The following is a 72,089-nucleotide window of genomic DNA, read 5'->3' as shown; positions in this document are numbered from 1 at the left end:
AGAACTCTCTATTTTTAACTTTTACAACTTTAATTATAATATGCCTTGAGTTAATTTGTTTGGGATCTTCTGTGTTTCCAGGACCTGAAAATCTATTTCCTTCTTCAGGTTTAGAAAGTTTTCAGCCATAATTTCTTCAAAACCATTTTTGATTCCTTTTTGTCTCTTTGCCTTCTGGAACGTCTATTATGTGTATGTTGGCACAAATATATTATCCTATGGTTCTCGTATGTTACTTTCTAAAATTTGTTTTCTATCTGTTCTGATTGGATGATTTCCATTATCCTACCTTCCAGATTACGTATGCATTCTCTGTGTCATTTATTCAGTTTTTTATTGCTTCTGAAGTGTTTTTTTTTTTTTAATCTCAGACATTGAATTATCCTCTTTTGATTGGGTGGTCTTTATAGTTTCTAGTTCCTTATTAAAATGATGTACATTTACATTGACACTCTTTCTTAATTCAGTTAGCATTTTTATTACCAGCTTTTTGAAGTGAGTGTCTGGTAGACTAGTTATGTTCCATTATTTATTTTTTCAGGGTTTTTCTTTTGCTTTCAACTGGAAGTAGTTCCTCTGCCTTTCATTTCACTTCACTTTCTCTGTATCTATGAGTTTAGATGAAACCGTTATCTATTCTGGTGGAACTCCCTGTGTAGACTGCTTTGCTTCATGCCTTTGGAGGGAGGGCTGGATCTGGTGTGGATGCCAGCCCCGTCTTTCCTGCGGGTGTGCTGGCCACTGTCATCTTGTCTGGGTGTGTAGCTTGTGTTGGAGGAGCTAGAGCCCGTGCAGGGCGTGAGCCAGGACTTCCTGCCCCATCACTGTGGTCCCCCTGCCCGGGGTGGGGTCTACTCCCCAGTTGTTGGAGTGGAAGCCCTGAAGATTAGCTCAGGCAGGCTGAGCTCACTTTAAGTATCTGCCCTTTCTTCTTCCTGACCTGGAGACTTTTCCCCAAAGAAGTGAAGTACATAGGAAAGGGAGGCTTTTGCACTCACAGAGGTCCAAGATGTTGCCTGTTCAGGCTGAAAATCACATCCCTTCCCCTTCTGTGGGCGTTACAGATCTAGCGCAAAGTTGTGGTGTGGAGTGGGCAGGGCCAAGGCATGTCTCAGCTGGGACTGGGGTTGCAGTGTTTTGGTTGCAAGGAGTTTTTTGAGCACCTACATTGCTGCCAAAAGTTTGGGCTACATCTGTGGTGCTGCCTCTGTAAGTGTCGACCGTGGTCACTGCTGCCTCCCACGGATCACTGCCCAGGCCTGTTGGTCATCCATGTACGACCATATCATCCCTTTCTGGGACCGGGTTGCCCTACATCCTGTGCCATGGCATGGACTGAGTGGAGCTGGTATGTCTGCCCAGCTTGGCTTGGGGAGTAAGGCGAGGGGACAGCTGCTAGTGCAGAGCTCTCTCTGCCCTGCCTGCAGGCAAGTGAGCACCTGTGTACTCGTCACAAGTGGAGTCTAGGCTTCTTCGCATTTTCCATCTGTCCCAGCTTTCTCCCCAGCAGCCAAGGGGCCTTGTCTCCTCTACGTGGGGTCCCGGAATTGGGATGCCTAGTGTACAGTTTCCTGTACACAAATAATTTAAAAGCAGTTTGGGTTAAAATTTATAAAAAGCATTTATTCTATTGTGCCTTGGGTTCAAGTCCTAAGAACAGATGATAATTGTGTTTCATTATCCTTTATTAACATCAGTTATTTCTTCTTACCAGTTTAGTTGTGTGTGAGTACTACACAAAGTTAACAGGAGGATACACATAATCCAAACAGATGCCCCTGTGCTACCAAGTTCTTGTACTATTATTATTGAATATACTTATGTTAATAATGAGTTACTAAATTCCTACTGTTTTCCAGGGACATTATATCTAATTCTTATAACTGCAAGGTAGATATTATCAGTCATATTTATTTAGCTTTCAGGAAATTGAGGCTTAGAGAGCTTCAATGGCCCTAGCTCACATTCTAGTGAGAGATCAGAGTTTCCTGTTCTCATTTCTATATTTACCATAATTTAAACCAAAAATTGGGGCCCACAATGTGAGAACAGGATGTAATAATATTTGAAACTGGGTTTCAGTTTGATGAAATTTTCAACACCTTGAAAAGTCTGTGATAGGTGTCTGGAACATATGTGTCTATTTCCTTAGAATTGCAGAGCATATCTTTTTCAGAAATCATAACTAATGAACAGTACTTATTTTCTTTTCTTTGATATTTAGAGAAACAGAAGAACCACTGCTGCTGCTGCTAAGTCGCTTCAGTCGTGTCCAACTCTGTGCGACCCATAGACGGCAGCCCACCAGGCTCCCCATCCCTGGGATTCTCCAGGCAAGAACACTGGGGTGGGTTGCCATTTCCTTCTCCAATGCATGAAAGTGAAAAGTGAAAGTGAAGTCGCTCAGTCGTGTCCGACCCTCAGGGACCCCATGGACTGCAGCCCACCAGGCTCCTCCATCCATGGGATTTTCCAGGCAAGAGTACTGGAGTGGGGTGCCATTGCCTTCTCCAACAAGAACCACAGATGATTCCAAAGCATGTTGTTAACAACAGTTCCTTTACTGACTGTGGTATCTTCTCTGCTTATTTTTTCAGACAGTCTAAGAAGTCCTCTATTTATCTTTGATAGTAAATAACTAAGAGGAAAATGAGCTTATCTTCGTCAAGTGCTCAAGTGCTACTGAATTATTGAGGGGTGTCGTGGCTCTATATGTAGAGGACAGTTGTACTTATATAATTTGTACAGTTATAGTTACATATAGATATGTAATTATCTATCATAAACAACAAAAGCTATTTTCTGTGTAGGGAAACTTTTATCCTTAAATATAATATGAGCTTTGATGATATTGAATGCATTTCAAAAACTGTAACTGAAACTGCATAGTAAAGATGTGACTAAAGTTTCTGGTTTCTTTGTTGTTGTCCATTTTCATAAGACTTTTCCTAAACACCATCTGGGATCTTCCTAGGTGGCTCAGTGGTAGGAGGTGCAGATTTAATCCCTGGGTCGGGAAGAGCCCCTTGAGGAAGAAATGGCAATCCTCTTCAGTATCCTTGCCTGGAAAATTCCATGGACAGAGGAGCCTGGCGGGCTACAGTCCATGGGGTCCCAAAGAGTCAGATATGACTAAGGAGCTGAGCACACACACCCCGAAGCACCCCATGAACAGGGCTACCATCTATAACATCTTTGGAAGAATTTGCGGTTCACAGTTCTTAATTGAAAAGAGTGTTTACTCTAATTTATCTGTTCTTGGGCATTAAAAATGTTTAAAGCTTTATAATGTAAAGCTTATAATTTTAACCATTTATAAGTGGACAGTTGTGTGACATGGTGTGTTTTCACATTGTTGAGCAATCGTCACCTCATCCATCTCCTGAACATTTTTCTCTTCCCAGCTGAAACCCCATAACCATTAGCATTAACTTCCCACCCCCACACTCACTGCCTACCCTGGCAATCATCTGTCTACTTTGTGTCTCCATGAACTCGACTACTCTATGTAACTCATATAAGCAGAATCATGATATTTATCCTTTTGTGGCTGATTTACTTCACTTAGCATGGTGTCTTCATGCTCATCCATGTAGTAGCATGTGTCAGAATTTTCTTCCCTTTTAAGACTGAACAATATTTCATTGGTTATGTATACTGTGTTTTGTTTTATTCATTTACTTTGGACTCCTGTATTAATTCCACCTTTTGGCTATTGTGAATAATGCTGCTATTGATATGGGTGTACAAATATTAGCTTGGATATCTGCTTTTAATCCTTTTAATTTAACTTTAATAACCACAAGTGGAATTTCTGGATCACAAGGAAATTCCAGTTTTAATTTTTTGAGTACTCACCATACCATTTTCCACAGTAGTTACACCATTTTGCATTCCCACCAGTAATACACTAAGGTTTCAGTTTCTTTATATTTTTAACAACCCTTGTGACTTTGTTTTTTTTTTTTTTTAATAAAAATTGTGCTCATGAGTGTAAAAGGGTATTTTCTCTTGAAAGAGTACATACTGAAGATTAATAGAAACAAATGCCAACAAACCAACAATATCTAATACTCTTACAGATATTTGTTGTGAAGTCAGTTTGAAAATATGCCCTTAAGATAATGAAAATTAGAACAGCAGTATTTTAGAGTTCTTGTTAAGTAAAGAAAATGGGAAAAAAAAATAAGAAAAAGAATAAGAACGTGCACCATAAGCATCTCAAAGGGAAGAACGTGTATTAAACAGGAGTAATGTATCCAAGGAAGGGGTGGAAATGTGGAAAAAAGCAAGGACTAGAGAAGTAGGAAATTAGTAATTTCCTAAATAAAACACCAAACCTCATGTATCTGTTATAAATAATGAAAGCAAATTCCTTTTGAGTACATGGTTGTTGCTTCTTTAGTGAGTGCTTAAGAAGTTTAGAAAGCATATGTGAGACTTTAATAATGGTTTTTAGTTTTGTCTCTGTTCTTAAATTATGCCAAGAGAAGAAGAAGTTGGATTGTAATGATCTAGCCGTACTAGGGACATGCTAACTAAACAGAAGTGGGATCAGTTTTTCCAGTAACAGAATTCGACAGCTTTGTGTATGATTAATGATCAATTTTTAACTTTCAAGCAGTATAAGTGTCCTATGAATAGGTAATAATTTTAATAAAATTAAAAAATTTTTGCTTGAATCTGGACACACTATAAAGTGTACTGAATAACATGTGACCTGATTAAAAATGCCTACTCTTAAGCCAATTTTGGGTGTAAATTTAACTTTTAGAAGTTCAGAAATACAGTCTAATTCTACTTCTAGATGTTTATTAATTAGTAATCTTTACTGAGCATCTAGTGAGTTCTAGGCACTTTTCTAGGCACTGGGGATTTATATGTGAAAAAATTAGACTAAAATCTTTATTTTCATAGACCTTAGTTTTAGCAAAGGAGAGAGACTATAAATTGTAAATACAGCAAATAAATAATAATTTAGGTATTAGATGATGAATATTATAAGGTATTGTTGTTAGGGTATTAGATGTTAAGTGTTGTTCAAAAAAAGATGAGGCTAAAGAAAGGACAAAGGGTTGCAATTTCAAACGGAGTGATCACAGAAGGTTTTACTGGGATTTTTAAAAAAGCTTCAAGAAGGTAAGGGAAAAGAGCATTCCCCCACACCAAGGAAACAGCCAGTGCGAAGTCCCTAAGGCAGGAATGTGTCTGACATATTGATAAGCAACTGGAAGGCAAGTGTGACTGGAACAAAGAGCAGAGTGAGAAGGCAATGAGCAGAAAAAAATCAGAGTTGTCCCAAAATTTATGCACATCGATGTCTAGTAGTGTATACTATCGAATAAATTCAGTTCAGCTCAGTCTCTCAGTCGTATCAGACTCTCTGTGACCCCATGGACTGCAGCATACCAGGCCTCCCTGTCCATCACCAACTCCTGGAGTTTACTCAAACTCATGTCCACTGAGTTGGTGATGCCATCCAACCATCTCATCCTTTTCCTCCCACCTTCAATCTTTCCCAGCATCAGGGTCTTTTCAAATGAGTCAGTTCTTTGCATCAGGTGGCCAAGGTATTGGAGTTTCAGCTTCAGCATCAGTCCTTCCATTGAATATTTAGCACTGATTTCCTTTAGGATGGACTGGTTGGATCTCCTTGCAGTCCAAGGGACTCTCAAGAGTCTTCTCCAACACCACAGTTCAAAAGCATCAATTCTTCAGCGCTCAGCTTTCTTTATAATCCAACTCTCACATCAATACGTGACTACAGCTCATGTTTAAAAAGAAAATTTAATGACTTGATACAATGCTCACAACTTAATGGTAACTAAAATATATGCTATAAAATGTAATAAACTTAAGAACAAATGCTTGTTTTTACAAGTCATTGAATTTGATTTGGTTTGTTATGCATCATTACTGCAGCAATAACTGATATGTGGACAACGTGCCTGTCTTGGTCAGCATTGAAAAACTCATTCAAAGCTGTGAAATAAACAGAAGATTGAAATGATAGAAAGTCAGAATTCTTGTGGATTTTTATACCAGTCCCAGGTTCTGAACTCTGACCTGTTTGTTCCCATATTACTCCATTGGAGAAACCGAATATTGATCTAATTCGTAAGTAAATTCTGGTAGTAAGAGTGGGATAGGTTAAGTTAGGATGAAGTTGTATAGAATCATTGCAGTTGCCGAGAGCAACCTGGGTACCAACGCTCTTAGCACAGCAGTTCAGTACTTACTTTAATCCACCACAGGGATTATTCCTGAGATCAGTTCCCTGTTAACCTTCTGCATGCAAATCTGCATTTCAAGTCTATTTCCCAGGAAACTGACTTAAAGGCAGTGAACAATATTTGTAGTTTTACCTTATGTATGTAAAAAATGATGACTAGATTTATGTTTTCTATGCATGTGTGCACATTTGTAGGTGCTTAGAAAATGTCTGAAATGATGTAATAAGTTGTGGATAAAGAAGACATGACGGAGATACATATATATATATATACACACACACATATGCATGCAATGGAATACTACTCAGCCATAAAAAACAGTGAAATATTGCCATTTGCAACAACATGGACGGACCTAGACGTTACTATACTAAGTGAAGCAAGTCAGGCAGAAAAAGACAATTATTATTTGATATCACTTATCTGTGCAGCCCAAAAAATAGTAGAAATCAACTTATTTCCAAAACAGAAACAGACTCACCGACTTAGGAAATAAACTTATGGTTCCCAAAGGGGAAAGAGGAAGGGCAGGGATAAATTAAGAGTATGGGATCAAAAGATACACACCACTATGTATAAAATAGATAAACAATAAAGATTTGCTGCATGGCACAGGGAGCATTATTCAATACCTTGTAGTAACCTATCATGGAAAAAAATCTGAAGCTGTATACCTGAAACTAACACAATAGTGCAAATCAACTATTTAGTTAAATGTTTTTTAAAAAGGTGGTGCAATGGAAATGGAAGAGGGGACTGTCGATGACAGAATTTGCTTTTCACATCACATTTTTTGTTTGAAATATTCCAAGAGTTTGTAGTACTTTTTACAATATAGAATGTTTAAAATTATTTTTAAAAGATAAATACAGTAAAAAAAAAAAAAAAAACCCAAAACACCAAAACCTCCTGCAGGCTCTATTAGGTAGTGAGCTGAACCAAAAGATCTACAGACTATAACCAGCTAGTTTTGCCAGGAGCATGGTGTTTGTACAAAATCCTTTGCTATTGCAACAGTAAATATAGCTAAGTATGTAACACCTAAAGATATACAATCCACAGTGCAAGAAACAAATTTTCTCCTTCCCTTGTAATATTAATTTTATTTTAGTAGCAAAGGATCTATATAAAGAAGTTAAGTGAAGTGAAGTTACTCAGTCGTGTCCGACTCTTTGCCACCCCATGGGCTGTAGCCTACCAGGCTCCTCTGTCCATGGGATTTTCCAGGTAATAGTCCTGGAGTGGATTGCCATTTAAAGAAGTTCAGTTCAGTTCAGTTCAGTTCAGTCGCTCATTCATGTCTGACTCTTTGCGACCCCATGAATCGCAGCACGCCAGGCCTCCCTGTCCATCACCAACTCCTGGAGTTCACTTGGACTCATGTCCATTGAGTCGGTGATGCCATCCAGCCATCTTATCCTCTGTCATCCCCTTCTCCTCCTGCCCCCTATCCCTCCCAGCATCAGAGTCTTTTCCAATGAGTCAACTCTTCGCATGAGGTGGCCAAAGTACTGGAGTTTCAGCCTCAGCATCATTCCTTCCAAAGAAATCCCAGGGCTGATCTCCTTCAGAATGGACTGGTTGGATCTCCTTGCAGTCCAAGGGACTCTCAAGAGTCTTCTCCAACACCACACTTCAAAAGCATCAATTCTTCGGCGCTCAGCTTTCTTCACAGTCCAACTCTCACATCCATATGTGACCACTGGAAAAACCATAGCCTTGACTAGACGGATCTTTGTTAGCAAAGTAATATCTCTGCTTTTGAATATGCTATCTAGGTTGGTCATAACTTTCCTTCCAAGGAGTAAGCGTCTTTTAATTTCATGGCTGCAGTCACCATCTGCAGTGATTTGTTAAAAAAGTTTTTTAAAGAAGTTAAAAAATCATTGCCAGTCCCCTATTTAGAAATAACTTTACTCCAGATGCTTTTCTATACATATGCATAAATGGAAGCATAGGTATATAAATTGGTGAAAGTGATTTTTTAATGAGATCATATTCTAAATGAAAAATATTATATTTAAATTTATTCATGTTTAAGAGGAATAAGATTCCTCTCAATGGGCCATTATGTTCTGAAAGATTTATCTGAGCTTAAGAGAAAATAAAGTGCATTAAGAAGTTGGAGTCATACTTAAAAATTACTTATTTCCACTTTAAATGGTATTGATTAAAGTCTCTGCTGTGGGAAATGAGGGCATTACTAACAAAAGCAAACAGTGACTGAGTGATTACAAAGGGCCAAGCACTTCTCTAAATACTTTAAGTGCATTAAATCATAGAATGCTTACAACAGTCCCACAAGACAGAGGCATCATCCTTATTATTTTACATGAAAAAACTAAGGTAAAGAAAATGTCACGATCACCCAGGGCCACTAATTAAGAAATCAGTGAAGCTAGAATTCAAGCCCGGAGAAGGCAATGGCACCCCACTCCAGTACTCTTGCCTGGAAAACCCCATGGACGGAGGAGCCTGGTGGGCTGCAGTCCATGGGGTCGCTGAGGGTCGGACACGACTGAGCGACTTCACTTTCACTTTTCACTTTCATGCATCGGAGAAGGACATGGCAACCCACTCCAGTGTTCTTGCCTGGAGAATCCCAGGGGGAGCCTGGTGGGCTGCCGTCTATGGGCTGCACGGACACGACTGAAGCGACTTGGCAGCAGCAGCAGCAGAATTGAAGCCGGGGCCCGAAGCCTTGGCTTCCTGACTCCACTGCTCCGCTTTGGTGCCTGCACCCCTGTTGGTTAGCCGAATTCTTTTTTATTTTGTCAAACTGTATGTCACTTCTACTTTTCGTACGGTCCATTTGTTTTGTCTCATTGTGTTCTTCAGTTTAAGGTGAAATTGAATTTTTTTTCCTACCTCTTTTCATTTTTTTTTTTTTTCATTTTGCTTTACCAGGTTTATCGACATGCATCACTGTATAAGTTTCCAGTGTACAACCTGGTGTTATTTGATTTACACATGTTATGAAATCATTACCACAAGAGGGTTTGGTTAACATCTGTCATCTCATGCAGATACCATCAAAAGACAAAAATTTCTCCTTGTGATGGGAACTCTTGGGATCTATGCTCTTAACTTTTCTGTTTACATAGCAGTGTTAATATGTTATACATGTTAAAACTAGTACTTACTCACCTTAAAATTGGAAGTTTATACCTTTTGACCACCTTTCTCTAACTGCCCCTACCTCCAACCTCTGCCTCTGGCAACTACAAATCTGATCTCTTTTCCTATGGGCTTGGTGTTTTTTGTTTTTTTGTTTGTTGGTATTAGATTTTACCTGTAAGTGAGATTGTATAGTATTTATCTTTCTCTCTGACTTGGTTAGCATAGTGTCTTCAAGTTTCATCCATGTTATCACAAATGGTAGGCTTTCCTTGTTTTTTTTTTTTTTAAATGGCTGAACAATATTTCATTGTATATACACAGCTGACTCTTGAACAGCTTGGAGATAAGGGGTGCCGATCGCTTGGTGAAGCAAAAACAATCCATGTTAACTTTACAATTGGTCCTCCATATCCCTGGTTTTCCATCTGCAGATCCAACCACCTGTGAGTCGTGTAGTGGTGTAATATGTATTTACTGGAAAAAATCTACAGATAGATAGAAACATCCATAGATAAGCAGACCTTCATAGTTCAAACATGTGTTGTTCAAGGGTCAACTTTATACCACTGTGTTTTGAACACAATTCAGTTCAGTTCAGTTCAGTCGCTCAGTCGTGTCCGACTCTTTGCGACCCCATGAATCGCAGCACGCCAGGCCTCCCTGTCCATCACCAACTTCCGGAGTTCACTCAGACTCACATCCATCGAGTCAGTGATGCCATCCAGCCATCTCATCCTCTGTCGTCGCCTTCTCCTCCTGCCCCCAATCCCTCCCAGCATCAGAGTCTTTTCCAATGAGTCAACTCTTCGAATGAGGTGGCCAAAGGACTGGAGTTTCAGCTTTAGCATCATTCCTTCCAAAGAACACCCAGGGCTGATCTCCTTCAGAATGGACTGGTTGGATCTCCTTGCAGCCCAATGGACTCTCAGGATCTTCTCCAACACCGCAGTTCAGGCACTTATTTCACACTTACGTGACTTTCATTCCACCCCCAGTCCTTTTACTTGTATTTTCCGTTTCTGAGTTCAGTAATTTGGAATTTTGGGGGGTTTTTTGCTTTGCTTTCTTTTTCTCTTAATAAGAACCCATGAGTCCTATGTTCTTGCAGTTTCTTTGAAATAGATGGAAGGTCTGTTTGATTTTCTCACTTCTTGGATGAGTATTATTTCCTTGGGCCATATGAGTTTTTTTTTTTTTTCTCTTTTAGAGTTTTCTGGATGTGCCTCTTTGCTATGTTTTGTTTTGCATCATGCTGTGCCTCAATTCGGAGAAGGTGATGGCACCCCATTCCAGTACTCTTGCCTGGAAAATCCCGTGGACAGAGGACCCTGGTGGGCTGCAGTCCATGGGGTTGCTAGAGTCGGACACGACTGAGTGACTTGCCTTTCACTTTTCACTTTCATGCATTGGAGAAGGAAATGGAAATCCACTCCAGTGTTCTTGCCTGGAGAATCCCAGGGACAGGGAAGCCTGGTGGGCTGCCGTCTCTGGGGTCACACAGAGTCGGACACGACTGAAGGGACTTAGCAGCAGCAGCAGTGCCTCAATTCTTTCTCCTTTTCAGTGGAGTTTTTTCCTACCTGATGTCTGAAGATTTCTTCTTTTCCTAACTTTTCCTTTCCTGTCCTTCTCTTTCTCCTCTCTTTTTCTTCCTTATGTTTGTTTTCTTTATTTTTAAAGTATCATGATTTTACCAAGTTATGGCTTGATGAATGTTGATTATGTGTGTTCAGTCTGCTGGAATCATTATTTGAGGGTTATTAGTTGGCAGTAATTCTTTGGAGGCTTTTGTTCTTACATTTGTTTAGTTCTTTGGTTTCAGAATGCTTCTATTAAATTGTAGCCATCTGTGCTCCAATCTGAAATTGATCATTTCAGTAGGCAAACCTTTGCCATATTCTTATCTGGTGATTGATCTTATTGGTGATTTTCTCAAATTTTTCATCTATTTAATAATTCAACTTTCATCTCTGTCCATTATGTTTTAAATTCATTTATCTGTAATGATGTTCTTTTGCCCCTCAATTGGATTCTTATAATCTCTCATTTATTCTCCTGTTCTTTTCTTATCATCTTTTGTTTTTAACTTTTTAAAAACTTTTCCATTAACATAGTAGGTTGTCTACCCATTTATTTTTGCCCCACTCTTGGTTAGTGTAGTTCAGAATTTACCTTTGTTCTAATATATTTAATTATTGGTTTTCTTTACACCATGCCTGGAGGAGTTGACTTTCTTTTGTGTGAAACAATTTAGAGATGTTTTCGATAGCACAAACAATCATAGGAGAAAGGGATAATTCAGAAGAAATTATATCTAGTATTTGTAACAATACCTAGGCTTTGCTCTCGTATCTGAAGCTTTCTTAACATTGTGTACAGGGGTTATCTATGAGGGTTAAACTATCTGTTGTAACAAGTGATTCTCAAACCTTGGAGATTTAGCACAATAAAACCTTGTTTTAGTTCACTTATTTTAGTCTTTGTCCAATGAGATATTGTGGGGAAAGACCACTGTCATCTAGTCATTCAGGGGCTAAAAGCCTCCATCTTGTGAGGTTGTCATCTTCAACACGTGGCTCTCAGGGTCATCAATGGAAAGGAAAGAGAAAACAAATACTCTCACATGGGCCTGACAGTATCATTTTTAGCTTTTACCCTCATTTCATTGGCCAAAACTTAGTTTCATGGCCACACGTCATTGAAAAGTAGCTTGGAGATACAGAGAAAATGTGTGCTCAGCAGAAACATTAGAAGGATTTAATGAACACATAACAATGTTTCTGCTGCAGGTTCACACTCTGCTTTGGTGCTCAAAAAATAATTGTAAACAGTTAAGTACCATCAAGCCTCAGATAAGTTCTCCAATTCAGTGTGACTCACCGTGAATCAAAGTCAAGGCTAGTTTCTGCCATGGGATAGTTTTTCCCATCACTCATGTGTATGACAAAAATAAGATGACTCACTTAGTTTTTATTTTAAAGGCTAAGTATTGGAGTGTTAGAATTCTGAGGAATTTGTTTACTCGACAGTAGAGAGGGGTGAGGACATTCGATTTCCAGTGCTGCCGTGACATCCTTCCACTCCCGCTCTCGTAGATACGCCTCCCACCCTACAGGAGAGGCTCCTCCCCTGCCTAGTACCTCTTTCAGCTGGACCTGCCGTACTTAGTCCTTAAGCTACTGGGTTTTACCTCTGTGCTAGCCTGGAAATTATTCAAACAAGCGATCACGTCCTCCAGGGGTGATCCGCTTATTCCTGCAAAGCCTGACTCCCATGGTCTCTGTTGGTTCCCTCTGCTCTGGCGTGCATGGCTCTGCACGGCGGGCAGTGTCCTCTGACCCGAAGGTGTGAGTTCTGTGACTGATAACCTGCTGTCGTGCTCATCTGTCCAGTTTTGGGGGTCATGTGTTCAGATATCTAACTACTTAGGATGAAAAATCCCTCCTTCACCAACAAGGTGAATTAGAAGTGGTTCAGAACAGGGGGGTTTGGAGGCTTATCACACTGAATCATCCAATTTTGCTTCAGCATCTTGTGGATTTTTTCCCTCTTGTTTTTCCTTTTGTTAAGAAAACAATATTAGATGACAGCTATCTCACTGTTTGGTTTAGTGGTTTTTTGACTGGTTTGATTGGTTTTTGTTTCAATTTTTGTTTCCATTGTTTCAATTACTTAATGTGAATAGACAGTTTCAGAGTAGCTTTGTTTTGCTTCAGGTTCTTTATAGGCAAGGGTCTTGTAGAAAAGTGTAGAAGGGCAATGTACAGAAGTAAGAGTGTCCAGGAGCAGCCATCATTGATATCATTATTGGACATGAACAGTAAATCTGATATAACTGCTCTTAAGAGGAAAATCTAAGTGACTTTTGGTATACTGGCATTAGAAAGAGAACAAAAATAATTCATAAGCTTTTAAAAAGTGAACTCAGTGAAGCTATTAAATTGTTGAACCATGTGATGTCACTGTAATTTCATCATGCTGCAATTTCATCATTCTTATTATTTTATGAGTGGACAATATGTTGATGCCATCAAAGGCAAACTGGAGCTACTGAAGTCCTTAGAACACCTTACAGAGTGGATACACCCAGGGACACTCTGTATCCTAGGGCCTAACTCTGTTTCTGAAGAGCAGTTCTGTAGCTAGTCATGCATACAAACCGTTATTGGAACATTCAGAAACTATTTTTTTAGTCACTAAGTCATGTCCAACTCTTTTGTGACCCCATGGACTGTAGCCTACCAGGCTCCTCTGTCCATGGGATTTTCCAGGCAAGAAAACTGGAGTGGGTTGCCATTTCCTCCTGAGGATATTCCCAACCCAGGGATCAAACCCATGTCTCCTGCACTGGCAGGCAGGTTTTTTGCAGCTGAGCCACCAGGGAAGCCATTTATGAATTCACACTCTGCATTTCTTCTTAATCATATGACAAGTAGAAGAGACAACTTCTTAGTGGAGTTTTGAGAACTCCTAATCCAAAATGTCAATCCACCACCTTACAGTTTCCATCTGAACCTTCTGGTTTTGTTTGAGTTTCAAAAACTATTTGGTCTTCAAGGCCTCAAAAGATAAGGAAGATTTTGATAGAAAGAATGAGTAGGTGGCAACATTTTTATTATGAAAAAGTATATTCCATGGACAGAGGAGCCTGGCAGGCTACAGTCCACTGGATTCAGACACAACTGAATGACTGAGCATACCGTGGTCAAAAAGTTCTTGAGTTAAACCTGGAGAAGGTAGGCTAGCTGTGTGCTCAGTCACGCTCAGCTCTTTGCAACCCCACAGACTAAAGCCCCGTCAGGCTCCTCTGTCCATGAGAGATAATCTGTATATAATTATAGGCTTGTGTTAAGTATCTATCATAATAATGACAGCTAACATGTATGAAGCAATGATAAGAATTAGGTTTTTTGCCAAGAATATATATATATATATATATATATATATCTAATATAGCAGCAAAAAATGAGAAATCTTTATTGTTGATGTTTTGCAGGTAAAGAAACTAAGACCTAGAGAAGTGGAGTAGACAGACATCTAATGAGATTGAGGCTGAGGATCTAATCTCAGAATTTCTGATTCTGCTGTCCAAGCTCTTGACCAATGCACTGAGAGTATGTTGGAAGGCAGAAAAGAATATCTAGAATGAAGGCTACTTCAGTTACCTTCTTCAAAAGGTTTCTCTTAAATTCTAACTTAAATGCTAATTTATTTATCCAGAAATTATTTATTGGCCTCCAGCTGTGGTCTTAGGATTGTGCTAGATATTGTGAACATAAAAATCAATGATTGTTCCTGTCTTCCAGCAGTTCACAGCCCAATGAAAGAGTTAGAAAATAGACAGAGAACTGTGAGCAGAGCACGGTAAGGACCACATAGGGACAAGCAAAGGATGCTAGGCACCCCACAGCGAGCACTGGGAAAATTTTTATTACTGGCTGTGGACACTACACCATGATTTACCCTTCTTTAGAAGTTCTAGTTCAGTTCAGTTCAGTCACTCAGTCGTGTCCAACTCTTTGCAACCCTATGGACTGCAGCATGCCAGGCCTCCCTGTCCATCCCCAACTCCCAGAACTTACACAAACTCATGTCCATTGAGTTGGTGATAACATTCAACCATCTCATCCTCTGTCACCCCCTTCTCCTCCCACCTTCTATCTTTTCCAGCATCAGGGTCTTTTCTAATGAGTCAGCTCTTGGCATCAGGTGGCCAAAGTATTGGAGTTTCAGCTTCAGCTTCAGTCCTTCCGATGAATATTCAGGACTTATTTCCTTTAGGATGGACTGTTTGGATCTCCTTGCAGTCCAAGGGACTCTCCAGAGTCTTCTCCAACACCACAGTTCAAAAGCATCAATTCTAACCATCTTTCCCTGCTTTATTTTTCAACATAGCCATTTGACCTATTGACATTTTGTTTATCACTAATATGTACACTTTGTGATAACAGGCATATTATCTGATTTTTTTTTTCATCGCTAAAACCCATGTATCAAAAATAGTGTTTGACCCTTAATAATTGAAAAAATAAACGAATAAATAATGGCAACCAAGTACTGAGCACAGTGTCTGGCTCATAGTAAACATTCAGTAAGATGAGGTTTTATGATTGTGATTATACCCTGACATACATGTGCACCTTAAAAGTGGCAAAGGGTTAGCCTTGGGTGTGCGGGAGAATTGACTAACATTTGTCCGTGTGTCCTAGTTAGTTATCTTCTGCACACTCTTATTTCTCCATTAATCTCAGTGTTTGACTATCCTAAAAGGTGTTAGGCAAATGGCTTACCCTTCACACTAGTTTTTAAGAGAAAATCCTGAACGCATAATGACTCAATAGCAAAAAGGTGCATCCTTCATTATGTGGTTTGAGATTAGTGGCTGAAATATTAGCCCTAGCAGTGGAGGTATTTGGGGTGAGGGGAAGGAATAAAGCTCAGAAAAGGCTGAGGGAATTGTTGGTTAACACACCAGTTCTGGGCTTCCCTCGTGGCTCAGTTGGTAAAGAATCTTCCTGCAGTGTGGGAGACCTGGGTTTGATCCCTGGGTTGGGAAGATCCCCTGGAGGAGGGAAGGGCCACCCACTCCAGTGTTCTGGCCTGGAGAATTCCATGGACTGTAAAGTCCATGGGGTCGCAAAGAGTCAGACACGTGGGAGTGACTTTTGCTTCACTTCACTCCCCCCATTCCCTCCTGCCTCTTAAATCACACCAAATAACCTACTACCCTCTGATGGAAACACAGCTGGGTGATGTTTTGTGGATTTATAGTATGAACTTTTTCTAGTTTGGGATTTGTTTACTTGTGTTGCCCTAAAGAAAATCTCCATAGACCCATGCTGGCCAGGCAGCAAGGGATTGCAACCCTGACACATTCCTGGGGTATGATCACTAAGGCGTGCTCCTACCATTGAAGCAAAATCCTGACAATGACGCCCTCCGATATCATCTCCTTCCTTTCAGTTTTATTTTACACCTTCCAAGATAGTTCAACTTGCTTCATAGGTCCTTAACCTAGATTCTGTTTTATCATTAGAGAACTATGCAGATATCACTCTATCGGTTTTTCATGTTAAACTGTTCATCTATTTTAGTTCTGATCCCAATGATCACATCTCCATGTTATCTACCTATAATATTTTCTCTGTGGGATAGGTTTTATTTAATTTTAGTATTCTTTGTATTTCATTTTATTTTGATGAAGATCACGGATTTGTAGTTTTTATCAAAGGCTTTTTCACCTAATGCAGCTGACGAAGAGCTGCCTGAGCAGGAAGCTATGAGAAACAGCTTTGCGAGGATGCTTCGAATTCCAAATAAAAATTAAATGTCTGCTCAATCAAAAATAGTGAAAATACTATAACACATTTAATTCCGAAGTGAACTACTAGGGAAATGTGCCTAAATTCAAGCCTAGTCTGTTGTAGGCTCACGTTGTCTTATTCATACATAATGTGTATCTCTTTAAAATTAATCTGCATGATTGCTTCATTAAATAAAAGAGTTGCTTATATTCTTTTTCCCTGTACTTTCTCTATGGAATTTGTAAGTTATGCTCAATTAAAGGGAATAATTGGAAAAAATAAAAGATTCTTTTCAGTTTTCTCTGAGTATTTTCTCCGATGATAGTTTGAAGGTGTGAGTAATGCCATTTGCACAATCAACAGTTTCTTCCTAATGTTTTATTCCTGGGGGGATGGGGGAGACTGATATATTGGGATCATTATCTTTTTTTTCCTATGTGTATTCAAAAAAAGTCTCAAATGTCTTAGAGAATATTATTGTGTGCATATTCAATTCAAAATAAGATTCATATCAATTTTCTGCTCAAATACCATAGTTACATGGCAAAATTTGATTCTTGTGACATAAAGTTTGTTGCTGTTATTCTCATTTTTGCAGGTTCAGTCTTACAGCTTCAAATTCATATTATCAGCAGCTATTTAAATTACAAATGAGAATAATCATAGCACAGGATTATCATCTCTTTAATTCTAGATATCAAATTTCTGTTAATTGCTTTGGAAGCCACATCGACCAATAAGGTCAGTGAAACATTGCTTCATAAGTAGGACATGTTAATCTTTTACATGAAATTGCTAAGCCTCATTTTCTCTACCTGGCACTTGACGACAACTATCCTTAGATGAACCTGGGGAGGACACTAAAGGAGCATAGGTAAATGAAGTAGTAGGAAAATATTTTGATTATTATAAATATATATTTTTTTCTTTAATGCTCTGCAAATTTTTATAGCTATTTAGTAATTGAATGTTTATTTTCAATGATGTGCTGAGGTTGCTTTGTATTTGTCCGCAAGAGCTGACTGGGACATCTTCTCAACTCCAAATTTAGTGACATCAGGTTGTTGGCTTGAAATCAGCCATAAGTGAGAGTATTTATGGAGAAGGCAATGGCACCCCACTCCAGTACTCTTGCCTGGAGAACCCCATGGATGGAGGAGCCTGGTGGGCTGCAGTCTATGGGGTCACTGAGAGTCGGACACGACTGAGCGACTTCACTTTCACTTTTCACTTCCCTGCATTGGAGAAGGAAATGGCAACCCACTCCAGTGTCCTTGCCTGGAGAATCCCAGGGACGGCGGAGCCTGGTGGGCCTTTGTCTATGGGGTCACACAGAGTCAGACACGACTGAAGTAACTTAGCAGCAGCAGCAGCAGCAGTGAGTATTTATATGATGGGGAGTAGCAAATAAGACAAACCAGGGCCATTTTTTCAAAACCTGGAGAGCTTGATGTTAAATATTTACCGGCATTCCACTGCTAGTATTGTTAGAATTGTTAATTTCCTGCTGTTGATAATTGTACTAAACTATGTAAAAGATTATCTTTGTTTTTAGTAAACAAATCCTGAAATAGTTAAGGGCAAAGAGGTTTTATGTCTGCAACTTACTCAGGAAATTTATATGGTTATATACACATAATCTCCACACATAGAGAGATGAGAGAGAGAGAATGGTAAAGCAAATATGGTAAAATATTAACATTTGCAGAATTCGGATGATGGTTATAAGGAATTCTTTGTGTTATTTTTGTAACTTTTTTGTAAGTCTGAAATGATATAAAATAAAAAGCTAAAAGAAGTGTCCTTGAGGCTGAGATAAAGTGCTACAAGAAAAGGAGAATGCAAAAGAACAAGTGAATAGCAAGAGCACTTGCTTGAAAGGTTGTGCAAGGCAGTGGACACGAACATAGCCTGCAGTGTGGGGAAGGGCGTGGGTGGCAAGTGGGGGTCTGCAGGGTCAGGGTTGCCTTGGTTCAAAGGACAAAGATCAGCTCTGCTATTTCTTTTCTGTGGACTTGCCCACTAACCCTCTATGTGCTTGTTTCACCTGTAAAATGGGGTAATAATATCTATGAGAAGCAGTTGTTGCAGTGATTAAATGAGTTAATGCATGAAGCATCTCCGTTAGGGCCTGGCCCTTGGTAAGCAATTGCTATTGTTTTTGTAGTGGCTTTGCGTTTTTAAAACAGGGCATCAAAGCTTCCAAGACCAGGTGCTTAGGAGAGAAAAATGCTCAATAAATTTCAAAATCTTGATAAGTATCACGAACCAAAGCTGTAGGCTTAAAGAGTATGCCACAACATTATGGAGTCTGAGACTGTAGGATACATATACAAGAGCAGTTTTAAGTCACAGGGCAAGGGAATTAGAAAACAAGAACCAAAACGGAAGCTCAAAATCCAAAAATAAACCCCTGATATGAGAAAGATATATGGGGAGGATTTAGAAAGAAGAGTCAGAGAGCTCAGATACAATGTGGAGTTTTATTCCCTGCCTGCCCATTCTCCGCTTCCCTGGAGGAAATCTTTTTGAATGTCAGTGATGATGCTAATATTTATTGAACAATAACAATAGGCCAGAGTGTCCTAAGTGCTTGACCTGGGTTATCTTTTATAATTCTCCCTACACCTCACTTCCCTGGTGACTCAGACAGTAAAGAATCTGCCTGCAATGCAAGAGACCTGGGTTCGCTCCCTGGGTTGGGATGATCCCCTCGAGGAGGAAATGGTAACCCATTCCAGTACTTTTGCCTGGAGAATCCCCATGGACAGAGGAGCCTGGTGGGCCACGGTCCATGGAGTCGCAGAGTCACACACGACTGAGAGACTAAGCACGGCACGACACCTCACTGTAGGTGGCATTATTAGCTCTGTTTTATAATGAGGACTTGGATGCAGAAATATTAATATTAAGTAAATTTCCCAGGTCACACACTTAAAAAGTGTTGGAAGAGAATTAGAAGCCAGACAGTAAACTCCCGAGCCTGCACCGTCTCTGGTGAGTTTGGGGCTCAGAAAGAATGACTAGCGCCTTGTACCCCATGCAGAATTCTGGGAGAAGAGGAACCTGGCAGAAGATGCGTGTAGAGTCGGCCTCCAGGATGGCCTACCGTGACCTCCTCTTCCTGGTGTTGGCACTCTCGTGTAGAACTGCTCCGCCGTGTCACTGCGCCCAGTCGAATGGTATGCGATTCGCTAGGCTAGATCACGAAAGACAATGTGGCTTCTTTTTTGTTCTCTTTCTCAGATCATTGGCCTTGGGAAAAGCTAGCCGCCATGTCCTGGGGTGTCTTCAGAATCTCTCCCGAGACGCCCAGATGGTGAGGAACTGGGCCCTCAACAACATGAGTGACTTTGGAAGCACACCTCCTCCAGCCCCAGCTGAGCCTTCCGATGACTGCAGCCCTGCGGAACAAAGGTTTGTGCGCCCGATGCACAGTGGGGCCAGAAAAACTGAGACACTGGAGTCTGGACCAGGGAAAAGCTGATTGCAGCGCCAAGCAAGGAAAACAGGCGGCCTGTGCTCAAAACCCCTGAACTCCCTGATGGTTTGGGGGGAGAAGGTTTTATAGGCAAAATTTGGACTGAGAGTTGCAGGGTATGTGACTTTCTTCTGATTGGTTGATGGTGGGTGGATAGGGCTGTACTCCCGGCATCTTGGGCTCAGCCTGAAGTTGCCATCTTCTGTCTGGGGAGGGTCCTTCCTTCTGCCGAAGATACTGTTACGTAAATTCATTGAGGAGGAATCAGGATCCTGACCCAAGGCTAGTTGGGGTATAGTTGATTTACAATGCTGTGTTAATTTCAGCTGTGCAGCAGAGTGATTCAGTTATACATACATATACATTCTTTTTTTAAATATTCTTTTCCATTATGGTTTATCATAGGATATTGAATATAGTTTTCTGTGCTGTACAATAGGATCTTGTTTATCCAGTTTATATATGAAACCTTACTTTTAACCCCAACTTCCCACTGCATCCATCTCCTACCCCCATTCCCCTTGGCAACCACCAGTCTGTACCCTACATCCATGAATCTGTTTCTGTTTCATAGATAGGTTCATTTGTGTTGCATTTTAAATTTCACACATGAGTGATATCATATGGTATTTATCTTTATCTTTCTGACTTACTTCACTTAGTATGATAATCTCTAGGTTCATTCATGTTGCTTCAAATGACAACATCTCACTCTGTTTTATGGCTGAGTAGTATTCCACTGTATATATGTATCTCATCTTCTTTATCCATTCATCTGTCTATGGACATTTAGGTTGCTTCCATGTCCAAGGTTGCACTGTTATATCTTCACCTTATTTCTGGGTTCATTCCCTTCCATCCCTGATTAAAGACTGAATCTGCTCTTTGGAACTCAGGGAAGACCAAGGAGGTTGAAGTCTGTTTCTTACAAACAAGAAATGAAGGACACAGAAGGGATTTGTGCCTGGGAGACCCACAGGGTCCTGCTTGGTTTCAACATCTTGACTTCAGCTTCAGGAGAGACCCCAGGTAACAACCACCCACCACCCACAGGTTGCTCCTGAATTTCTGACCAACAGAAACTGAGATAATACATGTTTTTGGTTTTAAACCACTAAGTGTTGGGATAATATGTTATGCAGCAAAGGGTGACTGATACAGTCTAGCACCAAAAAAAAAAAAAAAAAAATGCTTTGAGAGAAACAGTGGTATAGCAGATTTGTGCAAAGAGAGCATGAGGTGATCTATCTTTCCCCCAACAAATATTTTTGGTTAAGAATTAAGATCTGAGAGGGGAGCCCAGGACTAGGGTGACAGAACCCTATGCTAGGGTCTGCAGGGTGGGCTGCCCACGTCAAGGCAACCAGACTCCAGGTTACGTCAGCTGAGGCCACACATGAGGCATGGTGGAGACAGAGACTGATGCCCAAGATCAAGTAGCTCAAGCTTCACTCAGCGCAGTCTTACCTGAGACTCGCCAGCACACCGCTCCACTCCCCAAGCCCAGGATGACTCTCTCAGGAACTTCCAGCATTTCAGGAACTTAACTGCTGGGGAAAGGGCATAAAGGTGACGAGAAAGATGGGACAGTCTTGAGAGGCTAAATTTTAAACTGAAGATGACTAAGTTTTACCTTGAATGAATTTTCTACCACAAATTAGCATTTGAGAATAAAATTAATTTCAACTACAGAGAAATAAGGTATTTATAGACTTTTGCACAGTCAATATTTGTTGTTACAAATCTCCACACCCACTGTTTCACGAATGGTAGGGATTCTTGATCCCAGAGCAAGATAGAAGAAATAGATCAGTAGTGTCACAGAAGGGCAGTGCGGATTTCCTTTGTTCAGACATGTAACTGCATTACTTTCGGTGATGAGTTCAGTTCAGTCGCTCAGTCATGTCTGACTCTTTGTGACCCCATGGACTGCAGCACGCCAGGCCTCCCTGTCCATCATCAACTCCCAGAGTTTGCTCAAACTCATGCCCATCGAGTTGGTGATGCCATCCAACCATCTCATCCTCTGTCGTCCCCTTCTCCTCCCGCCTTCAATCTTTCCCAGCATCAGAATCTTTTCCAATGAGTCAGCTCTTCTCATCAGGTGGCCAAAGTACTGGAGTTTCAGCTTCAGCATCAGTCCTTCCAATGAATATTCAGGACTGATTTCCTTTAGGATGGACTGGTTGGGTCTCCTTGCTTGGTGATGAGAAATAAGTCTTTATGGAGAATAAGCTCTCTTGCTGTGCACTACTGTTGGCTAATACTCCTGATATACTCACAATGTTCCAGGGAGTTGTTCTCACCATTTTACGAATATTAAACTTATTCTGTTCTCACAGAAAATCTATGGGGTGCTTATTAGTATCAGCCCCATTTGAAAAATGGGGAAACTAAGGTAAGGAAGCTTAGCAAACAACCGAAGGTCATACATGGCCAGTCTGGTTCTGGGGTGGATAATTTAATCAGTGTTCTCATGCTCGTCAGAACGCACCTTATACTCCAAACACTTTATTTCTGGTTTTGTTGTTGTTTATCACTAAGTTCGGTCCAACTCTTTGCTATCCCAAGGACTGTAGCCCACCAGCCTCCTCAGTCCATGGGATTTCCCAGGCATGAAAACTGGAGTGGATGATCATTTCCTTCTCCAGGGGAACTTCCTGACCCAGGGATCGAACCTGCATCTGCTCCATTGGCAGGGGGGTTCTTTACCACTGAGCCACCTGAGAGGCCCTAATTTCTAGTACATCAGGTTTATCCTAAGAGCTGTAACTAAGTTGGAAAAGTGTATGATTTAGATCCAAATTTACTGTGGAATTTCCTGACGATACTAGACAAAGAGTTTATTGGCTGATTTCTAAAATGGGGCTAATTGTAGTCATCTGCATGCACAGGTGTTTATGGAGATTATTCCGCTAGTATTTAGATTTCACTTTGAAGTGAATAACTTTAGGTGTCCTGGCTATGGGGTGGAGAGCTCTATGAATCTTTAAGGACTGGCTTGTAAACATGTAATCAGAGGATCTGGTGTTGCCTGAGAATCCAGAGCAGGTTTTAAATAGCTCACAGAGCACTAGGCTGGTCTTTCCAAGTCCAAGTTATCAAAAATAGTTTCCCAGTTTGTGCGTGTGACCTTTCCTGGCTGCAGACACTGAGCCATAAAGGCTATTTTGCCTTTGCCTGTCACCAGAAGCAAAAGCAAACTGCTGACTTTTTCAAATATGAATGACAGAGATCTAAATAATCTCAAATGTGGTGCTAGCACACAGCCCTGCGAGGCCCTTGGGTTTCCCTGAGTTCAGTGGAACTACTCTTTCCGTCGGATTCCTCCAAGATAGGGAATGGGCCTCAGTGGCCACGTCCTGACTTCATCAGCACATTCAACCAGAAACAAGACAGCCACAGACGCCCAAGGATCCTTCTATAGACAACTGGAGAATTTCTGATGTTGTCGATTAACTTGTTTCACTTGACTTATCTAAAATTTACTTGTCTAATACAGTCTGGTGGCTTTGCTCACTTCATTAGACCTGGAAGATAGGTTCCATCCAACATTTACAAATTCATTTTATGAACTCTTCATTTGAGAACTGTTCTAACACTCTAGTACTCTTGCCTGGAAAACCCCATGGATGGAGGAGCCTGGAAGGCTGCAGTCCTTGGGGTCGCTGAGGGTTGGACATGACTGAGCAACTTCACTTTCACTTTTCACTTTCATGCATTGGAGAAGGAAATGGCAACCCACTCCAGTGTTCTTGCCTGGAGAATCCCAGGGACAGCGGAGCCTGGTGGGCTGCCGTCTATGGGGTTGCACAGAGTCAGACACAACTGAAATGACTTAGCAGCAGCAGCAGCAGCTAACACCTATATGTGAAGTTAGCAGGGAATAAGAAAAATGATTGCTATGCTGAGATATTTTCTAGATGGTAGTCATATGGAACTATTGTGAAACATGAAAAATTAAAAAAAAAATCCTAGAAGATAAACATTTAAAGTACTCGATGAGTGGAATTTTGGCATTATTATACATTTTTTAAAAATCTGCTACTTTGGTCCAGAAAAAGATAGAAGTTTCAGTGTTCTTTTCTGTAAAGAGACTTCTAAAGTGCCATCAGGTAGAACTTATATTCTCGTGAAATACTAGGTCATAATCTTTTAATATTGTTTTTTAAAAATTTACTTTTGTTGAAGTATAGTTGATTTACAAGGTTGTGTTAGTTTTAGGGGTACAGCAGAGTGATTGGGATATTTTTCCCATATAGGTTGGTACAAAATATTGAGTATAATTCTTTGTGTTATACAGTGAGTCACTGCCATTTATTTTACATGTAGTAATATGTATATGTTACTTTTTAATATGCTCCTTCCAGTTTTCCAATGAATATTTATTATTAAGCAAGCCACGATTCAGGATCCCGGGGTGGGATCACCATGTACCCAGGTGCCCCTTTGCTGCCCTGGGAGAAGGATGGGGGGCAGAGGAGGGACTGGAGCCACTGTGGGTCTTCCCAGGACGGGGCGTCTTGGGCTGAGAGTCAAGCTGTGGGGCCGGAGGGCTCGCACACACAGAGCCCTTCTCGCCCTGTGGTGGCACTCCCACCAGCTGTCACTGCCTTCTGACAGTAATGCAGGTCCAGGGAACTCTGTTCACAGTTCCAGGTCTGCTTCTTGCTGGGTAAGGTGCCATCAAAGCGTCAGTCTGGTAGTTCTTGATTTGGGTCTTGCCATCTTTAGCAATAGTGCTGACTCCCAGAGACACCCCCGAAGCAGCGGGAAGCTGTGTCTGACACTGTGGTTAATCACCTAAGGGCTGGACTCTGCTTGTGGTTCCGTGGTTGAGAGTTTGCCTGCCGATCCAGGAGACATGAGTTCAATTGCCTCATCTGGGAAGATTCCACATGTGATGGGGCAGCTGAGCCCATGTGCTGCAGCTGCTGGAGCCCACCTGCCCTGGAGCCTGTGCTCCACAAGGAACCGCACCCCCCCACCGCCATGAGAGGCTCATGTATCGCAAGCGGACAGTAGCCCCCTGCTCTCTGCAACTAGAGAATGCCCGTGCACAGCAAAGAAGACCACAAATAAAATAAAAAATTTTAAAAAGGACTGGGTTTAATTTTCTGGGTGAGTTAGTTGAGATTTAACACTGTTTACTTTTATGCTTCATGATTATAAGTCAATATTTATTCAGAGAATGGAATAAATAGCATTTTATTTTCCTTATTTATAAAATGAATAGATATTTCTTGAAATGTGCATTCTCTTTTTAATGTGGGCAACTCACTAGGCCTGCTGTGTTTTTTCACATTCAGGTGCTTTTATTTTTTGTTTAAATCTGCTTATTTTTAATTAGAGGATAATTGCTTTAGAATATTGTGTTGGTTTCTGCAATATATCAACATGCATCAGTTTTAGGTATACATTAGGCTTGCTGTTGTTTTTTTTTTAATTGACTGATTCTTGAATCATGCAAGAAAAAAATTTTAACTACACTTTCAGGGCACTCATCATGTACTTTAATAAACTTCTGCTGTCAAAACTTTCCCTGTACCTGAATACTGCTTACCATGGGTCCATTTCAGGTTTATGGAACACTTGCATTTTACAACCACCACTGCTTCTGCCTCTGTTTTTCAGTTTTCATTTCTTAACTGAGGAATCATACTGGTCTACCTCATCTTTCTGATCAGGTCTTAAGAGAGCACCAGGTCTTAAGAGAGTACCACAAGCCCTGAACCTTGAGTGTGCTGCGTGCCTTTGGGCCAGCTGCCTTCCCCAGCAGACACAGATGCTGGGGCAAAGCGAGTTCTCACAGAAAGAGGTATGCAACATGGGGCAATACTGGCATTTTTGGGTATAATGCAAAGTAGGAAACTAAAGATTAATCTAGTTGCTAGACTATTCCGTTCTTTTGAAATAAATTCCTTGTAACTTATTATGGAGCACTTGAACTTGATTTCATAATCAGGATCTTAGTTCAAAGAAATAAAAACAGCTTTTGCAAACAACTGCTGTCACTGTTGGCTGGCTGATCCAGCGGCTCTTCCTGCCCCTTGAACTGGAGAATTTCCCTGAATTTTCTGGATTTTCTGGTAAAAGAAACTTGTGAGGCAGCATTGCGAGTTTGTCTTCCTCTTGCCTTGGTTGCTGGTGCTAAGCGTGAGTTCTAGCAGCCATCTATCTAGTAACTATTAGTGGGTAAGTCACTGGACCAATTTCTACCTCAGCCTTCCTCTGAGGCAAGTAAAAAAGATGACTATATTTTTAAAAGCTACTTCAATTTCCTGTAACTTATTTGCATGCAGTCCTAACTGATACAATAAAATATGGTTACACCAAAGAGGGTCAGGCCAAAACTTAGAGGACTGATGACGATACTGAAGTCAAACTGGACACTGTCCTATTTTTTTCAATACAATGAAAGATTTCAAGACCAATTTCAAAATTACAAAGTGCATTTACTATTTTGGCATTTCTCCTTTACATTTATCATTTTCTCTTCATAAGTCTAATTGTGAGTACCACCTCACATGAACTGAGCAAATTATATTGTCTTGTAAACAGTGGTTTTTATATATTGGCCATTCCTCTCAAAGCATTATCATAAATCAATATAAGCACTTTTACTTTGGAAGAACTCCTGAGATTTGAATATACAATGTAATTAATAGCAGAGAATAAATTAGATCTCTCTTCTTTCTCTTTTCTTTCCTTCCTTCTCTCTTTGTTTCCAATTATTTCCTTCCTCTCACAATGTTTTTTTCTCTATTTAATCTTCTTTCTTTCCTTAAAAAAAACCTTTCCTACATTTCTCATAAAGAATACAAACATTTTCGGGAATTTCCTGGTAGTCTTTGTTGTTGTTGGTGTTGTTCTGTCAACTGTGTTTGACTTTTTGTGACCCCATGGCCTGCACCATGCTAGGCTTCCCTGTCCCTCACTGTCTCCTGGAGTTTGCTCAAACTCATGTCCATTGAATCAGTGATGCAATCCAACCATCTCACCCTCTGTCACCCCCTTCTCCTCCTGCCCTCTATCTTTCCCAACATCAGGATCTTTTCCAATGAGTTGGCTCTTCACATCAGGTGGCCAGAGTATTGGAGTTTCAGCTTCAACATCAGTCTTTCCAATGAATATTCAGGATTGATTTCCTTTTGCATTGAATGGTTTGATCTCCTTGCAGTCCAAGAGACTAAGAGTCCTCTTCAGCACCACAGTTTGAATGCATCAGTTCTTTGGCACTCAGCCTTCTTTATGGTCCAGCACTCACATCGTAGATGACTACTGGAAAAACCATAGCTTTGACTATACAGACCTTTGTCAGCAAAGCGAAGTCTTTGCTTTTTAATATGCTGTCTAGGTTTGTCATAGCTTTTCTTCCAAGGAGTAAGCGTCTTTTAATTGCATGGCTACAGTCACCATCTGCAGTGATTTTGGAGCCCAAGAAAAGAAAGTCTGTCACTGTTTCCATTGTTTCCCCATCTATTTGCCATAAAGTGATGGGCCCGGATGTCATGATCTTTGTTTTTTGAATGTTGAGTTTTAAGACAGCCTTTCACTCTCCTCTTTCACCTTCACTGAGAATCTGCCTGCCAAAGCAGGGGACACAGTTTCCATCCCTGGTCCAAGAAAATCCCACATGCCACAGAGCAGCTAAGTTCCATGCTACAACTGCTGAGCCTGCGCTCTAGAGCTGGAGAGTTGCAATTACTGAGCCCATGTGCTGCAAATACTGAAGCCCGGGCACCTAGAGCCTGTGCTCCATAAGAAAAGCCCCTACAATGAGAAGACTGTCCTGGGCAATGAAGAGTTGCCCCTGTTCACCACAACTAGAGAATGCCTGCGTGTGGCAACGAAGACCCAGCACGGCTAAAAACAAGTAAAAATAAATCTAAAAAAAAAAAAGAATATAGACATTTTTCTAAGTATTTATGTACCTTTGTGGTAGACATTTTGTCCTTATGCATTTTGTGGGGAATTTGCCTGCATGTTAACATGTTATACAACATAATCAGCAACGGAAAAGTTTTTGAGATTTTCAGTTTCAAATAATTTCCCTCCATTTTTTTTTCTATAAAAATACAATCCTTGTTTGAAGTACATGCCGTTTTGTCACAGTTGGAGACTTATGATCCAAGCCAAAATGATCAAATGATTTTTGATCATTTTGAAATATGAGATCACAAATCCATAATCATATTTGATTATTTACCAATATTTTTCTACTCACATGTATAAAAACACTGTGTGTTTTAATATTATACCAACTTGCAAAATATAGCTCAGTCAGTGTCTAAGATAGGATTAAATAATATAATTTGGTATGTTGTAAGTCAAATCCCTTATGATTATACAGTGGAAGTGAGAAATAGATTTAAGGGCCTAGATCTGATAGACAGAGTGCCTGATGAACTATGGATGGAGGTTCGTGACATTGTACGGGAGACAGGAATCAAGACCATCCCTATGGAAAAGAAATGCAAAAAAGCAAAATGGCTGTCTGGGGAGGTCTTACAAATAGCTGTGAAAAGAAGAGAAGCAAAAAGCAAAGGAGAAAAGGAAAGATATAAACATCTGAATGCAGAGTTCCAAAGAATAGCAAGGAGAGATAAGAAAGCCTTCCTCAGCGATCAATGCAAAGAAATAGAGGAAAACGACAGAATGGGAAAGACTAGGGATCTCTTCAAGAAAATTAGAGATACCAAGGGAACATTTCATGCAAAGATGGTCTTGATAAAGGACAGAAATGGTATGGACCTAACAGAAGCAGAAGATATTAAGAAGAGGTGGCAAGAATACACAGAAGAACTGTACAAAAAAGATCTTCATCGGGAGTTGGTGATGGACTGGGAGGCCTGGTGTGCTGCGATTCATGGGGTCGCAAAGAGTCGGAAAAGACTGAGCAACTGAACCCAACTGAAGTGTTTTAAACTGAACAGGATAAAAATTAAAAACAGCCTAATGTTGAGTAAGACATACGGAAAGTAAGCTTAAGCCATCTCCTTAGACAAGAAGGGCCACTTAGCTTACAAACGAGAGAAACAAAACAGAACATCTTTTCCAGTTTTTACCAAATTCAAGAAAGGTAAAATAATGTATTGAAACACGATTTCTCTGTCCATATGAGTCTGAAAAAAATCTGAACAGACAGTAATTTAACCAGAATCCAAAGTTCAGGGGCAAGACTGCTGAAAGCTCTCTCAGTTGAAAAATCACTGTTTGTAGAAGTAAACCTTTGTTCCTGGTCTGTAAATTATTAAAACAAGTAAATAATGAGTTCCCAGGCCTCCTCGTTAGGCCTCCTTGCAAGCACTGACGCGCTCCCTGGCAGCTCACCCTTGCCACGGCTGCAGCCCTCGGCGTGTGCGGAGGCCGAGCCGGTCCCAGGGCTGCGCGCGCATCCTCGCGCCAACTGTGGGTCAGCCTTTCCTGCCGCCTCCTCTAGAAGTTCAAATCTGGGGAGCTCAGTGGAGGGTAGGTTCTTGCTCTAGAAGCTTTTCTAATGCCGTTTCCTTTCTCTTCTGTATAATTCACTTTGATTTTTGCCTCAAAGTTCTTATTTTGCCCAAGGCAGAAAACTTAGTCATGTCTAAGTTAAGAATAAATTCTGTTGTTTTCAGTCCTTAAGTTTTGAAGCTTGATTACATTCACCGTGTTGCCCCCTGTTCCATCTTTTCCTTTCTCCTGGGTTGAAATTTTAAATTTTAAGCCCCTTTTAAACTTTTAGGGGCTTATGCAACTGCCACCGTGGGTTATGCGGGAGGGGCCTGACCTCATGCGGGTCTTGATTTATTAAGTCCTGCACTGGGTCCTTGCCTTCCACGTAATTTATACTATTAGACTCTCGGCAACGGGGAAGTATGATGCTTTCTCAAATGGCAACCTGGACAGAATGTGGCCGTATCTTGGCATCTACTCTGCTTCATCACACTGGTGGTCCCTGACCCCACTCTAGCCCTTCTGTTTGGAGGATGGCCCCAAAGGACCTGGTGGTTGTGTCTCTGTTTGTCCCAGTTGTGGGACCATCCGTAAAGGGGAAACACGCTTTCTCCCAGTTACTGTTCATGCCACAAATGGGGCCCAAAGGACCCCGCAGACCCCTTCTGCACTCCACAGGCGTCTCTGGTGGATGTGTGTGTCTCTTGCTCCCCTAGTATGTCACACTGACATCCCCACTTTCTCTCAGAGTCGGTGTTGAGACACTCAGTTTTCAATCAGGGGAGGAACCATACTTGGCACATGCAGTTCTGGTGTCTGTAAATGCAGTTCAATTCGGACACTACATACCTGGAAATAGAATCAAATTTCAAGGTAAAGATTCAGTCCCAGGAGACTGCTCTCCATTTCAGACGCCAGTTGCTAACCCAGGTTTTACCTGTATTTTTGACTAACTGGCTGCAAACAAGAGGTTTATACAACCCTGTCCTTTCTTGTTGTTCGGTTGCTCAGCTGTGTCCAACTTTTTGCAACCCCATGAATAGCAGCATGCCAGGCTTCCCTGTCCTTCAGTGTCTCCTGCAGTTTGCTCCAATTCATGTCCACAGCCCTCTCTTTGGGTTCGGTTAATTTGCTAGACAGCTCACAGAACTCAGGAAAATTCATTTACTCACGAGGTGACCAGTTTATTACATATGAGTCAGCAACCTGGTTAAGAGACACATAGGTGGGGTACCAAACAAAGAGCTTGAGACACAGACGTATGTGGAAGCATTCTGGCTTCTTCACGTGGAAGCTCTCTTTTTCAACATGCCTGAACTACCTTACCCTGTAACTGATAACATCAGAGGGTTCTTATTTGTCCACATCTTGCTACCACTTGCTAATGTCGGTCTGATTTATTAGAGCCATTCTCGTGGGTGTGAAATGACATTTCATTGTGATTTAAATTTGCATTTCCTTAATGGACAATGTTGAACTGTGATGTTGGAGAAGACTCTTGAGAGTCCCTTGGACTGCAAGGAAATCCAACCAGTCCATCCTAAAGGAATATTCATTGGAAGGACTGAATATTCATTGGAAGAACTGATGCTGAAGCTGAAGCTCCAAAAATTTGGCCACCTGATGCAGGGAGCCGACTCATTGGAAAAGACCCTGATGCTGGGAAAGATTGAAGGCGGGTGGAGAAGGGGATGACAGAGAATGAGATGGTTGAGTCGCATCACTGATTCAATGGATATAAGTTTGAATAAATTCCAGGGGATGGTGAAGGACAGGGAAGCCTCAAGTGCTGCAGTCCATGGAGTCGCAAAGACTGAGTGACTGAACACAGCAACAATGGATGATATTTTTGAGCATCTTTCCGTGTAACATTTTACATCAGCCATTCATGCATCTTCTTTCATAAATGTATGTTAACGTGTTTAAACATTTTTGATGGCTCCTCTTATTGAGTTGTCAGCATTCTTCATGGGTTCTGGGTATAAGTCCTTTATTGGGCATGTGTTTTGAAAATGTTTGCTTCTTGTCTTTTGCTTACCTTTTCATTTTCTTAATTGTGACTTTTGAAGTCCAAAAGTTTTAAATTTTGATGAGGTTCAATTTAACAATTTTTTTAATTTTATGGATTATGCTTTTGGTCTTTCCCTAATACAAGGTCTTGAGCTTTTCTTTTACATATTCTTCTAAAAGTTTTATTGTTTTAACTCCTACATTCAAGTATATAATCCCTTTTGAGTTAATTTTGTGTATGTTCTAAGACAAAGGCCAAAATTGATCTTTTTTGTATGTGCATCTAATGGATCTAATCCCAGTTCCATTTGTTGAACAGATTACCCTTTCCTCCCAATGAATTGCTTTGGAATTTTGTAAAACAAATCAGTTGGCTGAAATATAAGGCTTTATTTCTGGGCTCTCAATTCTGTTTCATTAATCTACATACAGTTGACCTTACACAACTCAGAGATTAGGGGCACTGGCTCTTCTCACATTTAAAAATCCACATAAATTTAGTCTGCCCTCCATAGCTGAGGTTTCACATAACTGCGTCTGTGGATTCAACCAACTGCAGATCATGTAGTGCTGTATTATAGTACTTACTGTTTAAAAAAATCTGCCTACATGTGGACCCTCACAGTTCAAATCTGTGTTGTTCAAGGGTCAATTATATTTGCATGTCTATATGCCAATACCAGGCTTCTCTATTGGCTCAGATGGTAAAGAATCTGCCCACAACACAGGAGACTCTGGTTCAAGCCCTAGATTGGGAAGATCCCCTGCAGAAGAGAATGGCAACCCACGCCAGTATTCTTGCCTGGAGAATCCCATGGACAGAGGAGCCTGGCAGGCTACAGTCCATGGAGTCACAGAGTCAGACACGACTGAGACTAACACACACACACATATGCCATTACTAGGTTGTCTGATTGTTTTAGCTTTTACAGTTAGTTTTGAAATTAGAAAATAAGAGTTCTTTAACTTTTTGTCCTTTTCAAAATTATTTTGGCTGTTAGGTGTTTTGTATTTTCATATAAATTTTAGAATTTGTCAGTTTCTGTAAGAAGTTTTTTGATAGGAATGTGTTGAATCTATTTGGGAGAGAATTGTCATCTTAACAATATTGAGTGTTCTAATCCATAATCACAGAATGCCTATTTATTGAGGTCTGGGGCTTCCCTGGTAACTCAAATGGTGAAGAATCTGCCTGCAATGCAGGAGACCCGGATTCCATTCCTGGGTTGGGAAGATCCCCTTGAGAAGGGAATGACTATCCACTCCAGTATTCTTGCCTCTTGGACAGAGGAGCCTGGCAAGCTGCAAAGAGTCAGACATGATTGAGTGACGAACACTTTTTAAAATTGGCCTCAGCAAAGTTTTATGATTTTCAGTGTATGCTTTGTACTTTTCTTGTTAAATATATTCTTAAGTATTTCATTCATTTTGGTGCTATTGTGAGTGAAATTTTATTCTTAATTTTGCTCATATATCAAAATACAATTGATTTTTGCAGATTGATATTATATCCAGCAAACTTGCTGTACCTTTTGAAAAAAATTAGTGGGCTTAATTTTTTGAGAGCAGTTTTAGGTTTACAGAAAAATTTAGCAGAAAGTACAGAAACTTCCCACCTACTCCTCCTCCCATCATTCTCCTCTACCCTTATTCAGTTTACCCTATTATCAACATCTTGTTAAATATGTTAAATAATACTAAAAGTTGGCTTACCATGTGATCCAACAATCGCTGGATCTAGTGCTAGAGATACACTTGATGACCCAATATTACATTAAAGTTCGCACTATGTTGTATATCCTATGAGTTTTCACAAATGTATCCACCACTATGGTACCATACAAATTGCTTCACTGCCCCCGAGTTAACCTCTGCAACACCTGTTCATCCATCCTTCCCTCCTTCCAAATCCTTGGAAGCCACTTATCTTTTTACTGTCTCAGTAATGTTGCCTTTTCCAGATGCCAACTGTTGTGCCTTTGTTAAACTAGCTTTTGTTGAGTTTTGCGATGACAGATGGTGAGCTCTGGTTCAACAAGAGGCCACAAGGGAATAGAAATAGAGAAGTTTATTGCCCGTAGATCATAGAGGAAGTGCACCGCATACACTGGGGGAGCACATGGGGAGGTCAAGGCAGGGTGCAGGCAGAGAGAGAGACAGGATGTGGGGCATGGGCTTTTTTTAAGGTCCATGGGTGGAGTGCTTCAGGGTTTCCCACTAAGCCAGATTGGTTAGTTCAAACCAAGAGGAACGGGACTTTGATAAGCTCGGCAGCTGTCTTATCTCAGGAGCACACAAGGGGAAGGCCCTGGGCGGAGGGGTGAGAGTCTATCACAAGGGCTCTGGGGGAAGTCATATTGGGAACTTGATTTTCTTGTGCCTCTGCAGGCTGCTCTCTGGGCAATGTTCTTGCATGTGGAGCTGATGTCAGTTTAAGGCCACTGCAAGTTTCTTGCCCTCCAAAATGGAGGTCAAGGCAGTGCTACCATGGAGTAGCCTAGCTAAATTTTCAACAGTTGGAATCAAGTAGCCTGTAGTGTCTTTGAACCGGTTTCTTTCACTTCACAATATACATTTTTAAGATGTCTCCATGTTTTATCATGTATTTTAACTGCTGAGTAGTATTCCATTGTGTAAAACAGAATAATATTCCATTAATATTAACACAGATGTTTATTCTTTCACCCTTGAAGGCATCATAGCTGCTCACAAGTTTTGGTTAAGTTGTGAATAGAACTTTGTGTGCACATCATTAATTTCAACTCATTTGGGTCAATACCGAGGAGTGCCTTGCTGGATCATACGGTAAGCCAGTGGTCAATGTTTTACGAAACTGCCAAATTGTCTTCAGTGTTGTCGTACCACTTTTGGATTCCCACTAGCAATAAATAAGAGTTCTTATTGCCCACATCCTTACTAATATTTGGTATTGTTAGTGCTGTCAAGGATTTCAGCCATTTTAAAAGGGTGTAGTTTTACTTAATTTGCAGTCCCCTCATGACATACAATGTGGAGCATCTCTTCATATGCTTATTTGCCATATCTTATTTAATAAGGTCGGAGAAGGCGATGGCACCCCACTCCAGTACTCTGGCCTGGAAAATCCATGGACGGAGGAGCCTGGTAGGCTGCAGTCCATGGGATCTCGAAGAGTCGGACACGACTGAGCGACTTCACTTTCACTTTTCATTTTCGTGCATTGGAGAAGGAAATGGCAACCCACTCCAGTGTTCTTGCCTGGAGAATCCCAGGGACGGGGGAGCCTGGTGGGCTGCCGTCCGTGGGGTCGCACAGAGTCGGACATGACTGAAGTGACTTAGCAGCATTTAATAAGGTAGCTTATCAGTTCTTTTGATCACTTTTTGATTAGGTTGTTTGCTTTCTTACTGCTAAGTTTTAAGAGTTCTTTCTATATTTTGGATACATGTACCTTATCAGATACATATTTTGCAAAGATTTTCTTTCAGTCTGCAGTTAGTCTTTTCATTGTCTTAACAGTGTCTTTGCAGAGCCAAAGTTTTTAAATTAGGAAAAGTCCAATTTAACACATTTTTTCCCCCACAAGTTGTGCTTTTGTTGTTGTGCCTGAGAAGTCATCACTAAGCCCTAGGCCACGTAGAGTTTTTCTTATGTTGTCCTCAAGAGCTTTGTAGTTTTGTGTTTTATATCTAGGTTTATGAACTGTTTTGAGTTAATTTTTATGAAAAATGTCTACTCTGTGTCTGGATCTATCTATCTTCTCTTGCCCTTGGTGTTTAGTGTTTCAGTGCCGTGTGTTGAGAAGATTCTGCTTTCTCCATTGAATTGCCTGTGCTCCTTTGTCAGCGATAAGTTGACTACGTTTGGGTGGGTCTATTTCTGGGATCTCGCTTCTGTTCCTTTGATCTGTTTGTCTCTTCTTTTGCCAGTACCACACTGTCTTGATTGCTGTAGCTTCCTTCTGTTTTTGATTTCTAACTTAACTCCATTTCTATGACTTAAGTCCATTTAAATTTATTAATGCTTATTTCATTACTTAACATATTATCTATCTTGTAAAATGTTCCATCTGTGGTAGAAAATATTTATGAATATTGCTGATGATGGGTGTTAGATTAAGTGGGTTGACGATATTTTTTAAGTTATACATATTCTTCCAGATTTTTGTTCCAGTTTTTCTATCAATTTTTTGAGAGCAGCTATTTACTTTCTTAATTCTTTTTTTTTTTTTTTTGGCCACATGATGTAGTCTGTGGGATCTTAGTTCCCTCAGCAGTGATCAAACCCCAGCCCTTTGCAGTGACAGCAAGGATTCCTACCACTGGACTCCCAGGGAATTCTCAAGAGCAACTATCATTGAATTTTCTGTTCCTATCTCTAATTTTTTTTATTTTAGTTTTATATATTTGGGAGTCAGTTGTTAGGTTTTTGTAATTATTTGTTTGTAATTTGTTTTATAATTATTTGTTCTTGTAACTCAATTCTCTTATTATTATAAAATGTTTTTCCAGTCTAGTAGCATTTTTTTCTTAAAAGTTTGTCTTTTATTAGTGTAATCTCTCCAGCTCTCTTTTGCATGCTATTTGTATTATATATCTTTTTCTATCTTTTAACTTATTTGTGTCTTTGAATTTTACTATCTTCTATATACCATATTTAACTGGATCATTAAAAAATTCCATCCTACCTGTCTCTACATTTTGCATCATAGCATTTAATTATTCACATTTACTGTAAATGCTATTAAAGTAGGAGTTATATTTGAAATCTTGCTATTTGTTTTCTATATGTCTTTTTTATTCATCTGTTTCTCCATTACTTCCTTCTCTTGTGTGAAATAGATATTTTCTAGTGTACCATTTAAATTCTCTGCTTATTCTTTTTAAAAAGTTTTTCTCTTAGTGTTTGCCCTGACAACTGGCACCTTAACTTAAATCAATCTAATTTAGATTAATATTAATGTTAACTTAATTTCAATAGTATATAGAAATTTTGCTCTAATGGGGAAACTTTGCTCCATTCCTTCCTTTTCTCTATGTGATATTATTGTTTTACAAATCATAACTTTAAACATTATAAGACCATCAACAAAAATTTATATTAATTGTAATATATAGTTGTCTTCTAAATCAGACAGAAGAAGAAAAAAATTACAAAACATGTATTATATTGTGTTTTATATTTATCTGTGTAGTTATCCTTACTAATAATCTATTTCTTTGTGTGGATTTGAGTTACCCCCTAGTGTCTTTTCATTTTAGACTGGAAGATTCCCATAGAACTGGTAATTGTGAATTCCCTCAGCATTTGTTTGTCTTGTAGTGTCTTGATTTCTCTCACAATTTTGAGGAATAGTTTTCCTGAATATAGAATTCTTGATTGATAGTCTCCCCCTCCCATTCCCAACACTTTGTATAGTTCCACTGCCTCTGGCTTCCATAGTTTCTAATGAGAAGTTGGTGTTAACTCTATTGAGAATTTCATATACATGATTAGTATCTTTCTTTTGATGGTTTCAAGAATCCTTTGTCTATTTCTTTCTAAGTCTGAATACAGTGTGCTATGGTATAAACTTAGTTAAGTTTATTCTATTTGGGACTCATTTGTTTTTCATCAATTTGAAAGTACATTAATCATACTGGATTAGGGCCCACCCTAATGACTTCATTTTAAATTAATTACCTCTGTAAAGACTCTATCTCCAAATATTGTCACATTCTAAGGTACCAGGTATTAGGACTTAAACATGTCTTTTGGAGTTACATAATTCAACCCATAATATGAATTTTATAGAATTAGACTAGGAAAGTGATTAAGCAATCACACACACACACACACACACACACCACACCCCTGAAGCAATAGCAATAACAACAAACTTTGGGGAGGAGGGATCCTATTTTCAGAGTTGTGACATTTATTTTATCTAAAATGTCCAATTTCAACAAAAATTTATGTTACTTATGAAGAAATAAGAAAGACAAGGAGAGAAAAGAAGACACGGGGAGAAAAGAGCATGGAACTGATGTCTTGCATCTACAAACCAGGAAGTGCTATGGATTGGCAGAAATCACCTGCTGCTGGATGAGACCAGAAAGGATTCTCACCTAGAGCGGTCAGAGATTATGTGGCCCTGCTGAAATCTTGATTTTGAACTTCTAGCCTCCAGAACAATGAGACAATAAGTTTCTGTTGGTTTAAGACATCTCAGTTTTGGTACTTTATTTTGGCAGCCCTGAGAAAAAAAATTGGTATTCCTCAATGTGCAGCTCTGAATTCTTTACTAGCTGTGCTTACTACTACTACTACTAAGTCACTTCAGTCATGTCCGACTCTGTGCGACCCCATAGACGATAGCCCACCAGCCTCCCCCGTCCCTGGGATTCTCCAGGCAAGAACACTGGAGTGGGTTGCCATTTCCTTCTCCAATGCATGAAAGTGAAAAGTGAAAGTGAAGTTGCTCAGTCGTATCCGACTCTTAGCGACCCCATGGACTGCAGCCCACCAGGCTCCTCCATCCATGGGATTTTCCAGGCAAGAGGACTGGAGTGGGTGCCATTGCCTTCTCCCCTAGCTGTGCTTAGTAGTCAGCTAATGACCCATCCCAACCACTAGCAAAGTAATGCTCACAATTCTCCAAGCCAGGCTTCAATAGCACTTGAACCGTGAACTTCCAGATGTTCAAGCTGGATTTAGAAAAGGCTGAGGAACCAGAGACCAAATTGCCAACATCTGCTGAATCATCAAAAAAACAAGAGAGTTCCAGAAAAACATCTACTTCTGCTTTATGGACTATGCCAAAGCCTTTGACTGTGTGAACCACAATAAACTGTGGAAAATTCTTTAAGAGATGGGAATACCAGACCACATGACCTGCCTCTTGAGAAATCTGTATGCAGGTCAAGAAACAACAGTTAGAACTGGGCATGGAACAACAGACTGGTTCTAAATAGGAAAAGGAGCACGTCAAGGCTATATGTTGTCACCCTACTTATTTAACTTGTATGCAGAGTACATCATGGGAAATGCCAGGCTGGATGAAGCACAAGCTGGAATCAAGACTGCCAGGAGAAATATCAATAACCTCAGATATGCAGATGATACCACCCTTATGGCAAAAAGTGAAGAAGAACTAAAGAGCCTCTTGATGAAAGTGAGAGAAGAGAGTGAAAAAGTTGGCTTAAAACTTAACATTCAAAAAACTAAGGTCATGGCATCCAGTCCCATCACTTCATGGCAAATAGATGGGGAAACAGTAGAAACAGTGGCTGACTTTATTTTGAGGGGCTCCAAAGTCACTGCAGATGGTGACTGGAGCCATGAAATTAAAAGACGCTTGCTCCTTGGAAGAAAAGTTATGACCAACCTAGACAGCATATTAAAAAACAGAGACATTACTTTGCCAACAAAGGTCCATCTAGTCAAAGCTATGACTTTTCCAGTAATCATGTATGGATGTGAGAGTTGGACTATAAAGAAAGCTGAGCGCAGAAGAATTGATGCTTTTGAACTGTGATGTTAGAGAAGACTCTTGAGAGTCCCTTGGACTCTCACAAGGAGAGAGATTCCTTTTGCAAGGAGATCCAACAAGTCCATCCTAAAGGAGATCAGTCCTGGATGTTCATTGGAGGGACTGATGCTGAAGCTGAAACTCTAATACTTTGACCACCTGATGTGAAGAACTGACTTATTTGAAAAGACCCTGATGCTGGGAAAAATTGAGGGCAGGAGGAGAAGGGGATGACAGAGGATGAGATGGTTGGATGGCATCACTGACTCAATGGACATGAATTTGGGTAAACTCCAGGAGTTGGTGATGGACAGGGAGGCCTGGTGTGCTGCAGTCCATGGGGTCGCAAAGAGTCAGATACGACTGAGCCACTGAACTGAACTGAATGACTGATCAGAGGTTCCCGTAAGTGCTTGGGGCCAGTAAGTCTTCCAGTCTTTGCTAAGGAGCTCTGTGTAGGTTAAGGCATTCCTTCTATGCTCAGGCAAATTATTAATCTAACTTAGGCTTCATTTCGAGTTTTCACAGGGCCTCAGTTCAGACAAAAGTGAGAGCTTGGGGCCCCGTCAGGCCTTCTCTGGGCATTTGCACAGTCCTGGATGTGCAGGTGGCCTTCGAGATATTTATGAATACACTGGCACTTTTCAAAGTGGATGTCTTCTGGATGTCTCTTCCTCCAGATCTTCCTTTTAAATTTTGGGTTTGGATTTCCCCTGTCCAATTCGCCCCCTAAACTGGCATTGCTGCTTTAGGCTATTGCTGTGTTAAACAAAATTGCAGTTGATTGTTTGTGTTGGATATCCTGCTGTTAGGGATTTTTTCAAGACCTGCATATGGAGTTTTTCAAGGAGCTGAGAGATAGGTCCATTGAGGAGAATGCTCTGGAGGCGGTGCTCTTTGAGGAGCTCCTAGTTTATCACTTTTCAATGCCTGCAACACCGCTTGTTTTTACAGCTGCAAGATTTCAGAGCTGTTGGTTTTCAAGGCTGATTTGGAGCTAGCGGAAGGAGGATGGGAATAGGGCAAATTTAAAACCTACCAACTCAACTGTATTAATTAAAGCTCAGAAGTTTTTCTTAAATAAATTCTCCGTAGATTGTGACAGTTTTTGACTTAGATTCTAAAGTATAGAAAAAGTTGATTTTGACAAATTTTTCAGTATCTTGTTGCTTTTATGGAAGAATAGACATGAGGGGTCTTCAGTCTGATAATGTGACTAGCATACTTACATTTAAATCAGAGGTAAAGCAGGGAAGCCTGGCGTGCTGAAGTCCACTGGGTCGCAAAGAGTTGGACACAACTGAGCAACTGAACTGACCAATACATAAGAAGGAAAAATCTAGTGCTATCTGCAGAGATGTGGATGGAGCTAGAGATTGTCATATAGAGTGAAGTAAGTCAGCAAGAGAAAAATAAATGTCATATAAGATCATCTATATGTGAAATCTAGAAAAATGGTTCAAATGAACTTATTTGCAAAGCGGAAATTGGGCCACAGATGTAGAGAACAAACTTATGGTTACCAAGGGGGGAAAGGGGTGGGGTGAATTGGGAGATTTGGAGATTGACATATATACACTGCTAAGTCTACGATAGCTCACTAATGAGAACAGACTGCACAGCGCAGGGGATTCTACTCAGCGATCTGTGGTGACCTGAGTGGGAAGGAGCTCTGAAAAACAGTGTGTTTGTGTATATGTGTAACTGATTGTCTTTTGTGTACGTCAGAAACTAACACAACATTGTAAAGCAATTATATTTCAATAAAAATTAATTAAAAATTAATAAATCAGGAATTTATTCTACAAACAGTAAAATTTTTTCTACAAATAATTCTACAAACAGTAGAATTTAGGTATTAATAACATAAATTTTGGAGTAACATAGAGGCATATGAATTGCACAAGTCCCTTCCCTTCTCCCATCACTTCATGGGAAATAGATGGGAAAACAGTGGAAACAGTGTCAGACTTTATTTTTGGGGGCTTCGAAATCACTGCAGATGGTGACTGCAGCCATGAAATTAAAAGACGCTTACTCCTTGGAAGGAAAGTTATGACCAATCTAGACAGCATATTGAAAAGCAGAGACATTACTTTGCCAACAAAGGTCTGTCTAGTCAAGGCTATGGTTTTTCCAGTGGTCACGTATGGAAGCGAGAGTTGGACTGTGAAGAAAGTTGAGCGTTGAAGAATTGATGCTTTTGAACTGTGGTGTTGGAGAAGACTCTTGAGAGTCCCTTGGACTGCAAGGAGATCCAACCAGTCCATTCTGAAGGAGATCAGCCCTGGGATTTCTTTGGAAGGATTGATGCTAAAGCTGAAACTCCAATACTTTGGCCACCTCATGCAAAGAGTTGATTCATTGGAAAAGACTCTGATGCTGGGAGGGATTGGGGGCAGGAGGAGAAGGGGACGACAGAGGATGAGATGGCCGGATGGCATCACCCACTTGCTGGACATGAGTCTGAGTGAACTCCGGGAGTTGGTGATGGACAGGGAAGCCTGGAATGCAGAAATTCATGGGGTCGCAAAGAGTCGGACATGACTGAGCAACTGAACTGAACTGAACTTCCCTTCTATTTGGAGAAGGCAATGGCACCCCACTCCAGTACTCTTGCCTGGAAAATCCCATGGATGGAGGAACCTGGTGGGCTGCAGTCATGGGATCTTGAAGAGTTGACACGACTTCACTTTCACTTTTCACTTTCATGCACTGGAGAAGGGAATGGCAACCCACTCCAGTGTTTTTGCCTAGAGAATCCCAGGGACAGGGGAGCCTGGTGAGCCGCTGTCTATAGGGTCACATAGAATCAGACATGACTGAAGCAACTTAGCAGCAGCAGCAGCAGCAGCAGCAGCAGCAGCTTCCCTTCTATGAGCCTCTTCTTTGCATATCTGTACAATTGAGCTAATGATACACGTTTAGCAAGACTGACAGCATTAGATCTGTCATGACAGATCTTCTCTTAGAATGCAATTAAAGAAAAAGAAGAATAAACAGGAAAAACATTGTAAACGTTTCAGGATGGCATCTCACTATACAATTTAGTCTTTCAAAATGTCTCTTCTTTGCCTCCCTCGTCTCTGATTCTCTGCTTTTTACAACTCCCATTGTTGTTTCTTAAGTCACGTGTTGAAAAGGCATGGTCATGGAAGTTTCTCACTTCACTTTCCAGAGTTTTTGTCCAATGGCTGAGCTCACCTACATGCTGAGCAGAAGGTAATTCTCAGGGCACCAGAGGAGCTGTGCCAGTGAGCCTAATACTGGATGATTCACCTTTTAATGGAGTAGCCCCACCTAGAATCTTCAAGAATACACACCATGGAGTAGGGATCCTGTTTCAAAGGAAGCTTCTGATGTATTTGGAGAATCTCTGATAGTGCTGAGAATGCCAGGAATGGGGGTTGATACCCTAGCCCAAGTCTCTTGTTTTACACTCTTATTTTTCAGTGTCACAGACATTTGTTGCTGTTTAGTTGCTACGTAATGTATGACTCTCTTGCGACCCCATGGACTGCAGCCCACCAGGCTCCTCTGTCCATGAGATTTCCCAGGTAAGAATACTGGAGTAGACTACCAGTTCCTTCTCCAGGGGATCTTCTTGACCCAAGGATTGAACCCGAGTCTCCTGCATTGGCAAGCAGATTCTTTGCCACTGAGTGACTGACATACTTGAATACTGCTGACCTCAAGGGATACGTGAAATGGCATATCCTTTTGCTCCTTGTATCAGTTAGAGCAATGGAAACTCTAGGAAATTGTATCTACATCTGCATATATTTCATCTCTGTATAGGGCCGTCTATAGCTCTTTATCTGCGTCCGTATCTGAATCTCTTCTATTTCTAGCTTTGAAAATGAAGAGGATTTGCCTGCTAATGCGATTTGACTTTATTTAGTTGTGGGAGCTGATTATGTCATCTCTAGTAAGACTGATTATGATGTCTCTAGTCCTCAAGTCTGCAGCTGGAAGTTGAAGTTCAGGTCATCCAGAAAGGATAGTGGATGTAAAAGGGAAGGAGAACAAGAACAGGCGGGAGCTCACAAGGGTAAACTGAAATCTTAGTTTTATTAGCACTCACCTTGACAGCGTGAGTATCTCACCGAAGCTGAGGCCCTTCCTGGTGGAACTAAGCATACACCAGACCCAGAAGTTGGAGCAGCTGAAGGAGGACTTTGGTGAAGCTGGAAGAGCTACAAGTTTACTTACCGCCTCAAGCTAATGAGATAAGCCAGCAGATATACAATTACAGCAAAGGGGTGGGCCATCATCTATAACACAGTGTATATTGTAAAAGAAAAATTGCTTAGCATGCTGGTTACAAATGGCAAGGCAGATTTTATTCAAGCTACTGCAGTAGGGGAAAGAGACTTCAGCCTAGAACTGAACTCAACTCCAAACTCAGCAAAGACATGTGAGGATTAATAGCCAACGCAGAGTGAGGGGTCAGTGAATGGAGGAAAACTAAGAGGAACTTGATTAGATGGCAGCAGTGTGGGTACTCTTGCTAAACTGCTCAGCAATTCAAAGGATGAGGGCTCAAAGGAGGTTTAGGTTTGGTCAAGAAGGGCTTCATTGTCAGTGTGAAACATCAAAATGATTTGCTGCTTCACTTCTGTTTTCTAAATCTTACTCAAGGATATTCCTTGTGGGGACTTCCTTGGTGGCCCAGTGGCCAAGACTTCACACTCCCAGTGCAGGAGCCCCTGCGTTTGATCCCTGGTTAGGGAATTGGATCCCACATGTCACCACTGAAGAGTTCAAATGCCACAACTAAGACCCAGAAGAGTCAACGAAACAAACAAACAAAAATTAGAAAAAAAGAAAAAAGAAAAAAAAGAATTCTTCCTAATGGTTCATTTTAACTCAAAAATTTGGGAAATGTAGTTCAGCATAGTCAAGTGTGTAGTTGACACAACTGCAAAGCTACCACACTGTTATCTGTGGGGGTGTGGGGGTCATGCTTTTTTTTCTAGTCTTACCTTCCTGCTATGAAATCCAGGACACGGGTTAGCTCACTGTCCCTCTGGAAAGCAGGTGGGTAGGAGACTGAGTGGCAGGGTGCTGCTGACTCTGCCCCTGCTGCTGCTGCATTTCTACCTTTTCTCCCCATCACTTAAATTATATTTCACCCTCATTTAAAATATCTTCTTGTGATAAGAACATAACATGGGCTTTATCCTCTTAAATTTTCAGTGTGCATTATTGTTGATAGTTATAATGGTGTGCATCTCTAGAGCTTATTCATATTACTTAGCTGAAACTTTATGACCTCTGATTAATAAGTACCCATTCCCCCCTGGTCTCAGCCCCTGGTAACCACCATCCCACTCTTTGACTTTATGAATTTGACTGTTTTCAGTTCAGTTCAGTTCAGTTGCTCAGTCATGTCCGACTCTTTGTGATCCCATGAACCACAGCACGCCAGGCCTCCCTGTCCATCACCAACTCCCGGAGTCCACCCAAACCCATGTCCATTGTGTTGGTGATGCCATCCAACCATCTCATCCTCTGTCATCCCCTTCTCCTCCTGGCCTCAATCTTTCCCAGGATCAGGGTCTTTTCCAATGAGTCAACTCTTCGCATGAGGTGGCCAAAGTATTGGAGTTTCAGCTTCAGCATCAGTCCCTCCAATGAATACCCAGGACTGATCTCCTTTAGGATGGACTAGTTGGACCTCCTTGCAGTCCAAGGGACTCTCAAGAGTCTTCTCCAACACCACAGTTCAAAAGCATCAATTCTTCTGTGCTCAGCTTTCTTTATAGTCCAACTCTCACATCCATACATGACTACTGGAAAAACCATAGCCTTAACTAGATGGACCTTTGTTGGCAAAGTAATGTCTCTGCTTTTTAATATGCTATCTAGGTTGGTCATAACCTTTCTTCCAAGGAGCAAGCATCTTTTAATTTCATGGCTGCAATCACCATCCACAGTGATTTTGGAGCCCCTCAAAATAAAGTCAGCCACTGTTTCTACTGTTTCCCCATCTATTTGCCATGAAGTGATGGGACCGGATGCCATGATCTTAGTTTTCTGAATGTTGAGCTTTAGGCCAACTTTTTCACTGTCTTCTCTCACTTTCATCAAGAGGCTCTTTAGTTCTTCTTCACTTTTTGCCATAAGGGTGGTGTCATCTGCATATCTGAGGTTATTGATATTTCTCCTGGAAATCTTGATTCCAGCTTGGGCTTCTTTCAGCCCAGTGTTTCTCATGATGTACTCTGCATACAAGTTAAATAAGCAGGGTGACAATATACAGTCTTGATGTACTCCTTTTCCTATTTAGAACCAGTCTGTTGTTCCATGTCCAGTTCTAACTGTTGCTTCCTGACCTACGTACAGGTTTCTCAAGAGGCAGGTCAGGTGGTCTGGTATTCCCATCTCTTTTAGAATTTTCCACAGTTTATTGTGATCCACACAAAGGCTTTGGCTTAGTCAATAAAGCAGAAATAGATGTTTTTCTGGAACTCTTGATTTTTTGATGATTAAATTGGGTGTTGGCAATTTGATTTCTGGTTCCTCTGCCTTTTCTAAAACCAGCTTGAACATCTGGAAGTTCACGGTTCATGTATTGCTGAAGTCTGGCTTGGAGAATTTTGAGCATTACTTTAGTCGCGTGTGAGATGAGTGCAATTGTGTGGTAGTTTGAGCATTCTTTGGCATTACCGTACTTTGGGATTGAAATGAAAAGTGGCCTTTTCCAGTCCTTTGGCCACTGCTGAGTTTTCCAAATTTGCTGACGTATTGAGTGCAGCACTTTCACAGGATCATCTTTCAGAATTTGAAGTAGCTCAGCTGGAATTCCATGACCTCCACTAGCTTTGTTTGTAGTGGTGTTTCCTAAGGCCCACCTGACTTCACATTCCAGGATGTCCGGCTCTAGGTGAGTGGATGTGACCCCACGATGATGGTTCCTCCGACACGGAAGGACAGTGGAAGCAGCCACCAAGAAGAACCAGAAGCGTAAACACTCCTGAATGGTTGTTCCCAGAAGAAAAAACTGGGAATACGTTTGGGAAGGGGTGAAGTAGAGTAGAAAACCCTTGCTTTTTGCTGTAATACCTATCTTACTGAAATTTTTTTCCATCTGAATGTATTATTTTGATGATAATTTTTTTAAAAGTCAAACTAAAACCCTTTCAAGTAACCTGACATTATTTTACGTGGATGAATCACATGTATTTTGCTAATGATTAACACAATCTCTATTTAACAAAGGTGGAACAAGAGGGACAGCACTCTTTTATTTCAGAGAACCCATGAAATCATTTCTACCAATATGGGCAGGAAAAGTCATCAGCTGTCATTTATGCAAAATTTAAGAATTCTGTTACAATGGATAAAGAGAGGAAGATACAGCTCAAGAGAGTATTTGGATGTTTCTGGGCACAAGGTTTCTAATTGCTGATATAACTGGAGCAGACGTTTTTGTGGCCCTCAAAGGGTGTTGAAGTCCTTGTGCGTGAAATCGGGACTCTTCCTGAGCATCCAGGTTGATTGGGCCCTGTGGTCCTTTATGACCCCTCTCCACTCAGCAGAGGTAGGTGTGACCTTCCCATGCAGTGGAGCTCACTACTGTTTTCTCAAGAGGTGTTTTGGAAACATGATCTCTTTCCTGAATCTCTGGACCACCTTTCTGGGCCCAGGGCTCACTGCCAGGCAGGCTCTGCTCCTTGCCGAGTACAGCATCCAGCCTTTTTATCCCAGCTGCTCTGCTCCAAAGCTGCTGAAGAAATGTCTGGCGCTGGGAATTCTGAGTTCTCGTGGTGTGAGAGCGGTGACTTGGCTTCAGATAGCCAGCATGATGCTGAAAATGGCCACGCTCGGCCTTATTTCCCTAAATGCAGTAGTGTCACCGGTGAAATGGAGGAAGAAGCTAGAATTATTTCAGAACTCTTTGAATGCTGAGTTTCTAGAAGCCTCCCAGTTGACAGAAGCCATCTTCCAAGGATATTTTGCAGATTGAGTTGGGAGATGCTTTATGTATCCAGCAGGTAACCAACAATACTTTGAGAAAAACAAATCTCAAGCCATGACTTGTTGCATGCAATGTGAAGTGCACATCTTTTATTACATTTTGTGTCTTATTTAAACTAAGTAATTTTTTCTTTATTATTTTCCAAATCAGATCAGAATATGCCAGCTCTGCATTTATCACCAACTCTTAATTTTTTCCAGCTATTCTGAAGTACTTATTTTCTTGAATAACTTCTCTTTTTCAGCTTTCTTTTCTGGGACAACAGATAGGGGACTTACGTGCCAATCTAGTTTTTATTCTATTAATGAATGGATTCTGAGAGTGTGGAAATAGTCCTCTTTCATGAAACTGAATCTAAGAATAATCCAGTGCCAGACTATGCTTGTGTTACAGGTGGGTGTGGCATATTCAGGCTTTTAAGTATTTTTAAAAAGAATAGAATCATAGGTTTCCTTGATTGCTCTAAGGTCAGATTCAGTACTCTTCCCTTTAATGTCAGGATACAAGTTTTCTCTCCATTTTCAAAGTCAGCCTCTCCCCTTGGCCTCCACCTCTATACTTTTCCTCTCATCTCCTTTTTATCAGTGTTTTTCAACCTTTTTATCAGTGTTTTTCTTGGACATTTAAACATGAAGCAGACTCTCTACTACTGAAAAAAGTTTTCCTTAATTTTAGGGCCCCCTGTAGTCACTGATGTGTCCATCATCTATTAACTCTCTTGTCAGCAGGCATTTTTTGAAACACTGATGATTTTCAAAGCTCTGTATTAGTGCCTTAAGATGAGTAAGATGCATTCTTTCCACCAAAGAGGTTTGCCGTGGTAGAAGAGGCTCTCCCTAGATTGCGGCCTGACTTCCGCTACTTCCTAGCTGTGGCAAGTGTCTTTAACTCTCTGCACTTCACCCTCCTTCATCTGAAAAATAAGCAGTATTGTTTAAAGTCACCATAATTCTGTGACTTGTGAATAAGTAATGATATGATAGTATGTAGTAACTGGCAGTAAGGGAACAATACAATTACAATGGAAATTCAGTGGAAGGTAAAACCACCTTCTGCTGTCTCATCAAGAGGAAAAGTTAGCAATTTTAATGGGACCCCACAAAAATTCCAGCAGTAGAGAAATCTGAGTGAAGCTGTGGAGACGAGAAGTGTGCAGATGTGTGTAAGACATGGCACACAATCTTAAATAACTGCCAAATTGTTTCCACCTCACCAGCCTGCTAATCAATAGAGTTGTTAGGTCAAGCATCGAGAGTGAGGTAGAGCAAGATGGCATAGGATTGGAGACGGAGGATGGAGAATGTCAACTTTTAGGAGGTAGATGGAGAAAATGGATTTGATAAAGAAGCCAGAGGAAGTCTAGAGAAAGAAAATCACCAAGTTTTCAAAGGAGAGAGTAATCCATATGGTGAAATGCTTCAGAAGTTGAAGAGTGTGAGAAATGATCAGAAGCAATTTTACTAACCAGGAGTTCATTGGTGAATTTTGAGCATGAGAGGTAAGTCACTCAGCATTGAATTTAAAATTGAGATATTGAGAAAAGAAAACTATGAGAGATCAGTGTTTTATAATTAAATGGGCCACTGCCGTTTGAGAGGGTAATGAGCCAAACTTTCTTTTCCTCTCTCTCTCTCACATTGTCTCTTTCTCTTTTAAGAACAGAAATCTTTGGCTTCTATTTGTGCCAATTCCATCTTGTTTCTTTGCCAATGGTGTTTCATTGCTAGATGACTCTGCTGTAAACGAATTAACAAAATTTGCTAACCTATCAACTGTTACAGAACTCTTCAAAACCAGCGAGCAGTAAACAAAAGCTGGAGGAATTTGGGTATATGCTGGGATTGTGGAGAAGGCAATGGCACCCTACTCCAGCACTCTTGCCTGGAAAATCCCATGGACGGAGGAGCCTGGTAGGCTGCAGTCCATGGGGTCGTGAAGAGTTGGACACGACTGAGTGACTTCACTTTCACTTTTCACTTTCATGTATTGGGGAAGGAAATGGCAACCCACTCCAGTGTTCTTGCCTGGAGAGTCCCAGGGACAGGGGAGCCTGGTGGGCTGCCGTCTATGGGGTTGCACAGAATTGGACATGACTGAAGCGACTTAGCAGCAGCAGCTGGGATTGTTAATTTACTTAATAACTTTTAAGCATAAGTAAATTCTAACACTTTTACCAGTAAAATGGTAATTTATAAGCAGCTGACTTTGCCTACTGCAGGAACATTCATCTTTTAAGTTCAAAACCAAGGATATTCACCACTTGTATAGCTATTACATTATATATTTTATTGTATTATATTCCTTATCTCCGATGTAACAATCTAATACATAATGAGAAAAAGCAAAAGGCCCAAAGGAAAGAACAGATAATCCTAAAAGTTGCCCTTTTGCTTGCTCAAAAGCTTTAACTAATAACTGTAGTTATTAATAACTTATTAAGGGCTAGGGATTTGATGGGAATTTTATTGTCTCTATATTTTCCAATTACCCCCAATATACAGGTAAGGAAATTGAAGGCTTGATGGTCAATAAATCATCCAGAAGCCCATAGGAGTGAGTGGGTGAGGCAGCACCTTAGTGAGAGCTTTTTAAGCCTTTACTCTTCAGCTCTCAATCAGCCCAGGGACAGTACATTCAACCCCTGGGTGGATGTAGATGGAAAGCGTTTGATATCTGTCAAAGGACAAATATTTATCAGTCAGAGGTATTTGGCTTTAAGTAACAGAAACTCACACACATTAGCTTAAAAACAAGCAAAAGGAAATGGGCTGGAAGAACAATGCTGTATTTCGAGGAAGGCCTGAGCAACCCGTCTTCAGGAACAACAGAAATCAAGGAAGCTCTAGGATTTAAAAATTAAAATTATCAGTTGCCTATTATGCAAACACTGAGTGCTTTTTTCCTGGTTCTCTCAGCTTTGTTGACATATGGTTCAAATCTTTGCAAGAAATCCTGTGTACTGGCAATGATAGGCTTCCAGTGAGTCAGAGGTCTGTGTGTGGTGCTGTTACCTATTACCAGGGCCCAGGGTCACAGAGTGTACATATAGCTATAATGTTCAATTGTCTATGTCAGGGAGAGTGCTCAGAAAATGGTAAGACTGGGGAAAATGGTGTCATAAACGGGATAATATTTAGAATAAGACTATCCTGGAAAATCATTATATATATAAAAATAAATCATGATCTCTTCTGCACTGAAGATTGGCATTAAGGAAAGATGAGAACACACAGGGAAAGAGAACTTCTGACTGACTCTTCTACTCTTTTCACAGATGCTATGAGAATGTATAACAGGACAATTTTGTTGGCCTAGGAGAGTTTTGATAGACAGAGTGCCTGACGAACTATGGACGGAGGTTCGTGGCATTGTACAGGAAGCTGTGACCAAAACCATCCCCAAGAAGAAGAAATGCAAGAAGACAAAATGGCTGTCTGAGGAGGCCTTACAAATAGCTGAGAAAAGAAGAGAAACAAGAGGCAACAGAGAAAAGGAAAGATATACCCATGTGAATGCAGAGTTCCAAAGAATAGCAAGGAGAGGTAAGAAAGCCTTATTAGGTGATCAGTGCAAAGAAATAGATGAAAATAATAGAATGGGAAAGACTAGAGATCTCTTCAAGAAAATTAGAGATACAAAAGGAACTCATGCATATGAAATAGGCACAATAAAGGACAGAAATGGTAAAGACCTAACAGAAGCAGAAGAAATCAAGAAGAGGTGGCAAGAATACACAGAAGAACTGTACAAAAAACATCTTAATGACCCAGATAACTGTGATGGTGTGGTCACTCACCTAGAGCCGGACATCTTGCAGTGTGAAGTCAAGTGGGGCTTAGGAAGCATTACTACGAACAAAGCTAGCAGAGGTGATGGAATTCCAGCTGAGCTATTTCAAATCCTAAAAAATGATGTTGTTAAAGTGCTGCACTCAATATACCAGCAAATTTGGAAAACTCAGCAGTGGCAACAGGACTGGAAAAGGTCAGTTTTCATTCCAATCCCAAAGAATGGCAATGCCAAAGAATGTTCAAACTACCACACAATTGCATCATTTCACATGCTAGCAAAGTAATGCTCAAAGTAGGTTCACTTTGAGGTAGGTTTCAACAGTGTGTGAACTGAGAACTTCCAGATGTACAACCTAGATTTAGAAAAGGCAGAAGAATCATCCACTGGATCAGAGAAAAAGCAAAAGAATTCCAGAAAAAAAAAAAAAAACCTACTTCTGCTTCATTGACTCTGCTAAAGTCTTTGTGTGGATCACAACAAACTGTGGAAAATTCTTAAAGAGATGGGAATACTAGATCACTCTACCTGCCTCCTGAGACACAGTTTAAGAAGCAACAGTTAGAACTGGACATGGAACAATGGACAAAATTGGACAAAATTGGAAAAGGAGTACATCAAGGCTGTTTATTGTCACCCTGCTTATTTAACTTATATGCAGAGTACATCATGCAAAATCCTGGGCCCGATGAAGCACAAGCTGGAATCAAGACTGCCAGAAGTATCAGTAACCTCGGATATGCAGATGGTACCACCCTAACGGCAGAAACCAAAGAGGAACCAAAGAACCTACTGATGAAGGTGAAAGAGGAGAGTGAAAAGCTGGCTTTTTTAAAACTCAGCCTTTGGAAAACTAAGATCATGGCATCATGGCAAATAGAGAAAAAATTGAAACAATGACAGACTTTCTTTTCTTGGGCTCCAAAAGCACTGCAGATGGTGACTGCAGACATGAAATTAAGAGATGCTTGCTCCTTGGAAGAAAAGCCGTGACAAACCTAGACAGCGTTTTAAAAAGCAGAGACATCACTTTGCTGACAAAGGTCTGTCTAGTCAAAGCTATGGGTTTTCCAGTTGTCATGGATGGATGTGGTGAGGGTTGAACCATAAAGAAGGCTGAGGGCTGAAGAATTGATTTCTTTGAATGTGGGGCTGGAGGAGACTCTTGAGAGTCCCTTGGACTGCAAGGAGATCAAACCAGTCAATCCTAAAGGAAATCAACCCTGAATATTCATTGGAAGGACTGATGCTGAAGCTGAAGCTCCAATACTTTGGCCACCTGATGTGAGGAGCCGACTCATTGGAAGAGAGTCTGATGCTGGGAAAGATTGAGGGCAGGAAGAGAATGAGGCAACAGAGAATGAGACTCAATGGACATGAGTTTGAGCAAACTCCAAAGACAGTGAAGGACAGGGAAGCCTGGGGTGCTGCAGTCCATGGGGTCTCAGAGTTAGACATGACTGAGAGACTGAACAACAACAAGGAGAGTGTTAGCTCCTGTTTTCCCGGAAGAAACTGTGATTGCTGGAGGAAGGGTTAATGTCAATTAGGCAACCAGAAAAGGCAATGAGAGAATGGGCTGAGGGCAACAGGGAGAACATTTCTGAGAAACTGAAAGAAAGCTGGTGTGCCTGTGACGCAAATAGCAAAAGGGACCATCAATTATCATGTGTTTTCACAGCCCTTTCTCTTTTATACGGACCCTTATCACAGTCACTGTTTTAACTTTTCTTCATGTGATTATTGAGTTAATCATAGCTCCTCTTCTCATAATCTTAAGGTATTGAACATATGTTTTAAAATGAGTAACATCCAAGGAATAAAAGGAAATTTGGGAAAAAATGAGGAACAGGAACCAGGAGAGGTTGAGCTTCCTGTTTGTTTTTGCTTACCATTGTATTCCCACTACTCAAACTCAGCGCCCAGTACCCAGCAGAGAAGCCTGAAGACACAGGCGGACTCTGAACCCACAGGGTCATATGGGCTCAGCTTCCATTTTCATTCTTGTGCCTTTAATTCAGAAATTTTACCATGTATGGGGGAAATGTCTGCATTCCCCACCTTTGTTCACTCAGCAGCAAGCTTTGAAGGGAGTGGGAGTGTGTAGCAGTTACTATTGTGGGTGTTTGTGCATATTAGTGTGTGTGTGTGTGTGTGTGTGTGTGTGTGGCCAGGGTGAATAGGAAGAATGCAGTCCAACACTTGAACAATTTTAAAGATAAATTTAAGACGTAAGATTTACCTGTTGTGATTTTGCTCTTTTACGTCTATTCAGGGGAGCTCAAGAAACCCAGAAAGACAATTCTAAAGGACGTATTTCCTGCATTCCCGCTGGTAACTCTTGTTTATTTACTGGTTAACATTTCCTACCTGACTGTTCTGACATCCAAGGGAATTCCCTCTTCAGATTTGTACATAAATTGCTAAGACAATAAATAACAAAGACAGCATATGTAAGTATCCCTTTACCAGTTGGAACTGTTGTTTGCTTTTCATTATTTTATAGAGAATCTATTGTAATCTTTGAAGATGACAGAGGGGATAAAGAGTATGGTTTGGTTAAGAAGAGAGTTTCACATTTAATCATGGTAATACATTTTTTGCTAATATGGAAAAGTATATATAATGCTGGCATATGATGCAGACTGATTCAATGTTAGCATTCCTTTCATGATCTCATCTCACCAGAGTGATGCTGTGTGATCAGAGCTTATATCTACTAAAACTTTGACAATGTGAATTTTCCAAATATTCTTCTAGATGATGTAAAGAATGATAAACTTGAAATGTAGGACAGTAGCAATTAAAAGAATAGATGCTAATGTATATAGTTAATATGATAAATATTAATATGTAATATAATTTAATTATTTATCATAAATAACTAAAATATATGGTGGCAAAGGGCTCTGAACATATTGCAAATTTGACTAAAAGATAACTATTTGAGATCCCTAATTGTAGAATAAAAAGTGAAATAAGAAAATCTTAAGGAAATAAAGCATATAATTAAAAATGAGCAAAAGATTCAAGGAATAAAAGGAAATTTGAGGAATAGGAAATATGAGAGACTAGCAATTTCCTCAAAACAGCATTAGACTTTGAGTAACCACCTTCTGTGATAAGCTATCCGCCAGTACCATTGGGACTAATCTCTTTTGAGTGGTTATTACTGCTTTGGCAAATCCTCGGGGCACTGGGAATAAACCTGGGGGAGGTTTAATATAAAAGTCGTAACACACTCCGCCTGAGGTCTTGAGTTCCTGCCATGTAGGAAGTTGCCATATGCATGATATCAGTGTTGATTCACAGTGGTCTAGCTGTCTTTGGAAGCTGTATGCTAGAAATAATCAAGATTCTGAGAATTTGTAAGAACAACCTGACTGCTGAATTGGATAAAACCAAGTAGTGGGTTAGTTCCTCAGTCATGTCCGACTCTTTGCAACACCATGGACCGTAGCCTGCCAGGCTCCTCTGTCCATGGACTTCTCCAGGCAAGAATGCTGGAGTGGGTTGCCATTCCTTTCTCCAGGGGATCTTCCCGACCCAGGGATCAAATCCAGGTCTCTTGCATTGCAGGTGGATTCTTTACCATCTGAGCCACCAGGGAAGCCCTCTACTTTGATTATGTAGAAAATAAATTAACAAAGCTAGCTATAGATGTGGTGAGGGCTGTTGGTCACCTGGCTAGCTGTAATGCTTCACTGAAGCTGACATCTGTTATGGCCAGTCATAAAGATTGTGAAAAATAATGAATATCTCTTCTCAGCTGTCATAATAGTTGCAACATTTTTGTGGGTGGTATATGGTGACTGCAGCCATGAAATTAAAAGACGCTTACTCCTTGGAAGGAAAGTTATGACCAACTGAGATAGCATATTCAAAAGCAGAGGCATTACTTTGCCAACAAAGGTTCGTCTAGTCAAGGCTATGGTTTTTCCTGTGGTCATGTATGGATGTGAGAGTTGGACTGTGAAGAAGGCTGAGCGCCAAAAAATTGATGCTTTTGAAGTGTGGTGTTGGAGAAGACTCTTGAGTCCCTTGGACTGCAAGGAGATCCAACCAGTCCATTCTGAAGGAGATCAGCCCTGGGATTTCTTTGGAAGGAATGATGCTAAAGCTGAAACTCCAGTACTTTGGCCACCTGATGCGAAGAGTTGACTCATTGGAAAAGACTCTGATGCTGGGAGGGATTGGGGGCAGGAGGAGAAGGGGACGACAGAGGATGAGATGGCCGGATGGCATCACCGACTTGATGGACGTTAGTTTGAGTGAAGTCCAGGAGTTGGTGATGGACAGGGAGGCCTGGCGTGCCGTGATTCATGGGGTCACAAAGAGTCGGACACAACTGAGCAACTGATCTGACCTGATAGTAATTTTGGTATGTTTGGAAGACTCATGAAATATTTTGACATATTCTTTTAGACATTTCCTCAGATCTTGTTTAAATTCTGAAATAATATTTTTATTGCAAATATCTATTTTTATTGTATTATGAACTTAAATTAAGAAAAAAATCAGAACTACACACAAAAACTGTATGTACAGGGACAACCATCATAACATTATCTAAGAGAGCAAAAAATTAAAGATCACCAAAATAGTCAATAAATTTGAAATAGATAAATAATTTCTAGCAAGTCATATAATAGACCACCCTGAGCTTTTCCAAAGATCGTATTTTTGAAGAATGCTTAAAGTAAAAAGACAATAATGAGAGGATTTAATTGTATCTAGTGCCATCTGAGGGCTTCCCAAGTGTGCTAATGGCAGAGAACCCGCCTGCCAACGCAGGAGACTAAGAGAGGTGAGTTTGAACCCTGGGTTGGGAAGATCTCCTGGAGGAGGGCATGGCAACCCACTGCAGTATTCTTGCCTGGAGAATCCTGTTGACAGAGGAGCCTGGTGCGCTGCAGTCCCTGGGGTCACAAAGAGTCGGACACGACTGAAGCGATTTAACAATGAGAGAAAAGGCAGGATCTACATTACAATATATAACAGAAAGTAAACAGTTAATACTGATCTACAGGTGATTTTTGTTTATTCCTTACTAAAGTTTCTGTCAAGTCTGACATCGTCGAGTCTGTTCAGCAGAGGTTCCTTTGTTTACTTACAAAGCTACTGCTGCATTCCAGCATCTTCCACAGTGAGGCTCAGATTTAGCAGGTGGGAAATAAGAACAGGCAAGTGCTGCTGTGGGGTCACAAGTTACAGCATCTGCTGTTCTGAAACGTCAGCTTAACTCGATCACCAACAGATTCCATCATTTCATCTTCACTTGAATTTAAACTGACTTTCAGTATGGATGAAGAAGGGTTTCACAGGAGCGCCCTTTAGTTACAGAAAAGGAAAGAGGCAACAACTTGACCACGTAAGGATACTATTGGAGAAAGCTGGCCTGATGCTGTAATTACCAGAACAGTAAAATAGGCTTGGTAGGCTCAGCATGCTAAAAGCTTTACTTATTTAGCCCTCTCGGTAATACAGAAGGCAGATACTACTGTTATCTCCATTTTACAGAAAAGGAAACAGGTTTATACAAGTTGAGTCACTTGCCCAAGGTCACACAGCATGAAGTGGAAACAAGCTTCAAATCTGGGCAGTTTCTTCGGGATGTTTTTCTCTCACTAAGTACAAAATATAAGAATGAACACTCAGATGAAGCTGCATTTTAATCACCATCAACTTTGGCTGACTTGCAACCAGCCGTTCTTTTCAGTTCTTCTGCTTCCATCTAATAATGTAATGAAAGTCGTTCAGTTGTGTCTGACTCCTTGCGACCCCAGGGACTATACAGTCCATGGAATTCTCCATGAAATAATACTGAAGTGGGAGCCTTTCCCTTCTTCAGGGCATCTTCCCAACCCAGGTACTGAACCCAGGTCTCCCACATTGCAGGCAGATTCTTTACCAGCTGAGCCACCAGGGAAGCCCATCTAGCCATCCCCTAATTGTATCAGTTATTGAGTAGCCACTAGGATTTGAGTATCTAGCTAGGTATTCTGGGTGTAGAAAGGAATAAGACTTGGCTTCTGCATTCAGGCAGAGTTTAGTCTACCTGGACAGTCAGGTGCTCCAAAACCACAGTAAGATCCCTGCCAGCTGGGGGCCTCCAGAGTATATAGGGAGGGTACACAGGGAAAGACAATCTTCTTTTTTTTAACCGCTGATCCTCAGTGTTTTCAGACCTAAAATTGGAATAAATAATGCTTACCTCCTAAGAATGTGGGATGTATTAAATGAGCTAAGGCATGCAAACAGTACAAAGCCATGGTTATTATTACTTATATTATTATTTGATATTCATTTGCATCAAAATGGAAGGCAGGGGACTTCCCTGGTGGCCCAAGGGCTAAGACTCTGTGCTCCCAGTGCAGAGGGCCTGGGTTAGGGAATTAGATCCCGTATGCTGCAACTAAGACCCAGCACAGCCAAATAAATATTACATTAAAAACAAGGAAGGCAAGGGTAACCATAGCAGAAGTAGTTGAAATTTGTCTCCAATACCCACATGCATGCTCTTCTTCCCGCTCTCAGTTTTTGGATAATTGATAACAGGCTGTGAAATGATAGGTTATCTTTCTCAAGGGTATTTTACCCATTAAAAGGAGTTTTCTTAATGATTTGAGCCCCAAATGAGTGACCTTCTAATTAAAGGGTTTCATAAATTGTAACTTACTATGTTATACTCTGGGGCTATAGATTTGTATCTGTCTCTTAAAGACATCACAAAAGTGACTGACTTTTCTCCCTAGACTTTTCTTTATGTGAATTGCTTACATTAACTTCCTAATATTTTATGGTTTTGTTTTTAAAATCTAGCTCTTTGGTTTATATAAAACTTGTTTCTATGTATATTTGAAAGAAATCTTCTAAATGTACCTTCTTTTTTTCTGAAATGAATAGCCAATTACCAATCTGTTTTCTTTTGATAGTCTTTAATTTTAAAATATATATGGGTCTATTTCTGAATTATTTATTTTGTTCTATTAATCTATTTTGTATTAGTATGCAGTTTCTTAAAAATAGCAATGTTTTAGTTATCCTATTGGGTTGAATATTGTCTCCCAAAATTTATGTCCTTACCTGAACCTCAGAATGTGAATCTATTTGGAAACCATGCTTTTAAAGATGTAGTTAGTTAAGAAGAGGTCATACTGCATATAGGATGGGCACTTAATTCAACAAGATGATATCTTTGAAAGCAGATGAGCAGAGCCGTGCAGAGGGAAGATGTGTGATGGGACACCAAGAATACCATGGACTTCTGAGTCAGCGTTTGGAGTAATGTATCTGCAAGGAGATCCAACCAGTCCATCCTAAAGGAAATCAGTCCTAAATATTCATTGGAAGGACTGATGATGAAGCTGAAACTCCAATACTTTGGCCACCTGGTGTGAAGAACTGACTCATTTGAAAAGACCCTGATGTTGGGAAAGATTGAAGGCGGGAAGAGAAGGGGGCGACAGAGGATGAGATGGTTGAATGGCATCACGACACGATGGACATGAGTTTAAGTAAACTGCTGGAGTTGGTGATGGACAGGGAAGCCTGGTGTGGTGTAGTCCATGGGGTCACAAAGAGTCAGACACGACTGAGCGACTGAACTGAACTGCTCTGCAAGTTGGGGAAAATGCCATGAGTGGCCAGAAGCTTGACCCTTCAGAGAAGGCAAATGGACTTCCCACACAACTGTGGGAGAGTAAATTTCTGTTTTTTTCATGTCACCCAGTTTCTGGTACTCTATGGCAGCCGTAGGGAATGTACACAGTTTTTAATGCTCTTAAAGAAAAGTCTTATTTGGTTATCTGGTAGTGTATGTCAATTTTCCTCATCTTATAAAAAATGAGTATTAGTTATTACTGCCTTTTCATACGCCATGGCAAATTCTATTTGAATTTTTATTTTCATTACTTGGTTGTACTGGTTACTTCCAGAAGAACTCATATTTTCCAATACTGAGTCTTTCTTTTCAAGATGATTATTTTGCTATTTATTAGGTTATCTTTATGTCTTCAAAGAAGTTTTATACTTTTCTTAACAAAGATCTTGCAAATTTTTGTTCATTCCTATATATTCCATATTTTCTTTCTTTTTTTTGACAGCAATTATGTTTGGGATACTTTAATCTCTCATTATTTTTTTCCAACTGGTGATTGTTGGTATTTAGGAAAGCCATTTTTATTGTGGATGATCTTGTATTTGGCTACTTAACTGAACTCTCATTATTCCAATAATTTTTTAGAAGACTATTTCTCATTTGCTAGGAAGATAATTGTCATCTTCAGAGAAAGAATTTTGTTTCTTCCACTTTAGTTTTTAGATATCATTTATATGTTTTGCCTTGTGGTGATGACCAACACCTCCAGAACAAGGTTGAAAACTGTAATGATATATGTATCCTTGCTCTGATCTTAACTTCAGTGGAAATAATTTTTATGTTTTACAATTAAAAATAACTAATGCAAGTGTTATCCAAGTTAATCCAGTGGTCATGTACGGATGTGAGAGTTGGACTGTGAAGAAGGCTGAGCGCCGAAGAATTGATGCTTTTGAACTGTGGTGTTGGAGAAGACTCTTGAGAGTCCCTTGGACTGCAAGGATATCTAACCAGTCCATTCTGAAGGAGATCAGCCCTGGGATTTCTTTGGAAGGAATGATGCTAAAGCTGAAACTCCAGTACTTTGGCCACCTCATGCGAAGAGTTGACTCATTGGAAAAGACTCTGATTGGGGGCAGGAGGAGAAGGGGACGACAGAGGATGAGATGGCTGGATGGCATCACTGACTCGATGGACGTGAGTTTGAGTGAACCCCGGGAGTTGGTGATGCACAGGGAGGCCTGGCGTGCTGCGATTCATGGGGTTGCAAAGAGTCGGACACGACTGAGCGACTGAACTGAACTGAACTGAATGCAAGTTTATACATATTTGCAATCACATACGTATTTATAGGAAAATTCTTATTCTAGCATATTTTCCTTTTCTTTCCTTACAGTGATAAGCTTTTGTTTAGTTGAGTAAAAATAAATATGAATTCCCTGCCCGCCCCCTAAAAAAGTAAAAGAGAGACATGAGGCTTTCATGAACCCTGAAGAGTAGATGGATATTTCTACATGGCACCATCTTTCTATCACTGCAGACTCATCACAAGAGATGATGGTTCCAGGGACTCCCTGTGGTTGTCTGTTCACTCTGGAGGGTAAGACAGCTCTACATATAGTCCTCTGCACTTTTCTAAAACAGTCTCTAACGTGATTCACCCGAGATTTCCTTTGTCAATGTTCTGGGGAATTCTCTTTACCTCCACTTGTTTCTTTTGTCTATTGTATTTCTATTTTTCAGCTGATTCTTCATTTTGGAAAGGCATGTTATTTTCTAACTTCATGTAAAAGGTAATGGGAGAAAAATTTCATGAGATATTATAAGTATGTGTCTATTTTATTTTCTTCCTTGAGTGATAGCTTGCAAGTAATAGAATTCTTTGGAAATAATTTTCCTTCAGAATTTTGAAGGTATTTCTCCATTGAATTCTAAATTCCAATATTGCTGTTGACATTTCAAAATCATTCTAATTTTTAAAATTTCTTGTTTAATTGTTCTGGTTAGACATTCTAGTATATTCTAATACCTAATCCTATATATGTAGCCAAAGCCCTGTTTTTTTCCCTCCAACCTGAAAAAATGTAGGTATATTTTTGGTCTTCAGTATTTTAAAAAATTTAATGGTAATGGGTTTTTATGTGTCTTTATTTTCACCTATTGTGTTAGACCTTCATGAGCCTTTTCAAAATGGAAAATATTTTGGTTTGGGGAAATTTTCTTGGATCATTTCATTGATATATGCCTCCTCTCTCTTTCTGTTGGTTTTTCTGGAATTTTTGTTATTTTGGTGTGAACCTCCTGAACTTGTCTTTTGATTTTCTTATCTTTTGTTTCCTATTTTTAACCTCTATTTGTTTGCTTGTTGTTACTTTTTTGTTGCTGTTTGTTGTTCAGCCGAGTCCAACTCTTTGCTACCCCATGGACTGCAGCATGCCGGGCTTCCTTGTCCTTCACCGTCTCCCGGAGCTTGCTCAAACTCATGTCCATTGAGTCGGTGATGCCATCCAACCATCTCATCCTCTGTTGTCCCCTTTTCCTCCTGCCTTCAATCTTTTCCAGCACCAGGGCCTTAATGAGTTGGTTCTTCATATAAGGTGGCCAAAGTATTGGAGCTTCAGCTTCAGCATCAGTCCTTCCAATGAATATTCAGGACTGATTTCCTTTAGGATGGACTGGTTTGATCTTGCTGTCCAAGGGACTCTCAAGAGCCTTCTCCCACCCCACAGTTCAAAAGCATCGATTCTTCAACACTCTGTCTTTTTATGGTCCAACTCTCACATCCATACATGACTACTGGAAAAGCAGTAGTTTTCAGATGTTTTGTGAGCCTTAACTGTCTGCTCATAATTAATAATAATGGACCAAAAAGTTGACTGGAAACTCCAAATGTATACATATAGCTTATATGCTATATATATGGAGATCTGAGTGAACCAATTGTTAAGGCATTGTCAAAGTCAGAATCTGTACATCTTTCATCTTGGGTAGTCAGGTTCCTCAGCTGCTGCTGCTGCTAAGTCGCTTCAGTCGTGTCCGACTCTGTGTGACCCCATAGACAGCAGCGCACCAGGCTCCCCCGTCCCTGGGACTCTTCAGGCAAGAACACCGGAGTGGGTTGCCATTTCCTTCTCCAGTGCATGAAAGTGAAAAGTGAAAGTGAAGTCGCTCAGTTGTGTCTGACTTCTAGCGACCACATGGACCACAGCCCACCAGGCTCCTCCATCCATAGGATTCTCCAGGCAAGAGTACTGGAGTGGTGTGCCATTGCCTTCTCTAAGTCTTCTAATCTTTTTAAAGGCAGGACTCTGACTTTCAGGTATTGGGAGCTGAGCTGGGGAATGGGACTAGAGAGCACAGTCTCTGCAGTTAGTAATCAATGAATATAAATTCATCTCATTTTCACAGAGTACCTAGAACTTCAACTGTGCTGATATCTCCCATCAATAAATCTGCAGTCATCTGCTATGGTAGCACAGGAGCAGGTGCCTAGGGATTAAGACTAGAACTGGATTCTAGATCATTTCCACATAATCTTCTTTATTTAAGTGATGTAACTGCCCCAGCCCCAGTCAGACCTAATTCCATTAATTTACATGATGCTTTTGAGCATTCTGTAGAGTAAATCACCTTGTTTCTCAACTTCTACTGCTTTAAAGACCCACATTTGTAATGCATCTTTAATGCATTTGCTTTCCAATTTACAATATTTTGGAATATTTATCTCAAAACAAAACAAAACAAAACACCTTTTCTCTTTCCCCTCTTCCTCATGGGGTTATTTATTTGAAAACTTCTTCATTCTGGTTTTACTGGGATTACATAAGAGTGAAGGTACTGCGTTTTGGGCAGAATAGTGGAGTGGGTAGCCCTGCCTTTCTCCAGGGGATCTTCCTAACCCTGGGATCAAACCCAGGCTCCTCCATTGCAGGCAGATTTTTTTTTTTAACCATCTGAGCCATCAGAGAAGCCCCAAAATGCTGAAGTGGGTAGTCTGTCCCTTCTCCAGTGGATCTTCCCCACCCAGGAGTGGAACCAGAGTCTCCTGCATTGTATTATAAAACATGTTTCATGGCTTAACATATTTGTTGTATGTAGCTGAATTTAAGAGGCTTCCCTCATGGCTCAGATGGTAAAGAATCTGTCTGCAGTGTAGGAGACCCAGGTTTGAGCCCTGGGTTGGGAAGATCCTCTGGAGAAGGAAATGGCTACCCAGTCCAATCTTCTTGGGGCTTCCCTGGTAGCTCAGATAGTAAAGAATCTGACTGAAATGCAGGAGATCCAGGTTCAATCCCTGGGTCAGGAAGATCCCCTGGAGAAAGGAATGGCAACCCCTTCCAGTATTCTTGCCTGGAGAGTCCCATGGATGGAGGAGCCTGGTGGACTACTCTCCATGGGGTCTCAAAGAGTCAGACATGACTGAGCGGCTAACACACACACACACACACACACACACACACACACAATAGGGACTTCCCAGGTGGCTCAGTGGCAAAGAATCTGCTTGCCAATGTAGGAGATGCAGGAAATGGATTTGACCTCTGGGTTGGGAAGATCCCCTGGGGAAGGAAATGGCAACTCACTCTCGTATTCTTGCCTGGAGAATCCCAGGGACAGAGGAGCCATGGGGTTGCAAAGAGTTGGACATGACTGAGCATGCACTCACGGCTTAAATAGATGTTTCTTCAGTCTGACATTTTAAACCTAAGACTTTTTTTAAAATGTGTTGCAAAGATTTTTTTTTAAACAGGTAATATGTCCATCAAGAAATCTGAGTTGATCAGACTCATTATTCTGAATAAATTTTAAAGGAAAGGTGCTGAAAGACATTTGACTTAAAAATCTTTGTCTCAGTGATATAAATTGTTTTAAAACAAGAATGTGATTAGTCTACATGGTCTTGTTTCATGGTATAGTGCAATATTTTCTTCCTTTTAATGGCTGGCCCCATTCTCAGGCTAAATTTGGTGTTAGTGCATTTACATTTGGCCCACCAGGCACAACTCTACCAAGATGTCCTGTAGTCTTACCATGCTTTAGTTCCACATGCTTAGGTTAGTGGTGCATTCAAAATTTCTATCTCGGTTAAAATCTTGTGGAGGATGATGTGTCTAACGGCAAGTTAGAAAATTCCTTATTACCTGGGATCTTTGAGCATTTTAATATATAAGGGAGATCTTACAGGTTGTCCCCTTTTCCCTTCCCTTACCTGATTTTATTCAGGTAAAAGGCAAAATTACACCCATCTTCAAGGGGATGAATCATAATGGATCTTGGCCAACCCCTGTCATCTCATACTCCTGGCCTGTGATTTGTTTAGGAGTGGGTGTGAGACCAGCTTTTGCCAACAAAATGTAAGAGAGAGTCCAATGCAGGGCTAATGAGAAATATTGCTCTCTCTGATAAAAAAGAGAAGCCAGAACAATCTCTTTGTCCTTTCCTTTCTTGGATTTTATCATGTAAAGGTAGGATGCTTGAAGCTGTGCTGACCATCTTGTAACCCTGATATGCAAGTCAAGAGAATATGGAGAAATGGAACACTCATCTGTGAAGCTGGAAACATAACCAGCCCTGGAACTGCTTCCCTCCAGACTGCTTTTTATGACTTAATTTAATACACTTATGATTTAAGATACTTTTATCCAGTCTACTTTAAACCAAAAGTATTTTAACTGGAAAAATGGTAAAATGTGAGGTGTTTGGTGGTCATCAAGTGATGAGATGGTAATCAATATCTTTAAACCTGTTTTATCATTTACAAATTGGAGTTAACACTCACCACTTAGGGATTTATTAGAATTAAATGAGGTAATTTAGATTTAAAATGAGGGGGTGTGTGGGAAGCATGTCACAAGGTAAAAGATATATGTCTACATACAGCTGATTCACTTTGTTGTACAACAGAAATTAACACAACATTGTAAGGCAATTATACTCCACAAAAAATAATAACATTTTATAAAGTAAAATAAGGTGCTTTTCTCAGTGTCTGGTAGCTGGTAATCTCTAAATAAATAATAGTAAACCTTATCTTAATTAAGACATCTAGCTTCTTTCATTTTAATAATTGTCTTAATAACACTCATTTTTTGGCCTAATGAGACTATATCCACTTTGGAAGCAAGCCCAAGCTTATGCGTATCTTTTCATGTCCAGTATGAGGCACAGGATAAATGTTCCATAAAATTAATGAAACACAGTGAACATAGTAGGCATGGAATGCCTTTTTATTAAGTTAATGAATAAAAGGGTGAGTGAGTGAATTAGTGCGAATTGTCTACAGTGTCTATTGATTACCCTAAATTGTTAGAAGGAAAGGTGACATCACATCCAAGTAAGTTCTGTGAAAATTTTGACAGAGTTCCTCGAGAGAAGGTGGGATGGGACGTCAATGTGAGCTCTATACAGAACGTTGCGCCGTGCCCCTTACGATAAAGCGGTCCGCCGCATCCTGGGGAAGTATCCTGGAGCTGCGCAAGCAAAATCTCTTTGAACTGTGCTAGGACAGAGCTTGTCTCTCACCCTGTCTGGAATTTTATCTTAGAATCTTACAGGCTTATGCAGCATTAAATTTCATTTTATAGAATACACATTTAGCATTTTGCCATAAACAGAACTCATTAAAACAAATGGAATGTACCAGAGAGGTTTCTACAGAACAAGGTGTTCCTTGAAAAGCCCATGGCCTCTGTAATTCTCTTCTCTTTCTGAACAGATGGTTCATTCTGGGCACCAAGCAGAGCTCCAAATCCAATGTCATCATCTGCTGGTCCCAATCTTATCACAACAGTTTGTATTTTTAAAGGAAATACATAAAACTGAAAGATAATATTCTTTTCATTTGCTCACAGGAAACAAGCATTGTGTTTTTTACTGAAAAGTTCTGGCTCGCACAACCCTTGACATCGCAACTGATCTCAAAGCCCATTCTTGTTTTGGAATTTTTTGAAAGTTTGATTGCAAGTTCTGCAGAAACCATGATTTAAAAAGCAAGAGCTCAAACTGTTTCTGATGCTGGTTCAACAGGATCCAAGGTACCTCAGGTCAATGTAAAGGAAATGACTTAAACCAATGATCAAACTTGTGTAATGTCCTCGAGAAAGAAGTAAGTGATTTATGTCTGAATATTTTATGAACCCAAAGGCTGAATCTGAGAGAAACAGCTCTGAAAAGCCAAAGACCTTGAAGAATTAATGGTATCATTTCTTTGGTTACTCTTCTGGAGAGGCACTAAAAGAGTCTGGGGATGGTATCTGAGGTTAAGGGGTAAAGCCGCTAACGGGACAGCACCGTACAGTTTCATCATCGTATGTAGATAAGCTGAAAGACGACTTTTGCTGAGTCTTCAAGCCCCAGTCACTGGAAGACTCATCTTGTGGTCTGATACGGAATGTCTGTTCACAGATTTGTGAATCAGTGATGACAGAAGGGAGAGTGTGGTTGACAGGTGGAACCTGACTGCATTGAGAAAATTTTCAGCTGTGGTAAAACTAGTGAATGGAGGGCTTAAGCTCCAGTGAGAGATAGGATTCAGTGAAAAGCCTATAAAGCAGGGTATGCAAAATGTTTGAGAATGACAGTGTCACTCTCTGTCCTGAGATGGAGACTCTGTTTGTATGTTTGACACTGATGATGGAGGTGTGCAGGACAATATCTCATCCTCCTAAAATTGTTGCTTAAATGAAATTACGCCTATAACAAAGACAATACTTGTCGTCATATGTGAGGCAAAAGTAGCTATCAAGCAGAGGCAATTATTTAGAGTGTCTTCAGACAGTACTCTAAATCAGACAGCTATGATAGGAGCAGGCCAACCATTCCATCTCAGACATCCATGATTTACTGATTCTGATTTTTATAGTAAGAGAGAATGGATAAAAGAATTTCTGACATGGAAAGAGAGAATCATCTTTCATTCCACATCTATCAAGACTCCTTTAAAAGCACTGGAAAATGTCCAGCAAAGTTGAAGCCAGTGCTGATCGTTAGACTCGGAGTTCATTGACACACAGTATGTCTGAGATTGTACAGAAGTTACCTGGTGGCCAAGTCTATCTCAAAAACTCTCCCTCCCACTCTTCTCCTCCCCATTACAGATGGCCAACTTTCTATTGACTTCTTTCAAAATTTCCAACAAAGGTTAGGGATGGTTGGCTACTTGAGAAAAATCGAGCATATTAAAGGACGTGGCTAAGCTACTTACTATTTTCAAAATTTGAAGAGGAATATTTCAGACAGAACAGAGTAAAACAGAAAGAAAAGAAAGTCTTTTAAAGTTGCATCGAGGGGCACAGGAAGATAAGAACCCACCTGCAGAAATGGGAAGTTGTGGCACATGGATTTTTTTTTTTACTGGTATTTGAAACTCCTCATACACAAGATTGAACTTCTTCCCAAGCAAGCCTTCTCTAGTTTTACCTCTCAGTAAGTGGCATCAATATCTTCCCAGCAATATAGACTCACACATAAGAGCCATCTTTGAGCCCTCCTCCCCCTCCATCCCCAATATTCAACAGGTTATCTAAAGTTCTATTGATTCTATCTTGTCAGGGTTTCTCACGTTGCTTCTCTCTTTCCCATTGCCATATCTACCTTCTTAGTACAAGTCCTTAACTTCCGACCACCAGGTCTAGAGTGTTTGCCAATATCAACAATCAATTCTTTTTTTTTTTTTTTTTTTTAAGTAGTAGCTGCCATACCTTCTTGTGGTATCCTAGGCACATGTTTGGTCTTTGGCTCACATCCCTGGCACAGAGCTCCTAAAACCCTTGGATTTTCCTGAGTGATAAGGGTGAGGAAAAAAAAAAAAGCTTCTTTTGTTCTAATGAGGTGACTCTTAGGGATCCCTAGATACCTTCAGGATGGTGTTATGTCATCAGAAAGCCCAAGCCTTGATTAGAAGCTTAGAAATTTTAGCTCTGCTTTCCCAGTCTCCTGGAAGGGGAGGGTCTGGAGATTAAGTTAACCACCTGTTATTTAGGTTATATAATAACCTCCTGTTATTTAATCAATCGTGTTTATGTCATGGAAATCTTAAATGACGGGGTTTGGAGAGCGTCTTGGCTGGTGAACACATCTGTATGCCAGAAGGGGGCACGCCCCACCTCTAAGGAGACAGAAGCTCCTGCACTCAGGACCCTCTGAATCGTGCCCTGGGTGCCTCGTCCCCTGGCTGTTCATTTCTATCTTTATAATACCTTTTCTAATAAACCAGTAAACGTAAGTGAAGTGTGTTCCTGAGTTCTGTGAGTCATGCTAGCAGCTAATTGAACCTGAGGAAGGGATTGTGGGAAACTCTAATTTATAGCTCGTCGGTCAGAAGTATGAGAGACTGAGAATTTGCAGTTAGAATCGGAAGTGGAAATGATCTTGTGGATTTTGTGGGTTTTCTGGATCTTCCTGCTAAGATTCATGACCCCTTGAGAGGGCACCCAGACAAATTTTCCACATATTATCCATCTTCATTTCACATAAAATGCCAGGAACCGGCACCTTGTGAATCAGCTCGGTTGCTCAGTTGTGTCCAACTCTTTGCAACCCCATGGAATACAGCACACCAGGCTTCCCTGTTCATCACCAACCTTGTGAATATCAGACTGGAAAATGATATACCATTCAATATGTATTATTATATCATGTATATGTACTATTACTGCCATTTAGAAATTATAAAATAAATTAGAAATCTGAAAAAAAACATAATTAGATAACCCCTAAAAATATGTTTATTATATGGTCTACTAAATCTAGGTCATATATTGAATTCTAAGCTTATACGACTGAGCGACTGGACTGAACTGACTGAAGCTTATACGGCTTTAACTTTCTTTGGCAGACTTATCTGAAAATTCTTTAAGTCTCTGAAATAGGCAAACTAAGATCATCTGGTTTTAATTAGCTTATTCAAGACATAGTGAATTACGATGGTCAGTGGCAATTAACACCAGTTTTTAGGGAATAAAGTAAATCACGCTCTGGGCATTGCCAAAATATGTTATTTTGATTGTTTTGACTTCAAACAAGCTAGTTCTTTCAAATGATTCAGTAAATAAACTTGATCTTACTCCAAGCTTCCCCCAAATTTTAACCACAGAAATCCTTTCAATTGCATTACTTTATTTTAAAACAAGATATAGATAGAATAGAATTTGGTATAGAATTTGGAAACTCGACACACAAATGAAAATAAATTATCTTACAAAGTAAAAAAGAGATAATTTTTGTATACAAGAAATGTTTATACAGCCACTATGTGCCAGGCAAAAACTTTTCAAGACTTCAAATGTAATCTAAGGATGGCAATGGGAGATAATCTGATAAATAAGAGGCTACAGCATCAGAGCCTGTTCAATGCTTTCCTGGTACCCAGAGGAAAGGCCAGTATAGGCTTTACCGGATACAATTTCAGTTGAGATTAAAGACAGAATTACCAGAGAGAACAAGTCAGCTTTGTACCTCAGTTCAGTTCAGTTCAGTTCAGTCGTTCAGTCGTGTCCGACTCTTTGTGACCCCATGAATTGCAGCACACCAGGCCTCCCTGTCCATCACCAACTCCCAGAGTTCACTCAGACTCACGTCCATCGAGTCGGTGATGCCACCCAGCCATCTCATCCTCTGTCGTCCCCTTCTCCTCCTGCCCCCAATCCCTCCCAGCATCAGTCCTTTCCAATGAGTCAACTCTTTGCATGAGGTGGCCCAAGTATTGGAGTTTCAGCTTTAGCATCATTCCTTCCAAAGAAATCCCAGAGCTGATCTCCTTTAGGATGGACTGGTTAGACCTCCTTGCAGTCCAAGGGACTCTCAAGAGTCTTCTCCAACACCACAGTTCAAAAGCATCAATTCTTTGACGCTCAGCTTTCTTCACAGTCCAACTCTCACATCCATACATGACCACAGGAAAAACCATAGCCTTGACTAGATGGACCTTTTTTGGCAAAGTAATGTCTCTGCTTTTCAATATGCTATCTAGGTTGGTCATAACTTTCCTTCCAAGGAGTAAGCGTCTTTTAATTTCATGGCTGCAATCACCATCTGCAGTGATTTTGGAGCCCAGAAAAATAAAGTCTGACACTGTTTCCCCATCTATTTCCCATGAAGTGATGGGACCAGATGCCATGATCTTCGTTTTCTGAATGTTGAGCTTTAAGCCAACTTTTTCACTCTCCACTTTCACTTTCATCAAGAGGCTTTTGAGTTCCTCTTCACTTTCTGCCATAAGGGTGGTGCCATCTGCATATCTGAGGTTATTGATATTTCTCCTGGCAATCTTGATTCCAGCTTGTGCTTCTTCCAGCCCAGCATTTCTCATGATGTGCTCTCCATATAAGTTAAATAAGCAGGGTGACAATATACAGCCTTGAAGTACTTCTTTTTCTATTTGGAACCAGTCTGTTGTTCCATGTCCAGTTCTAACTGTTGCTTCCTGACCTGCATATAGGTTTCTCAAGAGGCAGGTCAGGTGGTCTGGTATTCCCATCTCTTTTAGAATTTTCCACAGTTTATTGTGATCCACACAGTCAAAGGCTTTGGCATAGTCAATAAAGCAGAAATAGATGTTTTTCTGGAACTCTCTTGCTTTTTTCGATGATCCAGTGGATCATCATGTAGGACCAAATATCTCTATAATTTGCCCAGTTAAAAATTACTTAACCTGGGCTTCCCTGATAGCTCAGCTGGTAAAGAATCCACCTGCAATGCAGGAGACCCCCTGTTCGACTCCTGGGTTGGGAAGATTGCTGGAGAAGGGATAGGCTACCCACTCCAGTATTCTTGGGCTTCCCTTGTGGCTCAGCTGGTAAAGAATCCACCTGCAATGCAGGAGACCCCCTGTTCGACTCCTGGGTTGGGAAGATTGCTGGAGAAGGGATAGGCTACCCACTCCAGCATTCTTGGGCTTCCCTTGTGGCTCAGCTGGTAAAGAATCCACCTGCAATGTGGGAGACCTGGGTTCGATCCCTGGATTGGGAAGATCCCCTGGAGAAGGGAAAGGCTACCCACTCCAGTATTCTGGCCTGGAAAATTCCATGGACTGTATAGTCCATGGAGTCGTAAAGAGTCAGACACGACTGAGCGACTTTCACTTCACTTTACTTCACTTCAACCAATGGATTTACTTAATATATTTATAAAAAGATAATCCAAGGTTATTGACTTTAGGAGGAGAACTCAGATTAACTGGTTTCAGATTAAGAAATTTTTCCCAACTGGCTTCCTGCCAAGTTGTTAATAAATATGCAGACCCAATCAAATACAAAAGTGGTGTTTCTTTTGTGCAACTTGGCTTGCCTTTTCCTGAAAGTTATCAGTGAGGGCACGGCACTGATTTATCTATCAAACCATTTTATGGGCCAGAGGGCTTTTCAAGGAGATGTGCCCATATGTTACCTTCACAAGTCTGAGTGTTGGGAGCTGTTCCTAACTGATGTTGATGGTGGGGTTGTCCACCGTCCAGCCCTGCTGGCTAATCCACTTCCAAACAGCAGCTGAGGAGATGCAGCCAAGGTCCTCCGTACAGACCCGTATACTGACTGGAGGAAGCCCTAGGAGAAGGCTTGGAGCAAAAGGGAGAAAAGTCCAGGCTTTTGAGAGACAAATCTGACTGTGGAAGCCTTGAGATCTCATCACTGCCCCTGGAATTCTGCCATGGGGGGAAAATTCATTTCTGCTGGATGAGAAGAAAATAGTGAATTTAACTCATCTTATGTCCTCCGTTACCATTAGCGTGGTCCTCATCAACGTGCAATTACTGAGTGCCTACTGGGTGACAGTGAAGGATGGGGAAGCCAGGCATGCTGCAGGCCATGGGGTCTCAAAGAGTTGGACACAACTTAGCAACTGAACAACTGGGTACATGCCCTTTAACTAGGGAATATGCAGCTCTTGTAAACCATGGAAAAACAATGGAGAATTTTTAGGAGATTTAACAGAGAAATGAGTAGTCATATATTAAGCATAAAAATTTTAGGTAAATACACACATTTGTGTAAAATGAATGAATATTGATAGCCAGATGGCTATTTTGGCTTTGAATTAGTCTCCAGACTGGAAATGACATGTTCCAATTAAGAACAGGTGATCATAAGTATATAGTTAAAGCAATACAATATTTTAAAAGCATTTAGCAATCTTTTTCAATAGTTACTGAATGAACTACTATCACATTAAGCTTAAAAAAATAAGTGCTACTTAATAAAGATAAGTTATGAAGATATTTTAGGTCCTCAGAGTACTATGGTCTTTAAATCCAGAGCATTATTGGGACATTTCCTTCCCATCAGTGATCCCATGAATTTCTGGGACCAATCAGATAACTGAGATAAGCACTGTTTCCTAATATCTGTAAGCTCTCTGGCCTCTAACATATCTCTTTGGAAATGGAAATATTAAGGACAAAGTGAAGTATAGTTATGGTCCCCTCAGAATTCTGGATCTCTAAACTTCTAGGTAAGTTATATCAGATTCAAACAAGGAGGAGGTTAGAGAAAAACTATCTTTTGGGGAAGGAGAGATGCTGTCTTTATTTGAAGTCCTGCCTCCCTTCTGTCGGGGAGTGGTCCTCTCATAGCAGCCCTTCCCTGCTCCGGCTTTATCCCAGGCCTGATTAGAAGCCATGGGCCTCTGTCCCTGGTCACCAAGGTGAGCAAG

At 40.5% G+C, this 72,089-nt stretch overlaps 3 long non-coding RNA genes and 1 pseudogene across 6 annotated transcripts; all 4 read left to right on the top strand.

Moving 5' to 3' along the window:
* The first annotated feature begins 1,113 nt into the window (after positions 1-1,113).
* Positions 1,114-2,906, top strand: LOC147358992 (uncharacterized). Its single transcript, XR_015140136.1, has 2 exons — positions 1,114-1,348; positions 2,225-2,906. It is a non-coding gene; the product is annotated as an uncharacterized LOC147358992 (long non-coding RNA).
* A 14,722-nt stretch (positions 2,907-17,628) lies between these two features.
* On the top strand, positions 17,629-50,468 carry LOC147358990 (uncharacterized). 3 transcript variants are annotated; one of them, XR_015140132.1, is made up of 7 exons: positions 17,629-18,035; positions 19,904-20,254; positions 21,035-21,167; positions 25,826-25,956; positions 34,277-34,388; positions 42,526-42,629; positions 50,331-50,468. It is a non-coding gene; the product is annotated as an uncharacterized LOC147358990 (long non-coding RNA). The 3 variants fall into 3 exon arrangements; XR_015140134.1 differs by having other exon boundaries at positions 17,782-18,035; positions 19,904-20,074; XR_015140133.1 differs by lacking the exons at positions 25,826-25,956; positions 34,277-34,388; positions 42,526-42,629; positions 50,331-50,468 and adding an exon at positions 24,947-25,674.
* Positions 46,154-47,160, top strand: LOC147358991 (solute carrier family 7 member 13 pseudogene; annotated as a pseudogene). The gene has a single exon (XR_015140131.1). The product of XR_015140131.1 is annotated as a solute carrier family 7 member 13 pseudogene (transcript).
* Positions 50,469-50,523: 55 nt separating the features above from the next.
* On the top strand, positions 50,524-66,152 carry LOC147358989 (uncharacterized). Its single transcript, XR_015140135.1, has 4 exons — positions 50,524-50,598; positions 53,121-53,179; positions 59,842-60,045; positions 65,297-66,152. It is a non-coding gene; the product is annotated as an uncharacterized LOC147358989 (long non-coding RNA).
* The last annotated feature ends 5,937 nt before the right edge of the window (positions 66,153-72,089 follow it).

The sequence above is a fragment of the Bos grunniens genome, chromosome 14 (genome assembly GCF_055505025.1).
Source record: "Bos grunniens cultivar Pamir isolate PY7600 chromosome 14, Bosgru_T2T1.0, whole genome shotgun sequence".
NCBI lineage: Eukaryota > Metazoa > Chordata > Mammalia > Artiodactyla > Bovidae > Bos > Bos grunniens.
Note: the sequence above shows the minus strand (reverse complement) of the source record. Positions and strands in the feature narration are given on the sequence as shown.